This window comes from Nelumbo nucifera, chromosome 2 (assembly GCF_055504915.1).
Source record: "Nelumbo nucifera cultivar China Antique chromosome 2, China Antique-T2T, whole genome shotgun sequence".
In the NCBI taxonomy this organism is placed as follows: Eukaryota; Viridiplantae; Streptophyta; class Magnoliopsida; order Proteales; family Nelumbonaceae; genus Nelumbo; species Nelumbo nucifera.
In genome coordinates, this window is record NC_142650.1 from 56,850,025 (window position 1) to 56,902,500 (window position 52,476).

The following is a 52,476-nucleotide window of genomic DNA, read 5'->3' on the forward strand; positions in this document are numbered from 1 at the left end:
CCACTAGAAATACAAAGCCATGAGACATTCGATTGTAGCCACTGAAGTTCTGTTTGCTATCATTGCCATTTTGGGCTCAAACGTTTGAGTTCAGATCTCCGCCCCACAACGCCCCGCAGCAAATTTTTGCTGTGTATTGGGAATATCTTCCGATAATAGTATCCATCATGATGATATCATCATCGGGAGATGTTCTCAATACACGACGGGGATGTACTGTGGGGCGGAGATGTGATCTCCAAACGTTTATAGGCAAGGGCATTTCATGTCAAAACGCATAAACATTTTGACATGATACTTGTTTGATTGATTGGTATTTATGCTGATTATGCATTGAATAATTGTTTTGAGCAGCATTTTATTTAACCTTTGCATTAATTCCTAAAGCTTTTAAATTTAATGTTTATATTGGTTGTGAAACCACTCTATGAATTTTCATCATCAATTCATCATCCAAGCCTTCTCCCAACCTGATGTGAGTTGCTCCATAATCCTATTTCACGAGTTTGTTTGAGTTGGGATTTGCTCCCGCCAAACTTGTCCCAATACGCTTCCAACATAATCTGCATCCCACATATTACCATAAAATTGGGATCCATCATGTCTGAGATGTACATACACAAATCATATTGGAATGTTTTTTTTTTTCTTTGTTAGGAACAAATCCAATCTCGTTTGTTTTACTTAATGCCAAGATGCTCATTATTACGAGTTCACATTGGCACCCCACAGTACATCCCAATCGTGTATTGGGAACATCTCCCAATGATAAGTAGTAAGTACGCTGAGATGTGCATGTGGGGCGCTGATGTGATCTCCATTATTACATATGGATTAACATTAAGTGCAGATTTGATGGAGCCTGGATCTCCAATAAGCAAAAACCCTGCTCACATGGCATCCAGCTTTGCATTGGGAATATCTCCCATATATGTATGTTAAATTCATGGTTTTCAAAACCAGACTGGATTGGAAAAACCGGGAACTGGTCAGGTGACCGGTTCTATTCTTCCCAAAACCGGGATTTCTCAAAAAACCGTTGATTTTGGTCAGCAAACTGTTGACCCGGGTGGTTAACCATTCAAACAATTTTGACCATTTTTATTTTTTTGTCAGAATGGGCCGACTGTTCGTGTTGAACGGTCCATCCATTCAACCCGATAATCGGACCCCTGACCGGTTCGGTCTCTGGGTCGGTTTTAAAAACCATGGTTAAATTCATGGAGAGTCAATGTGTGGTTGGATTGGGTGTGTGTAGAGTTTTTGCTTGTGAATTTCATCATGATTTGATGGTTCTAAAACATGAAACCGGAGAAAAGAACTTTTGTATCAGAGGTGGATTTATGGGTATTCAATGAGATCGCATCAGCACCCCACATACACTGGGAACGTCTCCTGTACTTGTCAATGATGGGAGATCACATCTCCGCCCCACAAACGCCCCACAGCACATCCCGCCGTGTGTTGTCAACATCTCCCGATGATACTCCAATGAGAGATGTTTCCAATATACGGTTGAAATGTGCTGTGGGGTATTGTGAGGCACGCCCTGTGAGGCGCCGATGTGAACTAGTATTCAATGGTGTCTCCATCTTTGCTACTATTGGATGCACCAGAATATATCTCTACGCCAGAAAATTTTGGCTGTAGGAAATAGTCTAGGCTGTTTTGGGAGCCTACAGACGCCTTATCACGAGCAAAGTAAAAAAAAAATATTTACAATCAATATTTTTTTAGCTAAAAAGATAAATAAGAACCTGAATTAAATAACGCGTGTTCTTATTTCTTAAATAACGTCTGTTGTTTATCAAATAAATAAATAAATAACGTGTATCATGTGCAGGAAGCAGCCTAGGCTATTTTTTTTCAGACAGCGAACGTTTTTCCTCTTACACCACTGCATGGTTTTTAAAACCGACCCGGAGACCGAATCGGTCAGGGGTCTGGTTATCGGGTCAAACAGTTGGCCCGTTCTGATAAGAAAATAAAAAAGCGGTCAAAACGTTTGAACGGTTAACTGCCTAGGTCAGCAGTTTGCTGACCAAAATCAACGTTTTTTTGAGAAATTTTGGTTTGGGGAAGAACGGAACTGGTCACCTGACCGGTTCCCGGTTTTTCCGGTCTAACCATCCAGTCCAGTCTGGTTTTGAAAACCATGATGCAGAGTGCTAACTAAGGGATTGTTTGGCTCATAATCAGAATCAGAGTCCAAATCCTTCGGAATCAGACTGATCTATTCCCATAATCTGTTAGATTCAGACATGAATCAAAATGAGAATTGAAATCAACTGGAATGAGATTTCATTTTCAAAGGAGAGGGAGAGAATGGTCATTCCCTCAAATGGGGAATGCCATTCTACCAAGAATAAAAATGGGATTCTGATTCTATCCAACCAAACAGTTGGAATTAGCTGATTCCAGACCTTAAGAGTCAGGTCATTGGATTATTTTTTCAATTGAGCAGTCACTGGAGGAAACTTTTTAAGACTGTTTTAACTCAAAACAAAAAAATCAACATTCCAAATACCTACGTGGAGCTGACATGACAACATTCCAAGTAGATGTGAGGTTGGTATGAGGATCGCTATGTGAGAAGCAAATCCTGATTCCACACTTAGGGCTGGTGTGATATGTTTTTACTGCCTAAACAGCCCCCAAAACAGCTAAAGTGCAATTAATCTAAACTCCCACCTAGAATTTGGATCTCTGGATCAACAAATGCTGGTCACTAAATACAACCACACATCGGGAACATCTCTTATACTTTATTGTAATTCATGGGGAGATATTATCATACTTTATGTTGCAATCCTTACACAGAACGTACATATTCAGCATTGCTGGTTGACTAGACAACATCAAAGTATCATGTGGCCTCATAGCACGATGAATTAGGCTTCTCCCTTGGGCCTTAACTAGGGGTTATGTAGCCTGGCCAGAAAGCCCATTTTGACTCAGCCCAGAAAATTCTGAACAACGGCTTAGGTTTTGTTTCCAAGGCCTGGACCCAAGCTTGCATTAAGCCCAAAAATTTACAGCCTATGTATGACAGACCACTTAACGGAAACCCATCCAATGGGCCAAGAGAAAGTCATTAATCCAAACGAAAAAAAAATATTTAAAGAAAACCCTTCAAAATCAGACAACTCAACCTTAGGAATCGGAATCGAAATCTTCTGGAATCGAAATACTCTGAAATCGGAACGACCATTCTCATAGTCTGTTTGGTTCAGACAGGAATGAGAATATGAATTAAAATCAACAGGAATGAGATTTCATTCCCAAGGGAGGGGCAGGGAATGGCCATTCCCTCAAATGGGAGAATGCCATTCCAACAGGAATGGGAATGAATGGGATTCCGATTCTGCCCAATCAAACAATTGGAATCGAAATTCCAGACCCCTATTCCTGCAAACCAAATGGACCCTAAAAATGAAATTTCATTCCCAAAGGAGAGACAAAGAGGAATGAGACTGGGATTCCAATTCTGGGCCAACCAAAGAATTGAAATTGAAATAGCCCATTTCGGTTCTGATTCGAAATCCCTACTCCCGCAAATCAAACAGGGGTTTAGATTATAATCTATTTAAAACACGTAATGAAGATATGTTTTAAGTCAATTTAAGAAAACTGATAGCACCTTTTAACCTTTCTTATATTACAAGATTTGCAAACGTTATCGATCCGACATTTTCAAATGGGTGTTCAGTTTCCTTGATTAATTTGAACATTCGACCTTTTCGATCGTAACCATTTATTCAATCAATGACATAAAAGAGAACCCTTTGTCGACTAAGCTGACACCCGTCGTTCACACTCTTCAAATTTCAACCTTTATCAGGTGGTTGATTAATTAAACTTGGTTGAAAGTTAAGGGTTTTTGCATTGGAATTTTTGGTAAAAAATGAAGCTTTTCATAGTTACGTCTAAGAATTATTTTGTGTGTGTGGGAGAGAGAATGCAGTCGTGAGGCACCCGATTGAAATCTGTAGATGTTTACAGTTTAAAAGATGTAATCTTAGTTCAACGCACGATGTAGAGGTAGTAAATAAACAAATGAAGTTATGTGGTTGAGACTTGAGAGGAAGAAAAGAGTCTTTGGTAACTACTGATTGACGGAAATGGTCGTCGGAGTAGAAACAGAGATTAAAGAAGGATGATTTATTTATTTTTATTAAGTAGAATGTGGGGCTTGTTTTTCTCAAAAGTCAAAATTAACCACCCAGAGACGGAATACGAATCATATTCACGCCATGAGAGATGAGTAGGTTGAACCGTTGAACACGAAAAGGTTTTTCTCGAAACTAACCACCCAGAGATAGAATACGAATCATATTCACGCCATGAGAGATGAGTAGGTTGAACACGAAAAGGCAGCAAGATTTCAGAGAACAAATTAATTAAATTAAAATAATTATCGTTCTAGCTCTAGAGTCTTAAAAAGCTAAGAGCTTCTAAATCTATTAGGGCTGCAAATTAAATGGTATCTAATTGTTCAAATTCGAATTTGATTCGATATGTTGATGATTGAATCAAATGTGGATTCACCCTTATTCGATCTGATATAATCTGATTTGATTCGATTTAAATATTTATATTCATATATGCTTAAAATTTATAGAGTATATATCAATAAAGTTAGTCTGAATGTTTGTATTTTCACTAAGTTGTTATATGTTCAAGTTTCATAGGGATAATCTTCAATTCATTTTGTTCATAAATAAATAAAATATTAAAGTCATCTTTATTCATTTTATTAATAATATATAACATTTAAGTCATTTTAGTCTAATTTATTTATATTATTTAATATCTGATTATTGTCCAAATTCGATTTAAATCCATGATATATTTAATAGGTATGATATGATTCAACTTTGAATACAAATAAATCAAAATTGGATCTACCTATATTCGATTCGATTCAATTTATTTGCAGCCCTAAAATCTAAGTGCGTGGCAAGCAGGGGCAGCAATTTTTAACCCAACCTCCTCAACCCGCCCAACCCACCCATTTATTAGCAGGTTGGGTCATAACTTTTAATACTGGGTTTTTAGCGGGTGGGTCAATCCAATAACAAAATTTTAAATTGGTTGGGCTGGTTGGGTCATGGGTGTCCAACGGATATCCATCAATTAAGGATTCTAGTTTTTCATCGTTTGTTTATATTTTGGAAAGAAATCTCAACAAATTTCTCTTCTTCTACGAGTGACAAGTCTCCTCCTCTACAACTCTGAAATTTGAGGGCGACAAATCTCCTCCTCTACAACTTTTAGATATGAGGGCAATAGGTCTCCTCCTCTACATATTTGAGATCTGAGGGCGATAAGTCTCCTCCTCTGAAATCTCTCTTTCTTTGGACCAAAACCCTAATCTAATGGTAGCTAGAGGTGTAAAACGAGTTGTGTTGGGCCCGTGTTCCCCCCTCCCTCCCTAGGGATAACTTTGGGGGTCGGCCCCCGACCCAGGCCCGTGCCGTGTCATGGATCGGGCTGGCCCATGGGCCAGGTTGGGCCGCACATTGGGCCAAAGCTATTTATTTAAAAAAAATTGACAAAAAACTTCAGATTTTAAGTTTATATGAATTTTGATGTACAAAGTTGCTTCTATATACAATAATTAAATAAATTAGTATAATAAATTTTAAAAAAGTTATTTATTTTATTAATATATTATATATTATATATTATTATCTAATTATAATTTATATAATATTAAATAAATATATATAAATAATATATATGAGTCGTGCTGGGTTGGGCTACGAGTTGGGCAGTGCCGGCCCGGCCCGCTCAGTTGTACGCTACCGGCTCAGCCTGTGGATGAGAGGCATTTTGCCCAATGGTGGTTTTTCTACAATTTTTTGTAATTTTTCTAGTAGCTATTTATATTGTCTGTAATTTCTATTATATTTCTTCACTTTCTATGGTTTTCTATATCAGTCTTGAATTTCTGTTCTTTTTTCTGCAATTTTTAGTTTTTCTTTGTTTTTTGTAATTTCTGTTATTTTTCTTAATTTCCTATGTTTTCCTATAATTTTTATTATTTAATTATGCAATTTCAGTTTTTTTTTTATTTTCTGTTTTTTCAATTTTTATGTAATTTTTATTAATTTTATGCATTTTTATTTGATTTCTATTTTATTTCCTGCAATTTCTATTATTTTTGTGTATTTTTATTATTTTATCTAAATGGATTGGGTTCAAGTGAATTTGGATTTAACCCAACCCATTTAATTCTATCTAATTGGATCTTTAATGGGTTGGCAGGTTAGATGGATTGAATTGAAACTCAACCCAAACCCAAACCCAACCCAACCCGCCCAATTGCCACCACTAGTGGCAAGTGTTTGAAACTTATGCGTTTACGATCGAATGGTGTCATGCAATTTGTAAACACGGATTGGGACCTTCCATCATCTCTTATTATTCATTAAGTTGAAAATATGGAGGAGGGTTATCAAATGCAGCATTCCATGCATGAAGGTAGCAAGCGTTCTTTGGTGGATTAACAAATCAATTTCTTCTCAAGAGACTATTGGCATCCACTAAGGAGGTGCATCCTCTTTTAACAAGTTGGAGAACCTTCATTTGCATTGGTGTAAATGAATGGATAGGAGTGCAAATAGGTATCACGTAAAGTTTGTCAGTGTTTTCAACATGTCGTTGACTTGGCCAATTTAACCATTCAAATCTTCACTGGGCTTTGATTTAGGGTCTGATTCTCATAAAACCTGATATTTGGTAAAAAATGTTGACTTGGTAAAAAACTGTCCAATTTAGGCAGTTGAATCATTGATCTGTTCGACTTGGTCACCGTTCATGGGTTGCCCCAATCAATGTATGTGCACACTTTGAAGGCCATAACTTTGTGCTTAGTTGTCCTTGTCCAATTAAAGTGTTTTTCTTTAAAAAAAAAAGGGTAACATTTTGAGATCTATGCATTCTAAAGCACTGAACCTTGCTAATTTCCCCCCAAGAACCTTTTTTTTTTTTGCATCGAATCACAACGTTTAACATTTTTTTATAAAAACTTTAAAACTTAAATAAAAATATAAATTAAACATAAAATAACATATATTACATCTAAAAAATAATTACACTTTTATTGATAAAATACATATTAATCCATCCATCCATCCATATATATATATATATATATATAATGAAAAGTGCTGATGTGTCACATTTTAATCTATTTAATTCGGACGACCGATCTGGTGACCTGTGACCTAGAAGCAAATGCGGTTGGGCCTCCAGGCCATTTTTTAAAATATTGAAATTTGATTTACTTTTGCTTCTGACTATATATTAGTTATTTATGAAAAATAAAATAGGGAGTAAAATAATATAATTCCCATTCCATTCCATCAATGGAGGTAGAATAGCTATTTGTTGGGAGTGAAGCAAGATATCGTATTCACGTTGTCCGCATTTTATATGAAAGAAAATTCAGGTAGGAGGAAAATGGTGCAAATTTTGCATCACTGTCGCAAATCGATGGAAAGCCGAACTGAGTGCACATTTTGTATTGGATTAGATTTGTACTGCAAACAGCATAGGCTTAAGAATAATGGGTAACTATATGAAATTATTTCCTGATTTGTAGATGCATCCGTAGATGCTACAGAACAGAACTAAGAATTAATATAGAATGAATTGTAGTCTTATTATACGTCATACATATGCATGCATAGAGACAAAATAACATCACACTAATTAATAACTCAAAATTGAACACCAAATATAGCTGTGTACTCTGTATACTCACGTAAACGTCAAAGAATGGAATACATGTATATTCAACTGTTAACTAATAATTCATAGAAACTGTCATATTCAACTAATTGTATGTATCAATCAGTTGCGTCGATCTCTTGTCAAATCCTGGGGCCGATAGAGATGGATTTCTCTATTGTTGAGAGGCTGTAAGGGTCTTGCATTCTGTTCCGCATACTGCAAAAAGAAAGCACATCAATTGTGATCGATATTGTCATTGACCCAGGTGGTCAAGCTTGAGCTTGAGCTCGATCCCATGCACAGAACAGGTAATCAGGATTAATTATCAAACAGTTGGTGCTCAACCTGCAGGGGAAAGAAAGAAAACAAAAGGGAAGAAAAACAATAAACTTACATCATGAACTGCGTCTCTCAGTGCCTTCACTTGGTCTTTGGAAACGGTTCTCACCTGAAACACCCAATCAGGTTTATGTATATATGAAAATCATCATCACACAATTAATTAGGTGATGAAATTGATTGCAATTAATATTGGAACTTGGGAGAGGAGGGAAGAAGACAGACAGACCTTGGTGTTGATGGTCCAAATGACACCTTGGGTGCATGGAGGAACAGTAAGAGAGCCCATGTATCTATAATACTTCCTGCTTCCTATCTTTATGTGTCTTGGGTCTACCACTCCCACTCCCACCTCATTTTTGCTATCAGCTATAGACCATATTCCCTTCTTCAGCTGCATGTCCATTCATTCATCCATATATATAAAAAACAGTTTAGAGAGAGAGGTAATTAAGTAATAAATTAATAATTCAGTTAATTTGGAGCTTAATTAATTTTACCTCAGAGAGGAAGTCATCAGGCCGGCCAATCTTGTAAAGGATTCCAACCACAGCGGTCTGGTTGGCTGTTGTGTTATCAGGGGAGACATGAACCATGTGCAGCTCTAGGTCAAACCTGAGAGGGATGATGGATGTATGAATTTATATATATATATATATATATATATATATATATATATATATATATATATATATATATAAGAAAAGAAGGATTAAATTAAAGGAAGAGACTAGAGAGTAAGTGGAGAATAGAATTAAAAATCACCTCTTGCCATTGAGGGTGTGCTCAGAAGGTGAATGCCAGTGGCATTGCTCAAGCACATAATCTTTACCATTTATGTTTATAGATCCAGCACCCTCTCCCCATTCAAGCTGCATCATCCACCCATCTCTAACAGTCAGACTCACCCCCAAAAGCATAACTTTATTTGGAATAAAATCAATTTTCCTCCATTTGAGAATTGAGAGTGATTATTTTTAAGCATTTATTGGAAATTAAAAGTGCTTATTTTAGGCCAGGATCACATCAAATAGCACTTATATGTGTATGTTCAGAAAATAAGTTAAAAAAAGCACTTTTTCAGGAAATGAGCCCATCTAGAATTATCTCAAAATTTTTGAAAAAGCAGTTATTGAATTTCTTGCCTGTCTTGACCCACAACGTACTTTCAAAATACTTATACCACACTAATTAGTAATTACCGTTTGAAAAAAAGTGTTTTTTTTACCAAACACTCATAAGTGCTTATTAACTTATTTATCCAACAAAAACAGTACAGGCAAACGGGGGCTTAGTCTATCATGCGATTCTTCGTCAGTGGTCTCTTCCGTCCGCCTGGATTTGACCCCAACAGTCCAACATAGCATCCTCTATGACCGGACCAGGGTAAGATGCGAGGTTATCTTGGTTGGACTTTTAGACCAGAGCCCAGGCACAGGATTTTTCTCTGTAGTAGTAGTAGCAGTAGTTGAAACTGGTTCAACTACCCACATTAGATGCAGCAAATGCTCCCACAAATGGTATAGGTTTACTCAGAACTCAGAAGATCGGATACTGGAAGCTGTCTCTTACTGGAGAGAGAGAGAGAGAGAGAGCACTACACAGATTAAAGTAGATAATATCCACCTGAAAGGCAAATAGAACTAGTGAAATTTCTCGTGCTTACCGCAATATCATGGCCCCTATTCTTGAGGATGGCATTTGAAGGCTTGTAGCTTCTCTTGAGTCTCCCTAATCCTGGCACCAGTTGCACCCGTTCATTCAACAGATCGATTGGGGATTGCATGTCTCCATTCTTACAGGCCGCCCATTCTTCATGCAGCTCTCCCCAGTGATCAGGTCCCTTCCCACTCCCTTCCAAATAATCAAACTCTCTCTCATCCTCTGCACCATGAAAAGCACCGATCGAGTTAGTTTCCTGTCTTCATATATATTCACGTACTTGAAAAAACAAACAAATCATCAGAGAGACTTAATTTGTTATTACCAACTTCATGAAAGGTGGCTGCTTCTGTATTGAAGATGAGAAGCAGTAGACACACAAGGCCAAAAGTAGACATGGGTTTGCCTGGACTCTTCATGTTTCACAGACGAGGACTCGCCGGAGAAAGTACAGTGACAGTTAGGTCGATCACAAGTATATATCTAGCTAGACCTATATATGATGGAAATGCTAGTACTGGAAGGAAAACACCACCGATTGTTCCTTTTATATACAATATATGCGACTTAATTGCCAGGAGAAAGAGATCTCGACCTAGTAGGAGAAAAGGGTCTATGATTTGAATGTTTTGAAAGCCATGACAATTTCTTGCAAGTTTCGTGGATTAATTCAACAACCATCACATCTGAACCCAAGACTAAAAATCAAAGGAACGTGGAACGTGATAAAAAAAAAATGACAAAAAATAAACAATAGTAGATAGTTAGATACAGACGACACAGATGGGCTACAGCACAGCGAGTCTTGATCCCACCCACCTCATAAATTAATTAGAGAAATTAGGAACCACGCAATTGGCTGACGACTATAACCTCACAATGAAATTGCAATCATCTTTGTGTTATTTGGCCCTTCAATGACATTATGACACCTGATATCTTCTTGACAAATAGGCAGTTTGCTACAGACAGCTCGTTACCGGTAGTTCACCATAAGGCAGCTCGCCACTAGGCAGTTCGCTACAGGCAGTTCACCACCAGGCAGCTCACAAGTAATTTGCTTTGATTCCACCCCTATTACTAGCTAACTAACCAAATTAACTTTTCATTGACCGAGTTAATAACAATTATGTAAGGCCAATAAATGCAAAGAAAAGTTAAACTTTCATAGACCAAGCTCCGTCTATGAAATCTATTCTGGCAAGTTAACTAAGTTTGTCTTCCACAGTAATGTTCAAAGTTGGTAGATTAGATCTGGTCCATAATGGCTTCAATTGGAAACTCGCTTGTATTTTTTGGTTTGATGCCATCACTTCGTGGTTGGGTGTTTAGTGTTATGATATCATCACTTTGGACATTTTCGTAACTCTTGTTAGAAGATTTTAATCAAAAGATCTATTAAGAATTTTTAGTCGTACATTGAGAATATCTCCCATTCTTAGATATTGTCATTCATTAGAAGATGTCCCAATGCAATGTAGCGTGAGGTTGGTATGGGGCGTATTCTGTGTGGAGTAAATCCGATTTCGTGCAAGAGAAGAGAAACAAAAAAGAGAAATAGATGAGTTGAAGAGTTTGTTTTTTGGTAAGAAGAAATTAAAAAGTCCATATGGCTCATGACCGTGAATTAGACAATTGCCACGTGCATATCCGTTAGTGGTGTATGTAATCTGTACAACAAACCGAAATTAGGTTAAGTGTTTATCTAAAAGGATTTGCCAATTTTCATAAATATAGTGAGCACCAATAATATGGATGGCAGGGTCAACAAGCTTCTTTTATATATACCGACTCGGTCCTAAGTTCCTAACTCCTAACCCAACCAGTTGATGACAGACAGATGCTGCAGATTAATAACAGCTGAAATGGATGAACTGTACAATTTATTGATTTGTTTTTAATGAATAAGGTTATCACAGAGGTCGCAAATCGCTTGATATGAAGTTGGATTGGTCACAATACCATCGAATATATATTTTGTTTTTTTATTAATTATTTTATGCATTGGAAGATATAGTAATAAGTCAATTGGTTCAGCCACTTCAGCATCCAAACAAAAGAATGAGAAACCTTAGGGCAAGATGCCATGGATGGAGAGAGAGAGAGAACAGTTTGAATGTTTGATAATTCTATCAAAGATAGAAGCATTTTGATAATTTAATAGATTATTTATTAAGTATGTATTTTCTTCTGTGGGTGTTTTGTGATAGCCATTTATCAAAGAACCGCTATGTCATTGCTAAATCAATATTTTTCCTATCATATTCATTTGTACGTATTGATATTCTCAAAAGTGAGTTCTGATTTATGTGTGCATCAACTGTTATTTTAACGCTTCATCTAACAGTTGGGCATTTATTCATTGTTCCACTGTAATTGTTTATAAACTATTTATCAAATACTTTTCTCGATTTTAAAAACATATCAAATACAAACATTTTATTTAATAAAGGCAAACTATGCCAAATACATAATAAAAGACAAAACAATTAAAACAAGACATTGAATTCTATTAACATTTTATATTACTTGATGATAGAAGGAAATCTTAATTAAGACTCTTCCAAAAATGAGCTTGTAGAGCTAAGACCCTACGAGTCTTTCGGTCAAATATAGATTTAGTAGCCTAAAAAAACAATGAGAAAATAAATACTTCCACCTACCAAAAGTTCCAAATAAAATAATAAATAAGATGACGAAGAAAGAGAAAGAAGAGAGGAAAAACTTTGCAAATCAATGGTGTGAAAGAAAAACATATAATATAACATGAAAATAATTTGAAATAAATGGGCACGTGTATGATTTATAGTCTACAATGGACTTATAAATGAGACATATTTGACATTTTGGCACGGATTCGGATATACTTCTGATGAATTTTTGGATCGGAATGGATTGGATTTTTAAATTGGGTCGAATTCGGATTAATCTGTTTATCCGATCCTATATATATGTGTGTGTTTATATTGTATTTTTATATTTTTTGTATTATTTATTTATATATGTATGTATGTATGCAATGAAAATAATTAAAAACAATGCGTCAACAAGAATGTTTGAATACTTTTAGTATTTGGTAAGGATATCATTATTATGATATGAGTGTGCAGTATCATGGGTTTGAAACCACGTTCCCATTATGGGAATGTATGTTAATTTTACGGAAGTATGGACAGGTTCAATGTAGATTTTTGAGTTCCACTATAGACCTATAAACATTCAAAATGTCAAAAACTTCCATTCTATACATCAATGTCCGTCCATGAATTAGCATCAATTCCGAGTTGGCACCTACTCCAACTGTACTTTGGGCCTAAAATTTCTAACCTTGGTCTGAACCGTCATTCTCCCGGTTAATATAAATATTATTAATTATAATGTGATCCATATTCATTATATGTATTGAAATAAATTTTATACATACTAGTGCAAAACCGCATTAATTTATGACATGCACCAAAGCAAAGCAAAGCAAATATCCCCTTATATAATGACATTATATATATTATTTAGCATAAAATATTATAAATATATAATATTTTTATTTAATTTCGTAGGCCAAAAGCAATTACATGTAGGGATGGCAATTGGGCGGGTTTGGGGAGGGTTTAGTAAATTCTAGATCATATCCATCTCCCTTAACCTCTCAGCCCGTATCCATCCCAAAATTCGTAGTGCATTGGATTTGAGAATCTAAACCCGTCTTGTACACGAAAATGCAAAACCCTTATCGGCCCTACTTTCCTTACATTCAAGGGTAGGGGTGGGTTGAGTTTAGAACCCACATCTAATTTATTATTATTTCTTGTTATATATAATTAATAAAATAAATAAATAAGTAAAATAACACAACTAAACTAAAAAAATTCAAATTATTTGATTAAAACATGTAAAAGACACAAACTATCAATTATCCTTCACATAAAATTCAAAAAATTATTAAATTCAACACCTAATACATAAAACTTATATGGTTTCCAACAATGTGCAAGTTGGGTTTATCCTATCCATACCTATACGGGTTGCAGAATCCCAAAACTCATCCCTTCCCTAAAACCCGTCCTTCAATTAAAACAACCCATCATGTTAAGGTAAGTACCGTGGGGTAGAGCAGAAATTGTCATCCCTAATTACCTATTTTTGACACATAGAATGAATGATAAGGGCACTATTCATGTCAAGGGAATGGTGAAACATGATTTATATATGTGATTGCATGTAGTTGGAACAAGGTTTAAACGATGATAAGAATAATTATAAGAGCCCTCCAAGTTAATCTTATGAGTCAGAGCAAATATAATACTAGAGTGCTCATAGGGTCAGAGACTCATAGTTTTAGCTGAACCATTGTTCAACCAAGACTCAAAAAGGTCACTGGTTCAACCGCCTGGTCAACTTAGGGTCTTAGAGCACTGCTGACAAGTTTTCTCTTTCTTTCCTTTTTTTTCTCAAAGACAAGAGCCCTCTAACACATGCATGTATTTCGATGTGGATCTACGTACGCTACCTTAGCTAAGTGTTCCTTTAGCTATATGGTAAAGGACTATGCTGAAATTTGGCACATGGATCACTGATTGAACCCATGTGAAACCCATGTATTACCACCTAGATAGAAGATTCCTAATTCATAAAGACAGCATCACTAAGGTCTCTTTCCCTCTTTGGGACACTCAATGATAATTGATGATTGATTAGAGGTGGAGCCAAGATTCCTAATGCACATAGCTCACCCCATCAGTTGTCAAGTTCGTATAATCCTATAGGACGGAGTCTGTCGATCAAGTCCATCGGTTAGGATTCACGTATGTGTAGTTGAAGAGAATTCCAACATTGGAAAATAATGAGAAGTGCAAATTGCTTATTGTAGGCAAGGTGGGGGTTAGGTTAGGGGGTGGTCTCCTTGAAGGACAGAGGAAGATCACGGGCGAGGAGTCAATCAGAGGATTAAGGAAAAGAGGGTGGAGAAACAGCTGAGCAGGGAGTCCAATAATAGGGTTAATCAATGGCTAAATGAATTTCATTATGAGAAGGATCTCTATTTATGAGGAAGATCCTTAGATCCTGAAAGGAAGGAGTTAAAAGTGTTTGTTTTTTTACTAGGAAAGGGAACATTAGATTCATTGTCGGTCATTAAGGAGCATTGTTAGGGTTTCGCCATGTGTTCCTATGGGGATCTCTTCGATGATTAGCTTTCATTTCACCCGAAGATCTTCATAACCCATGTGTGCTACTACTTTTTGCACCTTACTTAACCGACGTGGCATTAGTGACATTATTGCTTGGCGGGCAATGCCTCATTAGACCTATAAGGCACCTGGTCATGTTCGTCACTTTGAAATTACACATGCAACTAATATTCGAGCTCAGTTCTTAACGAATTGGGATTTCATAACGATCCAGGGTTCATTGCGGGGCCCAATGCATGTAAAAACTCATAGCAGGTTCAACTCGAGTCTGTTTTGGGGTTGCGCTAAGCGTAGGTTCATCGCAAGCGTGTGGTGAACTGCGGGTTCATTGTAGGTTTACGATGTACTATAAGTTCATTGCAGAGGAAAGATGAGCTACAGGCTTATCGCAAGCGTCCATGTGGCATCAATCTAGTGTTTTCTGTGCTATGAGGGACTGAGCGAGCACTATGTACCTACACTTATATATAAGAGTGATTCATAACCCAATAGTTTAAGCTTTTGGGTTGTATGTGATGTCCCTTTCTTGTGTGTTAGTCCTACGCGTGTGTGTGTATGTATACGAGTCCCTAACTTTGACGATTCCCCTCTATTTACAATAGGATATGCATGTTGTTGGTGAACATCAGTTTGGTTTAAGGATTTAAGCCAACTTTGTCCTGCACCATCTAGCCTACTTGTGGTGTGCATGCTCATGCTCATGCATCATCTCCAGAGTTCACATTACGTGCGATCGGTGACCAATGACCACCACAAATTAACAAGTTGTTGTTTTGAATTAATTAAAAGCAAATAGAGATGGTCATGATCAAGGTTTTAAAAAGGCTAAAGGCACCAAGGCAGTTGTGTCTCATAGGAGCGAGGTGTAAGACTTAAGTGAAAAAAATGAAGGATATAATCTATAAACAATAATGACATGAAAACATAAATTTAGGATCTTATAATGCTTGTATAATATATTAGACATGGATTCATAGTTTAAAGTATCCATACACCCCAATATGTTGAGAGGGATGTATTTAGAAAGGACACTTTGAACCATGAATACTTTGTTTTTTCAGTTTTTTAATGGTACAAGGTTAGTTTTATATTATTTAATTATTAAAAAGTTTTTTAAAAATACCTTAAAATTAAAAAAGGGGTATTAGTTCCCCAAATATACAATACAATTTGGGTTAGAATCTTACCAAAATAGTTTTTATTTTTTTTCCTATTATCTTATTTTCCCCCTAGAAGAACAAAATCATAGATGGAAGTCAAATTTTTTAATTTAGGGATAGTAACCAACATTATTTTAAGAACAAGACATTCCTGTTTCATTTCTTGCACTAGTATGCATTAGTGAAAAGTGACCTGCAAATGCTTTAGAAGAAATGGATTATCAAGTATGAAATAAATGGATAAATGGGTAAGAATAAAGCATGAATAATAAAACAAGGTATTTTCTTATAAATTTTATATGCATTTTATGTTTATTAATTTGTTCATAATACCAATATATACAAAATAAGGCTTTTTTGTCTTAAATTTATATTTGCCCCTATGTAAACCTTCATATTCCACATTAGCATATTGAACAATTGAGGCCTAAGACCATTTTGAGGCCAAAGGCCCAAAAGCCCAAACCTCAAGCAACTCAAGGTCTAAGCTTTGCTAATGGTGTCTAAGGCTATTGAGGCCAGGCGCCTTTCGCCTCACCTCAACAGCCTTTTAAAACAATGATCATGATGGGTGACCCAGTTACGTTGATGCAGCTCTAATTTTATTAGTTTCCAGAATAATCTGAATTGGTCGTCTAATTCCCACATTTGAACGATCCGACGGGCGACGACACAGCGAATGAGCGAGACACTCGGCGGCATTCCTCCTCCACCAACCGATCACCAACAAAAGAAAAACTTTTTGACGTTGACACGCTAAAATGCCTTTTCTCTGTAACACGAACATGTGTGGTGAAGACACGAATTGGTTGAAATTTGAATACGAAGAAGAATAGAAGCTTCATCAATTGCAGTTTGACAAGAATTAAACTCTTCTATATTCAGATCTTTCTGCTAAAATATTAAATGGTAATGTAAATGGAGTTTTCCAGCTGGTTTAATCTTCAAATAACGATGGAAGAAATTAAAAGAGGGAGAGATAAAAGCAAATGTATACCAAACCCAAAATAAAATAAAAAGCAATACGTACTCAACCAGTCTTTGCCTTCTCTTTGGGTCAAAAAGGAGACGCTTAGCTTCTTCTCTTTCATATCTTCTAGATTCTCTCTTCCTCTTTTCAATGAGATGAATTTTTTTCATGATTTAATTGAGTTTTTGCCATTAGAGGATCCTCTTCTCTCTTACGTCAAGAAGGAGACACAGAAGGCGCCCCACAAACGCTCCACCGCATATCTCAATCAATCGTGTATCGGAAACATCCATCTCTCATTAACAATTTTGGGAAATGTCCGCATGTTGAGATATGCATGTGAGACCGAAGTTATTTTTCACGGGAGGTGTTTTCAATGCACGGTGGATATACATGTAAAGCGCCCAAGTGTGAAGAGCAAACCCGTTCTTATGCATGTGGGGTGTTTGTGCGGCGCATTTGTGATCCCTGTCCAGACAAAGAATGACTAGCTGGGTCTCAAAGCCATAAAAAGTGAATCGGTATTTGTTCTTCACATAAGCACCTCACAGCCCTATCCCATGTATTAATTAAAAACATCTTCCTGTAAATGACAATTCAAATTACGGAAGATGTTTCACATTTATGGCTGGTGGGAAGCAAAATGATTGATTTCACAGCTAGAAATACAGCCATGATGTTCAGCCGAAGAAAAAAAATTGTAGCTGTGGATTAAACATCTCTAATGGTGCCAGACACTAAACTTGATAGCTATTTCAACAACTCTATATTTCAGATAAGGTTCAAAGTATTGATACATTTGACACAGAATAAATATTGCCACCCACATTTTAAGCAAATTTGTCCTAATTATATATTATATAAAATGTATCAATATTTTGAGCCTTATCCGAAACATTGTAGAGTTGTTGAAACCCTATCAAGTTCAATTAATCCACTCTTGGTGTTTTGTAGATACTATCTTGTGCCTAGCACCATTCAAGAGAAATTTTATCCATAATATGATTTTCTCTTCAGTTTAACTCGGTAGCTGTGTAACTAATCACTTTTGTTGCTCACCACCATGAACTAGTTTGATTCCATCTGGTAGAGCTTTGAAGAATTTACAAGGTCCAATATGTTATTGCTTCCCTGCAAAAATGTCAATGCATGGTGATAATTAGAGGTGTCAATTGGACTCGAATTGGTCCAATCCGATCGAGTCCAATGTGAATCCATTACAAATGGACCAGGTCTGATAAATATTTCAGACCATTTTGGACGGATCTAATTCAATATCCGGACTGTGCAATATGTTCAAATTCATTTTAATTTAGATTGATTTTAACTCAAACCCGGTCCATTGACACCTATGTTCTCATCTTATATCAATGAACTGGATATTGGCTTAATCCAACTGAATCAAATATAAATTTATTACGGACAGACCGAGTCCAGTCCAATCTAATAAATATTTTGGACCAGATTGGTCCAATCTAATGTCTTGTTGGTCCATCCAATCCATCCAAATTAATTTTGGACTGGATAGGGTCCAGTCCAAAATCGGTTCATTGACACCCTTAGTGACTAATGGTGTGCGATCTGAATGCTCCTAGCTGTAGGGCCTAGCTGTAGGGCAGCTCGGACATCTGTTGGCAAGTAGGTCGCTCGAACTGCAAAGAAAAGGATGATCAGAGAACCCGGGGTGGTTAACCCGACGAGGTCGCTCCGATAAGCAACCTCCTCGGCGAAGATTGTGTCCTTGTTCTTAAGGAGGCTGAACTTCGGAGTCAAGATACTCCAAGATGCCCCGGAGGTGTCACCACTCGAGGGGGTGGCCACTTGAGTGTGCTAAGGCTCGGATGACGTGGTCTCCTTGGGCAGGTGGGGCGGGGAAGCTTTACCTTGGTCCTCCTCGACTAAGTCGATGATTGGCGGGTGCTCGGCAACCAGAGGATGCTTGGGGACGAGCCTTTTTGGAGGCCCTCTTCTTTTTCCCCTTCTTCATACTCCCGAAGAGCTCGATGGCAGGACTATTAGCCATGGCTACTACAAAAGGTAACGAACAGAGTAAGTCACTAGATCAAGATAAAACAAGATGAAGAAAGTAAGTACGAAAATCGTGATGGAGACCTACCAAGAGGACTAAGCCCAACTTGTATGAGCTTCTCTTCGGTCACAAAGTTTTCAAACTTCAGCCCGAGCTTCGCCCAAGATCGGACTTCCTCTCGTGTTTGTTTGTCCAACCTGACGCCGGGGTCCTAAATGGCAGGCCTCCAGTGGGTTGGAAATGGTCATCCTGTAGTGTTACAAGCTATGAAATAGTGCCTATTCCAAGCCAGGACTTTGTTTGGGAGCTCGTGCAAGAGTTTGTACCCAGGGCGAGGAGTCATATAATAACTTTGCCTATGCTCAATGAGAACACAGGCTGAATTCTTCTTTATGGACAAGATTGAGGAAAAGGTGTCGAGGTCTAAGGGTCGGTTATAGTTGTGGAAAAGGGAGATGGTACCTACAATATTACGGATCGAGTTGGGATGGAGTTGGTCTATGGTGATGTCAAAGAATTTGACGACCTCAACTATGAAAGGGTGAAGTAGGAAACACAGCCCAATTACAAGCTGCTCTTTGAAGACCACAATCTCGCCATGGCCATGATCCCATGGAAAATTGCCTAAGGGAATGCTATACACAAGGTTATCAGGTAACCTATACCGAGCTACCAGGGATAAGAGTCTATCAGCTGTCATTGAAGATGGGCCGAAGCTGTCCGGAGCCCGATCCCGACGCGAAGTGGAGGTTGACTTGCAAGAGGCCTTGTGTTCCTACCGAGGTGAGTCTGCCTCAGACGGGTTGGAGTCTGCATCTTTCACTGAGGTACCCACTTTGGCAGGACGGTACTCCGTGGCTTGCGTCGAGGTGCCCACCTCGGCTCCAGCGGACTCGCCACTTTCATCTAAAAGGCTATCTAAACTAACACTAGGCATGCTACGCTAAAAGAATAGGACAACGAAATTGTAAACATGGAAAGGTGAACTCACCAAGAAGACCGAAGAAAGCAGGATGACCTTGGACACAAGGATAATTGACACCGAGCTAGGAGACTTGGACGGATCTCAAGGAAATCAATCACGTGGTTTGTGGCAAGAAAAATGGGCCCTTCGGCCCCTATGTATAACCACCATATTTGAGGTTCAACGGCCAAAATCTGCATGATCCAACGACCCCTATGAAAACCGGTTGCACACCACCTGAGGTTGAAATCACTTGAGCGCGCATTTTGATGTCCGCGGAGTTTATAAACGGCATGACGTCTGCGCGTACCTGATACGCGATCTGGATAATTTCCTGGTCGAGCCAAGCGGTCATACAAGTCTGACCGAAGATCTGCCCTCCGTGTCATCTAAACATCGTGCCAAATCTACCTAGGCGTGTCATGAACTCGCCGTGTCGGGTCAGGACCCCTAGCACAAGGAGTGGGGGGCAATTGATAAGGGGTGATTTGGCCTAACCTAGCGAGTGAAGGACACGTGGACACGACCTGCCAGCAAGACGAAAAATTAGCAAGGAGAGGCTTGTCAGCAATTCGGGAGCTTGGGTGTTCGAGCACCTCGGTACCAAAGCCACTTTGGAACCCGAGTACCGAAGTGACACGCAATCGACTCCAGAAGCTTCTCAATGGACTCTGAATCTCCCGGGATCACACCACTTAATAGCAGGCCTTATTCTCTCCCTGCTCAAATCGGAAGGAAACGATAAACTTCATTTATTGATACGTTACTCTCCTTCTAAAGTGGAATAGATTCCATCTACGTGGGCCGAGGATCCCAAAGCCGTTTTGTGAGACCCACGATAGCTCAACTATATAAGGGCATAGGCTCCCAAGACCCAAGTACGCGCAATTAAGTGCATCCTAGCTCTCCTATTTCTGAAACTCTTAGCTCGCATATCACAGTTACTGACTTAAGCATCGGAGCGACCTCGCCGGGTTAGCCACCCTAGGTTCTCTGGTCATCCTTTTCTTTGCAGTTCGAGTGACCTACTTGTCAATAGACGTCCGAACTGCCCTACAGCTAGGAGCACCCAGATCGCGCACCATCAGTGACAATTATCAGAAATACCATCTTAGTAATTTTACATTTGGTGGCGTATGATGTCGAAAATTAAAGAGTTAAAAGATAGGAAATTTATTTTCTAATTAAAACAAAAAAATATATTTTTAACAGAATATCTATTATCATTTTAAATGCTTAGTCAGCCACGTAACTCTACCAGACCTCATTTGCCTCGTTGAGTTTCTATTTGATTATTTTACTAAAATAAGGGTCCATTTGATTCACAATCAGAATTAGGAATGAAATAGGAACGGAATTAAGAATTAGAATCAGCAAAAATAGGATTTTATTCCCAAGAGAGAGGCAGGTAATAATCATTTCTTCAAATGGAGGAATGTCATTCCAACAAAAATGGGAATAGGACTTCGATTTCACCCAACCAAATAGTTAGAATCAGAATGACTAATTCCAATTCCAATTCTAGACCTCTAATCCCATGAACCAACCGGTGCCCAAGTGTTTGGGTCGAACTTCCTTACCAAAAAAAATCAAATCATACAACTCAATAAATTATTAGCTACTGAAATTTCCTGCACTTTTCTCCGAGATTTCCATTCAATCTGTGACAGATCATAGATGTCTAGATGCGTACTGTGGTTAATTTAAAACGTCTAATGAAATATCTGTCACTAGCTATTTGAACCGGAAAACATTGGTAGGTCCCCTGTCCCCAATACCCAATACCTCCACATGCTCTCCTCTCCTAACATGCCTAAAATGGGCCATTTGTTGGCATGTTTTCGAACTAAAGTTTTGATAAATATCAAGACGGGCCTTACTGGGCCAGAGTAATTCTAGACTATGGACATACTCAGCCCAAGGTGCTAGGCCCAAGGAAGGGATGAAGTAGACAGTAGATTATGTGGCCAATCAAACCAACCTATCAAGCAATTATCTGGATGAAAATGGATTAGTTCATAGCTGTTTGACGGGCTGTTGACCAATTAATACGCCCTACGCCCCACACCCCACACCAGACATAGATGGGAAGAGAGAGATTGAGTGGTTGTATGTCATATACACTTCTGCCTGAGTAAGGATTACCTATTCAAGGACCTTACTTACAAGTTTTAGCTTTTAGGTTGTTGAATGGTTTTTTAAGATGATATTAGAGCCTGTTTGATCAGGTGGTTTTTAGTGTTTACACTTCAAAGTATGAATGGGCCTATATTTGTCCATGCTTCAAAGCCCAATGAACTTTTGTATGAGAGGGTGTGTCAAGAGAATAAAAACCTATTCAAATACCGCGCTAAACAGCTTAAATTTTTAGGTTGAACAGTTGCTGTATCGATTATTTTGATCCCAGCAGCTAATCTGCTCTCTCCTTCGACTCACTGGTCACTTATGCAATCTTCCTGTCAACATCAGAGCATGACTTAACTTTTGTAAATGCGTTGTTGATATAGGTGAGTACATTGAGCTTTAGGCCCAACAAGGCAACAATCACCTCCGGGTTGATATGCAAAGCACAAAATTTACAAGTATATAAATGAGGCTACAGCACATTCCCTTTACATGTGATTCTTATTGCTTTTGCTAAATTGCTAGTACATAAATCAAAAGACCATAACAAAGGCCTGGCCCATTGGCCCAGTTAAACCGATTTCACTTTCACTCCCTTTTTTCACGATAGATATCAGGCACCAGGATACTGAGTTAGAAGCTAGACATGTTCATGTGCTGCCTGTCGGGCTTGGCTTTACACTGCTTTGGGCTCGAACTTCAGGCCATTCCCATTTAAGTTTTGGCAAACCGTATTTTTCATTTGTTGTTTCGTCCTTAAAAGATCAATATAATAAATTTCTAGAAAGACAATTTTAAGAGATGTATCAAAGAACGTAATTGATTAAACATCATAATAAATACATCTTGTTAAATGTAAAAGACTTCATTGTTATTAGTTGAAGTCTGAATTTAATGTGCAGCTAATATTCGTGAATACACCATAATTGAACCGACTTCCTAAGTATGTATTTTAATGGTTTGTATGAAATGATACATTACATCCAAAACATCAACCACATGGAATATGCATGTATGTGCAAAATACATATAAACTCATTATTTTAAACTAGTATGCATAATGCATCTGCAAATAAATAATACCATGCACATGAATGGGTTTACTTATTACAAATCAATACATATAAAATATGAAATGATACAATTTTTTGAATTATAATCTATAAGGAGAAGTGGAAACCCATAAATGAACTCAACATAATATGCTCTTCACATTTTTACAGGTGTCAAATATATTATACTCAATTAAATGTGAAACAAACAAGTTTAATACAAAATCATGTTTAGAGACATGTTAGTTGTATCTATCCATTTCAATTAGTGGGGTATGACATGCCCCTCAACCCAAAAATTGATAAATATAAGGCATATTATATCTACATCCATCATAGTCATTTCAATTTAAGCTTTGTTTGTTTGTAATGCAATTTTCTTTTCACTACTACAATAACACAAGAGTGCAAACAAAAAAGAATGCAAATTCTGGTTTGATTTTCCTTCAAAATTTAATTTACTTTAGCTTTTGTTTTACTTCTTATTTCAAACAAACACACAAACAAAATTAAGTAAAACTTGAAACAAAAGTGAACCAAAACTCACACGTAATTTGTACGCCTATAATGTTGCACCCATGCAAATAAAATTTTATTACAAACAAACAGCGCCTTAAATTTCTTGTCTTTTTCTGAAAGCCATTAAATTTCTTTTTGTTGTATTCTATACAACTTATATTTAATGTTATTGATGCATATTCCAATCATTCCACCATGCAAATCATGGCAATTTAGATGAGCTGTAAACAAAGGTTTGTACAATTTTCCCAGCACATACACATAATGTGAGCCCCACGTCCACAAAGAAACAATGGAGTGGTCACTCTTTGAATCTTGATTGATTCCGTATCCTGTTGGACATGGTGCTTTTGTAATTCATCCCATTCCCGTACATATATATCCCATATTTTATCTTAACGTTGGCTTCTCAATACAATATTCCTTAACATAACTCAACCTACTCTCATCAATATCCTTGCAGTAATGCAGTAAAAGGCGCCAAAAAAAAATGCTTTGATATGCTTCAGCTGATTGTTGATAGTTGATATATAATCAATTGGGTGGAGCCCAAATCTGACTCTTAATTTTAACACCACACGCTGTTAATTATATGAAAAAAAAATGTTAAAATAAGTATTTATTCTAAAAGTGCTTATGAGCATTTAAGTGGTGTTTGGAATCGGTGCCGTTTCTCCAGAAAATGATTACACAACAGCATTACATTAGAAAAATCGGTGTTCCAAAAAACGGTAACATGTTTAGAACCATTTTTCACAAAAAACAGTGCTCCAAACCAAGCTTTGAAAATCGAAAAGGCATGGTTTGTAGCAATGCCAAATTTGATATTTCCTCAATTTGGAAGTCATTACTGCCAATCAAGACATGATGTGGACTTTCTATAATGACTACGAATGCTGAAAACAGATATGAAGCACTAGTACCAAACAAAAGGTATTGTTGTTGCTCCAAGAAACGTCCTACCTCGCAGCAGCGTCTTCGAACAAAAAAACAAATACCATTTTCTCACTTCCATGATCCAACCCACAAGGGATTATTGGTGTGGTCCTGGTTCAAAATAAATACTTAATTAAAAAAAAGAACCATGGTTTTTAAAACCAATTTGCCAAACCGGTCAGGGGTCCGGTTACCAGGTCGAACGGTCCGACCATTCTAACCGAACAATCGGTCCATTCTGACAAAATAAAAAGCGGTCAAAATCGTTCGAACGGTTAACCGCATAGGTCAGTGGTTTGCTGATCACAATCAACGATTTTTAGATAAAATCCGGTTTTGGAGAAAACCGGGAACCGGTCACCTCCGGTCCGGTCCGGTTTTGAAAACAATGAAAAAAAAAAACATACTTTTAAGGATTTATAGAAAGACGCAGCAGCAGGCCAGCAGCAACAGCCGCAGCAGTATCCAAGTGGGAGGCCAATAATAAGAACCTGGTCCACTGCACAAAAGAAAAAGTCCAGCAGATAAAAACCTGCCAAAGCAGAACGGAAGGGACAGCCAAAGAGTTTTTTGTCCGATGCTCCCAAAGCTAAAAGGTAAAGGAAAACGACAGCTCAGCCATTTATTTGTTGTCTTCCGCTTCTCTTCTTGCCTTCTTGTCTCCTTGGGTCGTCGCGTTAATACCAGACAAAATAGAAATTGAAATTTCGACGGACGCTCTCCTCTCTCTCTCTCTTTCTCTCTCCAATACAGTTGTTCTTCTTTGGGTCTCTACCTTGGGTCCCGTTGATTACAGATTAGAGACAAAAAAAAAGGAAATATTTTAGCGCTGTCTCAATTATGGAACCTAAATTTTGAACTCTCACTGTCTCACAACCACACGTGAACCCACCTGGGATACCCTCCTTCGTCAAACTTCAAAAAAGCTCAACCCCCAAAATCCCAGTTTCTTGTTTGCGATGCTGGAAAGACCGCATTATCAAACCACAAGGGGAGCTCGGAACTATCACCAAGGCACCAAATAAGCTGCTTTCAGTTTGACTTTTGCTTTGAGCTTTACCCTTTCCATTGTCCCAAGACCAAGAGTCAAAACCAGCAAAAGGAGAAACGAAAGTAGTAGCAAAGTGACACAATTTCAATATAAAAACGTTAATAAATAAATAGAAAGTAGAGAAAGCACAGAAGCACTCAGCTTTGTTCGATCTCTCTCTCAGTCTGAACGAGGCAGGCCAATGACAGCCCCACCGCACCCATACAGTTTCTTTTACTTTCTTTCCTTTTTCATAGCCATAATTTCCTCCGTTTCGCAGGTGGGCAGTACTACAACTGTTGGTTTTATAAAGCAAAATGAGAAAATAAACAGGAGGAATGACAGATCTGGGATGGTAAAGTACACTCTCATTGAAGAAAGCTGACAAAGAAACTACCTCAGCACCCCAACACCCATGTCTCGTTCTTCAATGAACTGATTCTCTTTTTCGTTTTTTTAAATTTACAGAAGCATCATCATCAACCCGCCAAAAAGGCAAAAGATACACTTCTTCCTCAAAATTCAAACAAGGCCCCTGCACCGGAATTTGAAGTATGGCAGACCAAAATACAAGATTATACAAACCTCCCACGCTCTAAGCTGAGATAACTTCTTTCCACAATGTTTCTGAACACCTCCTTCTTTGGCATCGCAGGAAAAGTTAACGACCAATTGTCCAATCCAACCCATTTCTTCCCTCTAAGAGTTGCCTTTGCTGTTTGCACAGGGCGCCTTGGATTGGATTATAACCCGAGCTCCTGAAGCAAGCCTGCAGTAAGAAATCAGATATCACCTCAATCAATAAGAACATAGAAACAATGATAAATCCATAACAATTCTAGAAATACACAAGGGATATGGACACTCAACTTTCTTCAATTTTGATCACTTTCTCCTTCTCTTCTCTGCTCTTTGATGATTTCTTTACCAAAGGCTCCGTCATTCTTCTGCTGCTAATGTTTGATGCAGAAGAAGGTGATTGCATACAGTCTGCACCAGCTGAAGAATTCCTTGGCCCTTCTGAAACAGGGGATCTCATTGTTTCGCTCCTTGCCTGCTTACCCAGTGATGCTTTGATTGACCGTGGGATGCACTTGGAACGTGCAGATTCCATCTCTTCTTTGTCCTCTGCTGGGTCCGATGCCTTAGAAGCCCTGCATTGTAGAATCGTTTGTTACTTTTACCAGGATCATGCAACCAATTATAGAAATCCAATCAAGAATAATAATCACATGGATCATACAACCAAAGATTTTACTGAGTGCAGCATAGCTTATATAAAGATGGCAAACCACACACGTGCCCCTTTCTTCTCCAGGAAGAATGGGAATTGTCTCGGTTTATTTCTATAAGTCTTCACTGAATTTAATTAATTGTTTCTTTTTGAGATAAGGCAACTTTTATTGAGTTACCTGGGAATCAGCCATTACATTCAGTTCACTGGGAATCCATCTAAAAGCAATAGAGGAGAGAAAAAGGCCCATCCACCCCTGTTTCTTAATGGAGTATTTTTTTTTTTTTTGATAAATGAGTTTTTCTTAATGGAGAATTGTGCATGCAAAGGATACACAAATGGGTATCAAAACATACACCTAAAATAAAATTTTTCCAATTAAACTAAAAATTAGAATTCATACACCTAGTTGAAGTCTGGTATATTAGGCAAGCCCACACATGTTGATAGATTGTTACTGAAATAGCTAAGTTAAAGTCTTGCAGTTACCAAATGCAACATGAAAGTAAGAATCATAGTTTTTTGATAGATAGTAAGAACCATAGTTACCTGTCAGCATTGCAGGAAGAAGACCGTTTGAGAACAGGCAATCCCTCCTCTCCCTTCTGAGTCTTAGTCTCAATCAAGCTCCCACTAAAATATTCTTTATCTTCCAATCTCATGCTCATCAGCCTTGGATTCTCTGACAGGCAATCCAGCTCTCCCAGCATAACAGAAGTAGAGAATAATGGTGAAGGGAACTTTGAATGAGAAAACCTTGGTCTATAGGTCGGTATAAGTCCAAAACTGTGATCCTTCACTGAGATGGAACCACAAGAGATCAATTGCATCAATACATTTGCTGGCTTGAATTTAGCATTTGAAGGGATACGAATTTCTTCCTCTTCAAGTATCCGGAAACTATTGATCTTACTAGCATCTGCTCTGATCAAAGACTCCAAAGTCTCAATCTTCCCACAAGAAGATGATGTGCTTGAGGAAGATGGGGGTGGGGAAATCTCATCCCTACAAAGCTCAGAGTTCTCTTTCAGAGCCTGGTTTTGTTGATTCACATTGCTTTCAGGCTCTGATGAGCCATCATCCGTAGAAACGCCTCTCGTACAGGTTTCCTGGGCTCTATTTCTCTTCATGCTTTCTTCAGTCTGTGTTGAAGCATCAATTGATCCATCACCCTTACAAACTTTGTACTCAGTCAAGCTCAGAGATCCAGCCCAAGAGGAATTCTTCCCAACTCTTAAATCTGGAGACAAGCTGGAGGGACTTGGACGTTGAAGTGGAGGTGAAATTTCCTCTTCTTGATGCCTGGTCTCCTTCCCAGCCAAGCTTGACGAAGAGGAAGAAGTCTCTTGGCTTCGAGAAGATGTGGGCTCTTGCAATTGCTTAGGAGCCTGCAATTTTGAACTACCATTTGGATGGAAACGATCTGGGGAAAAGAAATTCAAGTTTGAGAACTTTGATTTTACTTGTATTTCTGTCATGTTATAATCAATTTACAATTCAATTGAGAGAGTTCATTTCTTCTCTGTGGTTTACCTGAATGAGATTCTTCAAAGAGTTCAGAACCTTTAAGAACATATTCATTCCCATGTGCAGGAAGGATCAAGTCATCTTCAGAAATATCATGCCAAACAAAACCATTTTTGTAGCTCCTGCACCGACCCACAAACATGGAGTGGAAAGAAAGAGAACCAATTAGATTGAGAAGCGAGAACTAAGAGAAATCTTCAAAACATAAACCCTTTTAATGCTAACATGGACGGCAAAGAAACACCAGCACTGTTGAAAACTCACCTCTTACAAGACCACGAATACATGGAAGGCATGCCTCTGCCTCTCAGAACATTAAGCCTTTCCACCACATCTGCAAAGCACAGAAAAGATCAAAGAGAGCATTGAAACTTAGAAGGTAATGAAGAGAAAGAATCGACGAGAGAAATAAATTTTCATTCTTTTTACCTCTCAAGTATAGACCTTCGGGCGACGAGAGGGGAACTTCAATAAAGTGAGGATGTTCGAGATGACGGTTTCTGCACAGATAATAAACCACCGGAACTTTCCTATTCTGGTGCTTGGGTGACGGCTCCGTCCAAACTCTAGCCCTCTCCGGGCTCGTTTGCCGGTATTTCTTCACCCGCCCCTCCATTTCCCCTCAGAAAATCACCTCAACCCGAAACAGATCTAGAACGAAGTGTTCCACCGATTAAAAAACTACCCAAAGAAAGCTATTCGGGTTGAAGAAACCATAACCAAGAGCGAAGAGAAAAATTTTCAGAAATTTCAGATGGATAGTCTATTACCTAAAGAAAAGGTTCAAATAGGCCTGAAAATCCTACTTTCTGAATCACTAGACATCACCTCAACCCTATAAGATCTGAGGCAACGCTAGAAAATCTTAAAAATCTAACAAGAGCCAAATACGAAGGATTCCAGCAGAACCCAGAAGCATCAGCCCACTAATTCCTTAAATGAAGGGATTTGAGGAGCGTGATTTCTCAGAAAATATACAAAACCTCATAAAAAGTGAAACTTGACAGATTTTGAATAAAATCCTGAAACCTCCACCAACGCTGCAGTGGCTATTTTCAGACACTTTCGGGACGCCAGAGCTCCTACAAACAAGACTTTTGGAGATTCACACTGGCCAAAAGTGCAGAACAGAAGAAAAAGGGAAAGACGAAATAAAAGGTAAGCAATCGAATCAAAGAAAAATCTACCTGAAAACGAAGGTAAGAGGGTAAACTGGTAAGGACTGCTCATTTCATCGGCCCCGTATTTAAAGCTAAAGCGACGAGAGACTGAAACATGTCGATAGTTTTGCCGCCATGAAAGAGCCAAGCTGAAGAAATGCCGGAGAGGCTCGCTTCAAAAGATCGAAAAACGAAGACAGACAGAGAACGAGCTTTCTCGATTTTCTGGATTTGATAGAACTTTATTTATTTATTTATTTCATTTATTTATTTTCTACATTCTACTGTGTACAGTCAACACTCACTGCAATCATACTGTGTAACAGTGCGAGAGACAAAAGAAACCCAACCAACTCAGCTACTGTAACTGCAATTCAGCACATTTTCTTCATCTTTACCAAATTTACCCTCACTGATAAATGAAATGCCCAACTTGGGTTGCTAACTCACCATCCAGACCGTCTGAGTTAGTCTGGGTTTTCTCCCGGCTTGCGTACATTCCAGCCGGTTCGAAGTTGACCCGACTCATTCATCTTGATAAGTACAAATTGGCAGCCCCAACCCGAGCCACCCAGCCCGAATTATGCACAGGTTGAGCTTGGATTTTTATCGTCGGGTCAGGCTCGAGTTCAAGATTTTGGGCTTTTTTATTTTTTGGACCAGGTTTAGTCCTAACTCTTAATTAACCCAAATCTAATCAATTCCAGTGGATTAGGCTCGGGTTAAGAAAATCAGGTTTGACCTCAGGCCTGGGCCTTAAACTTAAATCTTAGGGTTGGGCCTCAGTTCACCATAAACCCAACCCATCCTGTTTGACTTTCATTCCAGATAAAATAAAGTAATGAAAAGGTCAAAGTCAACCTCTTCTCTCTCCCATGCATTAATATACGTACATTATGCTCCATTGACCCGGTCGGTATATACTATATACTCTATACCTTCACACGCGGCAGTGTTAAATGTAGTGGAGCCCACCGTCCATCGTGGCCACATGTTTCTAAACGTTAAGATGGGGTATTAATGGTGATAATAGCAAGTAACGCCCGTGGTTTTGGCGTTAATGCACATGCAGTAGAGTCTAGAAGCTGGTCCCCTGACCCCTGGCCCTGACGCCCTCATGCTTAGGACATAAAAGAGACAAATTTAATCATATAATTACTAATTAGTAATTAATAATCCTAATTATTACCTTTTTTTGTACCGTCAGATTCTATCTGTCAGAACAGCGTCCAAAGGAATTGAATCAATTGATGGTGGCGTACTAGGAGAGGAGAGAATTGGACGGTTGTGATCATTTAATCAATCATGTTTTGTCTACACTCTACGGTTGACATTGAAGATGGCTGATATCTCCAATTACTAAATATGGTGGATCAGGCCTCAATAATTGAGCTCAGAATGTGGCTTTGCGTCCCTTATGCTAGAAACTTGAGGCTTCAAACAGAGGACCTTTACTTAAATGAGGAACTGGAAAGGTATATATGAGTTGCAGGGATGCTGCATGTTTTGGTTCGTTTCGTGATAAGTCTATTCTAGTTCATTTTGTGTTAAAGATAAGTTGATAGTTTGGTGTCTCCATTTCTTTCCACGTGGCAAGTTTGGGCAGATAAAAAAAGTCAAGGAAAGATGTAGAGAATGATAAACATTAAAATGGGCTTATTAATTGCAAGTGGTAGTTGTAAAGCTGTTTAAATGCTTCAAGTATGTGGGTCCATTATCATTTGCCACATGACCACATGCAATGCTTGACTTGTGTAAAACGAAGTTGAGTAGATTGTAGGTTTTTAGTTGTATGCAACGGCAACGCTTGAATGGTGTTTGGTACAAAAGAGGGTGTTGTGTTGTATTGTCGTTTTCTAAGAAAAATGGCCATTGAGTATTGTTTGATATTGTTGATGCCATCAAAACAGAGATGTACAAACTTTTATTTGGTAAGACGTTTTTTACCACCTTTTTCTTAAAAAACAGCATAGTCTTGCTGCCACGTCAATGTTAGATCATTTAACTATTGCAAGCAACAGTCAGCCATAGCTAGAAACGTCATAAACAACTTTATTTTCTCGAATTTCAAGATGATACATTTGTACAATTTTACTGAATTTTTTTTTGGGAAAATAACTGTTGAGCCCATTTTAGAATTTTTAGTTTCACTGTACAAGTGAGATAAATGCATATCAACTGAGCCACCACTCAGTTTTATGAAACAGAAAATTAGACCTTCTAAACAGCTGCTTAAGGTAAAATATATAACATTAGGAGTGATAAAGTTTCACTTTAAAAGTTGCATTTATTTTTCCAATTGTAAATGAGAATTGGCAAACTTCAGGTAAATGAAGGGAAAATAACTTCTAAAATAATTGTTTTTGTTTCCAAAAACAAAATCAACCAGATTTTCAAATACCCAAGACGGTGGAGGAAAATGGTTGAGGGAAAAGACAAACAGTACAGTTTTCTTTTCTATTTCATGTTTTTTTCTGGGTTTTTAGTGGGTTTGCATTTGGTTGATTCCTGACGTCTTTCTAGGAAACTATGATTAAATGATTCCATTCCAATAATAAATTGGAGGGGACATTTTGGTCACGTGACAACATACATACATCTGCATCATCATACTACATGAATTTGTGGGGACATTTTGGTGAAAAAAATCAGTAAGCCCAAAGAGGAGTTGTTAATCAGTTATTTCGACTGTTCACTAGTAAATTTGTTTGGAAGAGCTTGAGAGTGTGATGTGTTGACTAAGCCCCTTGGATTATGGAACAAGCTATTTTTTAGTGGAAAATCGATTTAATGGCTGCAGTAAATCACATTCGGGTTTTCCAAGTTCATTACCAAGCATGGTTTCAACGCTTTTTATATGAGGCCTATTTTCATCGCCAGAAGTCGCTACTTGAAAGCAATGTTTTTGAATCGTTGTTGATATGAACAGTTGGATTTTTCGGCCTGAAAATCATTCAAGCAATTGGTTCTGTTTTATTTTGAACCCGATCCTTAGCCAAAAAATATTGAATCGGTCAATGACCCGTTGGCCCAGGCGACCAAACTGTTAATCTGTTCAACCCGTTTAATGGTTTTTGGCCGTACTTTTATTCTTATTATTTACTTTTTTTTTTTGTTAGAACAGGTCATTGTTCAAAATGGACAATCAAACCATTGACTCAGAAACTGGTGACTAGAACGATTCCAATTCAGAGTCAGCTTTTAAAATATTGCTTGAAAGCCTTTACATATGTTACATCAGCCTCTTTAACAGTTTTTGCTGACCAAATCAACACTTTTTGACAAAATAATGGTTTTGGAATAAAACGGGATTGATCACTTAACTGATTCCCAATTTTCCGATCCGAATGTCCAGTCCCGTCTGATTTTGAAAACCATGGAAATTTGGTATTGGGTATGGCTTTGAGCCAGTGGTGAGGTGAGAGGCTTAGAGTGGGAGCCATCACAAAGCTTGTTAGCGCATTCTATCACACTTAGTATCATTATCTCCTTAATCTTAGGAGAGATAATTCTAATCTAATTAGTTGTACTAGCTGTACATATCCTTTTTGTATTCTAATATCCCAATCTATTATAAATAGATTGTAACCTATTGAATTTAACATCAAGAGAAATTATTATCTTCTCCATCCATCTTTTCGTTGATGACTTATCTCGATATACATGGATCATGCGTAATAAATCTGAATTACCTGCAATTTATATTCAATTTTCCACCATGATCAAAACTCAGTTTTCCTCTATCATCAAATTTTTTCTCGCACTGATAATGCCATGGAATATAGAGATTCAATCCTTACCTAATTTCTTTCACAAAATGGAACTATCATTCATAGATCTTGTCCCGGTACCTCTCAACAAAATGGGCGTGCAGAACGAAAACATAGGCATATTCTTGATACTATTCGAGCTCTTTTAATCTCTTCCTCTTTGTCCTGAACGTTTCTGGGGGGAAGCAGCCATCACTGCTGTTTATACCATCAATCGCAATCCTTCTCCTGTTATTGGTAACATTTCTCCTAATGAACGATTGTATGGACATTGCCCTGATTACCAGTCTCTTCGTGTGTTTGGTTGTGCTTATTTTGTTCTATTACAACCTCATGAACATACCAAATTGGAACCAAAAGCACGTCTATGTTGTTTTCTCGGGTATGGTATTGAACATAAAGGATATCCGTGTTGGGATCATCTTTCTCAACGACTTCGCATATCTCGTCATATTACCTTTTGGGAACACAAAATGTTCTCCAATATCTCCCCATTTCGAGTTATCACGACATCTTCACATTTTTTTACTAATCCTACTATCTCGCTTTTTCCTGATGATTTACTTGCAGGTCCGACTACCTCTTCATCTAATAGCTCTGCTAGTACTGCACAACCTGCAACCTCTCCTGATGCATCTACCTTGGCTATGGATCCTCCAGCTCTGCCTTCTTCTGAGCCCTTGATTCCTCCTGATGAATTAGATCCTGATCATTATGATACTCCACTCCGTCGTTCTGGTAGGGTCATTAAACCTTTCATTATTCTTTGTAATTTTCATTGTTATTCTACCATTGTATCTTTATATGAGCCTTGCACCTATTGCGAGGCTAGTACTGACCCTCTATGGCAGAAAGCAATGGCAGAAGAAATTCAAGCTCTTACAAGCACTCACACTTGGGATTTAGTTGACCTGCCTCCAGATAAATCCGTGATTGGTTGTAAATGGGTCTACAAAATCAAGACCCGGGCAGATGGTTCAGTTGAAAGGTATAAAGCTAGATTGGTAGGTAAAGGGTTCACACAGGAATATGGTATTGATTATGAGGAGACTTTTGCCCTAGTAGCCCGTCTCACTTCTGTTCGCAGTCTTATTGCAATTGCTGCAGCTAAGCACTGACAGCTATTTCAGATGGATGTTAAGAATGTTTTTCTCAATGGCGATCTTTCTGAAGATGTTTATATGCAGCCCCCTCCTGGTTATGATCATCTCCCTAATCAGGTTTTTCGTCTCTATAAGGCTCTATATGGACTTAAACAGGCGCCTCGAGCATGGTTCTCCAAATTCAGCTCTACTGTTTGTCAGTTTGGTTTTCAATCTATCACTTATGATCATGTCTTGTTCATCCGTAAGACCTCTCAGGGTTGTGTACTTCTCCTCCTTTATGTGGATGACATGATCATTATTGGCGATGATTTGTAGAGCATTTCCGCTCTTAAGACTTTTCTTAGCAAACAGTTTGAAATGAAAGATCTTGGTCGACTAAATTATTTTCTAGGCATTGAAGTCTCCTCTGACCAATCGAGATATTATCTGTCTCAGGCCAAGTATGCTACTGATCTTGTTTCTCGTGCAGGACTCACTGATACTAAGACTGTTAACACTCCGATTGAGCCTAATGCCCACTTTTCAGCCACTGATGGTACTCCTCTTAGTGACTGCACCCTATATCGGCAACTAGTTGGCAGTCTTGTATACCTTATTGTTACTCGTCCTGATATTGCGTATGCTGTCCATATTGTGAGTCAGTTCATGTCTGCCCCCCGCACTACTCATTATGCTGTTGTGCTTCGTATCATTCGTTATGTCAATGGCACTTTGTTTCATGGACTTCACTACTCCAGTTCTTCCTTTCTTCATTTGATCGCATATTTTGATGTTGTTTGGGCCGGTGATCTTACTGATAGACGCTCCACTACTGGTTATTGCTTCTTTCTTGGAGATTCTCTTATATCTTGGCGTAGTAAGAAGCAAATGGTTGTCTCTCGTTTCAGTACTGAGGCTGAATATTGAGCTCTTGCTGACACTACCTCCGAGCTGTTATGGTTACGATGGTTACTCCATGACATGGGAATTACTCATTCATTTGCAACCTCACTTTACTGTGACAATCGTAGCGCCATACAGATTGCCCACAATGATGTATTCCATGAGCGCACTAAGCATATTGAGACTGATTGTCACTTTATTCGCCATCATGTGCTTGAGGGTACTGTTCACCTTATTCCTGTATCTTCCCAAGATCAGTCTGCAGATATATTTACCAAAGCTCACTCTCCTCTTCGCTTCCGTGCTCTAGTTGGCAAACTCCAGATGACTGATACATTACCATATTGAGTTTGAGGGGGGATGTTAGTGCATTCTATCACACTTAGTATCATTATCTCCTTAATCTTAGGAGAGATAATTCTAATCTAATTAGCTGTAGTAGCTGTACATATCCTTTTTGTATTCTAATATCCCTAGCTCTATTATAAATAGGTTGTAACCTATTGAATTTAACATCAAGAGAAATTATTATCTTCTCCATCCATCTTTCTTGTTTTCGTATCATCATGTTCTTCTATCAAAGCTAGAGCCGATAGATCAATTGGTTCTTGAAAGCATGACACCTAGTTTAGCCCCAAAATGATGTGCCTTCCATTTAGGCAATCATCGAATTTAGACCTGCTCCATAACCAACATTTCTTTTTGGTCCCAATTTTATAATAGCAGGTAGTGTACCAGTAGTGTTGCTTTAGCACGTTCAGGAGGTCTTTATTCAACGTGTCTAGAGATGGCAACATGGCAGATTCAAGGAGGGTTTTGTAAATTTTAAATCATCTCCATCTCTCTAAACCACCCAACCTGTACCCTTACTAAAACTTGTGGCAAGTTGAAATCTTAAAATTCAAATTCTCCTCATACATGAAATGCAAAACCCACCATAACCCTATCCTTTTCACCTTTGAAGGTGAGCAATTAGGTTTAGGTTCAGAACCCCATCTGATTTTTTAGATTTTCCTATTATATTTATATATAAGCAATAAACAAGTAAAATAACATGAGTAAACATCCAAATTTCCAATATTGTGATTGAAACATGTTGAAACCACACAAATCATCAATTATCTTTTACATGAAATTTAAAACATTATTAAATTCAGTACATAATGTATAAGCTCATTTGCTTTGTAACAACAATTTAATTATAAGCACCTGGGGTATTGAATTTGAGTCCGGGTAAGGGGAATTGCCAAAATCCCCAATGGACACATCCTTAGACAATCAATTTTTAGTCGGTTTTCAACTTTCATTGAACATTCTTTATTGCTTCTCATGCAATTTTTGGTCAGCCTGGCTCAGTTGCTGGTTTATTGGAATGCAACTTGGGTTGAGTTAGCCTGAAACCCAACCTGAAAATGTTGGATTTAGTTAAAGTTCAGGTTAGGGTTAGAGTTGAAAAGTATGATACCAGCTTAAATTTGGATTGAATTAGGGTTGAGGTCTCAGCAAATCCAACTTAACTTTATATTTGTAGGTATAAATATATTGTATAAAAATTGGCATATACGTATGTTTCAACCATGCATCCATAAATATGTAAACAATGTTTTAAAGGAAAATTTTTTGTAGATATTATAACTATGTTCTTTTAGTTTTTTTAGTCACGTGGCATTTCTCCTATTTAATGTCAATGGGCTTAAAAAGGTAATACCTAGTGTTTTTAACCCACCATTGACCTGAATAGTCAAACCAGTCAAACTGTCGCCCAACCATGATTCTGAAAGCCATTGACCTAGCTAAAAAACATCTATTTTGAATGATTTAACTGTTGACTTGTTAAACAATTTAAACCCACACGATATATACCAATTCTCACAACCTGGATACAAGAACGATTCAACCTCCAATCAGTTTTTTAAAAATTGGTAATACCTGTATATTGAATAGGAGTTTGGGGAGTCTGCCCCTGTTATGTAGCCTATTTGCCTCCTAAGCCCATGAGTAATAAATAACTAAATATTTGAATAATCCTCTATGAATTGAATTAGTTTTTTTATCTGATACGTTTAATTTTTTTTTCGTTTGTGTTCTTGTGTGCATTTGGTTTTGTAGTTGTTCTTTTTAGTTTTGTTTTCTTCGTAGAATTTCCCCCATAATCTCCTTACCAGTTAAATGAAATGCATTCTTTACACTCCCATCGTATTTGGTACACGGTTTCAGTATCAGTTACGTGGTGATTTTTAAAAAACTGGACACCCCACTTTTTAATTATCTGTTTGGCATCAATGTCGTTGTTCCTGGAAATAGTGACATATCAGTGCCACACTGGAAAAAAACAGTGTTCCAAAAAACGTTTGTTTGTTTGGAACCGTTTTTTTTATAAATAATGGTGCTTCAAACCATGCCTTGGAAATCGAAAAGGCATGGTTTGGAACAATGCCGAATTTGACGTTTTCTAATATTGGAGCTCATTGCTGTCGACGAGGACATGATGTGGCAGTGATGTGGACTTTATACAATGGTTACCCATGCTGAAAACAGATATGGAGCACTAGTACCAAATAGAAAGTGTTGTCGTTGCTCCGGGAAACGTCCTACCTAGTAGCAACATTTCCAAAAAAAAAGACATTGATTTCTCAGAAAATGGTGTTTCCAACCCACACATCAGAAAACGGTATTGTATCTGCAACATCGATGCTAAACATATACTAAAATCATAAGAAAAAAAAACATTGGCTTGGTTTCTTTGTTTTAGAAACCGCAACGAGAGGACTATTTCACCATTTTTTTTGTTTCACATTTAAAAAAAGAGAAAATTTCACTTTAGTACTTCAAACTTTGGGAGTAGTGTCAAGTTAGTACCAGAACTTTTAAACGTGTCAATGTAGAATTCTAACTTTCAAAAATTGTCAAGTTGGTTCTTATCGTTAATCAACCATCAATTATCACGTGGTGACATGTGCAACTTAAAAATTTTGAAAATGTCAAAACTATCCTTCAAAACTCAAAAGAATACATTGGTCATTGTCTTCTATCTTGAGACTGAACCGGTTGAGGTGTTAAACCATTGCTGTTTTCTGGTTTTTAATTAATAATAATCTCAAATTGTTATTCATCCTGTTCTCTCATCCGCCAACAAGAATGGCGGATGACGAAATTACGGATGTGATATATATCTTGGATTGATGTCTTCTACCTTGGAGTCAATCAGTCCATATAATATCCATCTCTGTTATTCATTATGTTCTCTCATCCGCCAACGAGGATCACAGTCTCTCCCTCCACTCTGAATCCACCCCCTTCCCTGAAAACAAAAAAAAGGCGGAAAGCAAGACTTTCAATCAATCAAAAACCTTCATTTTCAATAACCCAAAGAACTCTCGATCGAGAACCTCCCCCATTCCGTCGTGGTAAGCCTCATCCAATTGTTTACACCATTCAATCTAGTTCTTTCTCCGAATAAAATCAATTTCCTTATTTGTTTTTCCGGAGATTAACTTGGTACAGAGGACCAAAAAAACTTTTGTAAATCAAAAAAATCCACGCTCTTGAGGGAATAAGGGTTTAAGGGGTCAGATTCTAGGGTTTTAGATTGCTGAACCGCCATGGATGACCTTGAAAAGGCTATACTAATAAGCTTCAATGACTCCAGTATGATAGATTTGGTTCTAAAATCCCAAGCTTCTGCTTACTGTAACCAAGTGAAAGGGGGCCCTCGATCTGTCGTGTTTGTATAGAACGCCTATGTTACACTAGTTTTGTTCAAGTGAAGTTCAAGTGCTTGCAGGCTCTTCATGAAGCTATGCGTCTCTGGTACTCGTCGATGACGATGAGTCCGGACGAGAAATCTTTCATTAGGATGTCCTTGTTTTCGGTTGCTTGTTTTGAGGGTTTAGATGATAAGAATTAAGAACTCAGCTATGGTTTTGGAGGGTCTTGCATTCGTGAAGAACAAGTTGGCTCAGGTTTTTGGTGACTCTCATTTGCCTGGAGTATCCTTTAGTTTGGTCGTCTATGTTTGTTGATTTTGTCCTGAATTTGAGTAAGTGTGTGCCCGTTATTGATATGTTTTGCCGGGTTTTGAATATGCTGGATGGTGATTAGACCTGTTTATGGGCCCGGCTCGGGCCAGGCTTTCACTTTGTATTAATAGATTTTCTAAGACCCGAGCCTGAGCCTGGCCCTCATAAAAGCCTGAAGCCCGGGCCCAAAATTTAGCCCATACTGTTACTATTGCTGAAGCGGCTGAATAGAGAGAGAGAGAGAGAAATTATAAAGAAAAAAATAAAAAATGTATATATTAAACTATAAATATACATATATTTCAATAAATAATATATTATTTATATATTTTATATAATATATAAAATACATATTATATATTTTATAAAATATATAATGTTGAGTCAGACTGGGTCGGGCTTTTTTGACAAATCCCGAGCTCGGCCCGAAACACAGTTGGGCTTACTGTGTTAGGCCCGAGGTCAGGCCCGCGGGCCTAATTACATGACCAAGCCTGACCGGGGTGCGGGCCAGGCCGGGCCATTGAGTTACCTGGCCCATGAACAAGTCTAATGGTGATGTGGTTCTGTTGAGAAAGCCGCCATTAAATGGCTTCTTGGTATTCGAGATGCTGCGATTAATGTTCTTAGCAACAAAGTTCAGGTTCTCTTTTCCTGGGAAGAAGAGATCAAATACCAATCATAAGAAAATTAGATGGTATCATGGTAGATAAAAAAGGGCATTTTTGTCATTTTACATGACACTTAGGTGTCATTTGATTGCACTTTTTTAGAGGTATAGATTTGAAAATGCTACTTTTCAAACCTCACCCCTTGTTTGGATGTACCTCTTAAACTGGGTTTGAAATTGATTTTCATATATGAAAATCATAGACCTTGGGTCGACTCTTAACGCGTTTCAAAGCTGGCCCAATGTCCAAAATATCCTTACAATTTTTTGTAAATGACCCAAGTTACCCTTGATACCCCAAACCCAGAAAACCTAAACATTCGACTTCTCTTTCTCTCTAGCTCTCTCTCTCTCTCTCCCCTGTCTTTCCACCACCACCACCGCCGCTGTCTTCTCTATCTCTCTCTCTCTCTCTCTTCTGTCTTCTCACCACCACCACCACCGCTACAACAAGCAATAGTGGTGGTTTGGTGAATAATAATAATGCTTTTATTAATTATTAATTATTTTAATATTTTTTATTAAATTTACTTGTGTTATTTATTAATTATTGATTGTTTTTATTAACTAGTAATTTTTAATTATTTCATTATATTTTAAAAATTATTTTAATTTTTATGTGTGTAAATTATTAATTAGTAATTATTAATTATTTTAATATTTTTATAATCATTAATTATTTGTTAATTTTAATCGTTTCATTTATTAATTTATTATTTTATATTTGTATTATTTCAATATTATTTTGAGGTTGAAAATTTTTTTTATGAGATAATGTAAATTGAATTCAACATTTCCAAATTGTATGTTTTAGAGGTAAAATAGTAAAATCAGTAAATTTCATAGGTAAAGGGTTGATCCAATACAAACAAACTTAAGGAATTAGATCCTCTAAAAAGTATAAAAGCAACTATGCATCTTTTCAAATTTCAGACACATTTAATATATTTTTAATTTTTTAAATCTGAATTTTTAGATTTATCAAGCACCACCTTAATGTTTGGGTATTGTAGTGACACGTTTGAAAGTTTGGGTACTAATTTGACACTACCTCCAAAGTTTAAGATACTAAAGTGGAATTTTCTCTTAAAAAAATTGTATTGTAACTTTTGCTTTGACTATGTATAAATCAAGTCAATAAGGAGAAGCAAAAAACCCGCACTTGATAAACAAAAAAATTTATGATACCAGAAAGATATGATATCGAAAGAATTTGACCAACCAAAATCCCCTCGTAAATTTTGATACCACTTGATTGGTTATCACTTTTATGATATTGGTTGATCAGTTAAAAAATTTTTTGATATCATAATTGAACCTTGACATAAATACAAGTATTGTATACTGGATTTAGGTCTTTTCAGGTTGCTCAAGACATCAGCCTCCTGAGTCCTGAGAAAAAACTCTGTCCAACAATGTGTGGAGTGTTAGGAAGCGTTAGGATGGCCTGAAAGGTCATAGGCTAAAGCCCATATATTTCTGGGATGGGCCGGGCTAGGCCAGAAGTTGTTACAGACTTAAATAGGACGTAACGTAAATTTCGTCTAATTCAAGGGAGACGAGAGACCTCCGATAAACAATGGAAGTATATACACAACTCCAAACTCACAGACACATACAACTACTCATTACCCATTACACCCATAGCATACGTGACTTATCATAACACTCTCAATATTAACTGACCCATAAATAAAGAACAAGCTAATAACAACTTTCACAAATGGGCTCACGTAGTTCTCTACTACATGCATGGCCCAACAACTAACAGAAACACCCACTACCTTGTTCTTCCAATTTAAACCACATTTAATAAGTGGGCCCATTAATGGACCCATTTGTTACGCACGTAATAGAAGTATTCACCCCTATCAATCTAAGATTGCATTTGGCATTCCTTATTTTAAGGACTTACCATTTTTTTTTTCAGTTTAAATGCCTCCATGAATAGACTGGATCTGCTCCTCACACCTGGTGCTTTACTAGCGCCTCACATGCACATCCTACTATGTATTGTAAACATCTCCCGTACTTATTAATGAATATTGATGGGAAAATGCACGGTGGATGTATCTATAAGGCACCCATTTGTGAGGAGCAGATCCTGATTCCATGAATACTAAATTTTTATTGTAAAAATGAGTAAAATAAAGAATGCCAAATGCAGCTTAACCCTTCATTGGGTGGGGGTTGGTGTTCATCTGGCCCAACCCAACTTGTACTCCGAGAGTCCCCGGCACAATGCTTGCGCGAAAGGAATGACAAATTCAATCTCAATTTGAATTTAGACCTATATTTATCGAGTTCATATCTGCACCCCACAAGGGTGAGCCCCACAATGTCCCACAGTATATCCCTGTCATGTATTGGGAATATTTCCTGATGATAATATCATCATTGGGAGATGTTCCCAATACACGACAGAGATATACTGTGAGACGTTGTGGGGGTGACGGGATCTGCTCCTCACAAATGAGCGCCTCACATCTTCCATGAATAATAACTAATAAGAATGGGAGATGTTTCCAATGAATTATTGGATGTGCGTGTGAGGCGCCAGTTGTGAGGAGCAGATCCGGTTTCGTTGTGAGGCGCAGATGTAAACTCATATTTATCCGTCCCCATTAACCTGTTTACGGACCGGACTGGGCAAGGTTTGGGCCGGCTTTGCTTCTTTGTTAAGAAAAAAGCCCAAGCCCGATGCTTGGTCTAAATAAGAAAAAACAAATGTTATTTTATTAACATATTTTTATTATATATAATATTAATATATTATCCAGTCGGACTTAATTAGAAAAGCGTGAGCCCGAGCTTGGCCCGAAAAGCCATCTGGCCAAATACTTTCAGCCCGGCCCACTAGAGACGAGGGCACTTCCCGCCATTTCTCCACCCATAGGCCATAGTCCGACCCTTGCTACAGGTGAAGGTGATAGATAGATCAGTTGTGGAAGAGAAAAAGTAGAAAACCAGAGTCTCGTTTTGGCACCCTTGTCGATTAGTCAGTTCATTTTGGTTTTGGTAGGTTGGAGTGTTGGACGTGGACCTGTCTTCTCCATTCTCCCCGTTCCTCTCTTCTCTCAGCTACTTCTACTAACCCCTTTCTATGACTCCTCCTTGAAAACCCTAAACTCACTGTTCTAATGGCCATCTGTCTAGCAGCTGCCGCTCGGAAGAAAATGATCCCCCAACAACCCGAAGAAACCAAAGTATCCAGATCGAAGAAGACGACAATGGCGAAAAGGGAAGGCCCGTCAACCGTCATCCGTCACTGAGTTTCGAGGAAACGATTGTCAAGTTGAAGAACAATGTAGCAGATTTCAATCCAAAATCCGCTGCTTTCTCGAAAGGCAGAGACCTAATGCCGTTACTGTTTGTTTCGTTCGTGCTTTCGACATGATAAGCCAATGAAATTGCCCCGGATAACGAGGGCGTAGAGCTTGCATTGGAGAGGCTTCTGGCGCTCGCCGAGGCTTATTGAAGGAAAGAAGAAATGGCTAAGAAATAAGAAACAACTGAAGGTGATCTCTATTTGGTTTTTCTATTACCCGGGCCTTTGATCATATCCTTGAAAACATGTGCTGGTATTAATCGTTTTTGTTCTTGAAGTTTTTCATGCATTGCTTTAGTCTAACATCAGGATGTTGTTTAGTCAACTGTTACTTACATTCGCATCTCAGTTTGTTATTACTACCGATTATAAACACTTCTGTAATGGGTGTTCTCCCCAAAGAGGAATCAGTCAGGACATTTGAGTTGTTGTTGTATTCAATTAAACAGTTTAACTTTTAAGTTTTACCAGGACACGAAACTTTAGTTTAGTAAAGAACAGCAGAGATTAGGTGTCCTTTGATCCTTTCTATCAACCTTCTTCAGGTAACATTGCTATTATACACGATTAACATAAAAGTTCTTATGAACCTGAACTACTTTGATAGACTTTTCTTTTGAGGCAAGAAAATAGCCTGTGGTTTTATTGGAAATTCAACTGCCCCTGGTTCTGTATAACCCAGGTTTAAATACAAGAAGTCACTCAACCAACTCTCCTAAACTCCAGCAACCGTCTATCCTATACTTTAGCAATATTTTTAGCCTAGTCAACAGCAACTGATGCAACCAATAGTGAGATATTCCCTCACTTGTTTATTTGATTCCTACTCATTTATTTGACTCATTCTTAAGCCTAACAGCTAGCAGATACGCATGGCCACGCGTCCTGCACTTCATGCAACGTAGTCCTGATAAGGTGGACTCTTGGCATGGTTCCTTGTTGACCTTCTCCACGTATCATTTCCCCCCCTATTAATGAATTGACTTTTTAACTGCTGCGTCAGGTTGCCTCTACCCTTGGAAGATTCTTCCATTGCACCAAGCTTTCTTCCACGAAGCCCGACCCTTTTTGAACCCAGCGTGTATCCAGTATAGCCTCTGGTACCACTATTATCTCACCTTCATCATTCGTTGGTGGTAAGTCAAATCCAACAGAGGTGTCCTCTCCCACAAATTTCTTGAGCATTGAGACGTGGAAGACAGGATGGATACGGGCACCCTCCGGCAGCTCGAGCTTGTATGCAACGCTCCCAATCTTCTCCTTCACTCGGTACGGGCTGAAATACTTGCTGGCGAGTTTGTGGTGGGCTCTTTTATAAGCAGTTTGCTGACGATATGGCTGGAGCTTAAGCAATACAAAATCGCTTTCTTGATAAACAACCTCCCTTCTCTTTGAGTCCGCTATTTGCTTCATGCGATTAATAGCCGCCTGCAGGTGAGGCTTTAGTTGTTTGAGGATGTTGTCCCTTGTCTCCAATGCTTTGTCGACCTCATGGACAGGTGATGTGCCGGTTGAGTAATGCGTAATTGCCGGTGGAGTCCTCCCATATAGTGCTTGGAAGGGAGTCATGCCGATTGAGCTATGGTACGAAGTGTTGTACCAGAATTCGGCCCACGACAGGTAATTGCTCCATCTCTTCTGTTGCTGGGATACAAAGCAGCGCAAGTACTGCTCCAAACAGCGGTTGACCACTTCGGATTGTCCATCCGTTTGGGGGTGGTAGGACGTACTCATATGCAGCTTGGACCTTGACAGCTTGAAAAACTCACGCCAAAAATGGCTAACAAAGATGGGATCTCTATCACTGATAATAGATTTTGGCATCCCGTGAAGTTTAACCACTCCTATAAATCTGTCAGCAACTGTTTTGGCCGTGTGTGGGTGAGATAGAGGCAAGAAATGAGCGAACTTGCTTAGGCGATCTACGACGACCATGATTGTGCTTTTCCCTTGTGAGGGTGGAACTCCCTCCACGAAGTCCATGGTTATGTCGTCCCATACCTGACATGGAATGGGTAGTGGTTGCATGAGTCCGGTTGGGGAGAGGGTCTCTGATTTATTTTTCTGGCACACTGCATAGGCAGAAACATATTTTTGAATTGATTGGTGCATAGACGACCAATAGAACTGTTGCGCCAATCGCTTGTACGTCCGCAGTACCCCAGAGTGACCTCCATAGGGAGTGTCGTGGAATTCATGGAGGAGTTTTGGTACGATTGGAGAATCCGATGGAACAACTACCCTGTTCTTATAGTAGATCGGCCCGTTGCGCCAACTGTATGGAGCTCCAGGTTTGTTTGTAGCTTGCTGACCGATCCGTACCATATATGGGTGATGTTGCGTATCTCTCTTGATCTCGCCCCATAGAGAGGCATGAGAAGTATATAATGTATGGAGGCTGGGACTTCCTAACCTCCTTGACAAAGCATCTGCGGCTGAGTTCTCTTTCCCCGGTTTGTACGAGATTTCATAATCATATCCTAGCAGGTTGGAAACCCATTTTTGTTGTTCGGGCGTGGTGATGCGCTGTTTCAGCAAGTACTTAAGGCTTCGCTAATCTGTTTGGATATAGAATTTGCATCCCAGAAGGTATGGTCGCCATGTTTTGATTGCTTGTATGATGGCTAGCATTTCCTTAGCGTAAATGGACCAAGCCTGCTTTGCAACTCCTAAGGCTCGGCTCATATAGGCTATGGGCTTCCCTTGTTGGCTTAGGACTGCTCCGATGCCTTCCCCTGATGCATCCGTCTCTATGACAAATGGTTCGTCGAAGTTGGGCATGGCCAAGGTTGGGGTCGACGACATGGCTTGTTTTAAGGCTTCAAATGCATCTTTGGCCTCCTTGCCCCATGCGAATTGGCCTTTCTTGAGCAGATTGGTGAGAGGTCGGGCTATCATTCCGTAGTTTCTTACGAACTTTCGGTAGTAGCCTGTGAGACCTAGGAAACCACGTAGTTCAGACACATTAGTAGGTTCAGGCCATTCTATCATAGCTCTTACTTTCCAGGATCCACGTGCACCCCTTGTACAGAGACAATGTGACCCAAGTATTCGATCTCTTGTTGACCAAAGGCGCACTTGCGAAGTTTAACAAAAAATCGATGGTGTCTCAACACTTCGAAAACTTTTCGAACATGCATAAGATGCGTTTCCCACTCCGAGCTATAGATGAGAATGTCGTCGAAGAAAACCAGCACGAATTTTCTTAAGAATGGCTGAAAGATTGAGTTCATGAGGGATTGAAAAGTTGAGGGGGCATTGCATAATCCGAAAGGCATGACCAAGTATTCATAATGGCCATTGTGCGTGCGGAAGGCTGTCTTGTGAGTGTCAGCGGGGTGGACTCGCACCTGGTGAAAACCCGATACTAGATCGAGCTTAGTAAAGTAAGTTGCTCCGTATAGCTCGTCTAGCATGTCCACCGTTGGGATTGGGAATCTGTCTTTGATAGTAATGGCATTGAGGGCCCGGTAATCAGTGCAGAACCGCCACGTCTCATCTTTTTTCTTTACCAACAAGACAGGTGAAGAAAAGGGGCTGGTGCTAGTCTTGATTATTCCCATGTTGAGCATGTCTTGTACTTGTTTCTCTATCTCGGTCTTTTGAAAATGAGCATACCTATAGGGTTGTACATTAACCGGCTCGGTCCCTTCTTTGAGGATGATTCGGTGGTCAATTTCTCGTGAAGGAGGTAGCTGCTTTGGTTCTTGGCACACATCCTCAAATTCTTGCAGTAATGGCCGCATCTCTATAGGGACCCCCTCCTCTGCAGTCATCCATAAGCACACGACAAACAAAGAATTCCCTTGTTTTGCTTCCTTTGATATGGCTCTGAGTTCGGCAGGTTGGATCGGCTTATGATTGATTCCTTCTAGGCGATGGGGGCTTCCTTCCCACGTGAAATCCATCGTCATCCTTTTCCAGTCACACATGACCGTGCCTAGCTGCTCGAGCCATTGGACCCCTAGCACCATATCTAACCCGATTAGTGGTAAAGAGTAAAGAGTTAGAGTGAATGGGGTACCTTGTAGCCACACTTTGACATTCTCGAACCTCCCTTGACATTTGAGGGGTGCACCGGTGGCCACCTTCACCTTAAAAGGTTCGGTTGGGATTGTCAGAAGTTGCAGTAGCTCCGCTACCCGATCATTAATAAAATTGTGTGTCGATCCACTGTCAATGAGCACAACTAAATCGTGGGAGCCGACTCTAGCTACAACTCTCATGGTGCGAGCAGGGGACCAGCCCGTGAGAGCATGCAGCGAAATCTCAAGGCCTTCCGGTTCCTCCTCATCCTCCTCCAAGCTTCCTTCTAACAACAGCAGTTGTGGACCCTTACACTTGTGTCCCATGACGAATTTCTCGTCACAGTTGAAGCAGAGTCCTTGTGCACGTCGTCGTTGCATCTCTTCCCACGATAACCGCTTCATCGGTAACGCTGGCTTAGGGTTGGTTGAAGTCGAACTCATCACAGTAGCCGCAGCCGCATGGAACCTAGTCACCTTCTTTTGCCGACTGATTTGTTCATCCCTCATCTTGGCTAGGCTAATGGCCTCTTTGAGTGACTTTGGTTTAAACATTCTGATCCCGTCCGCAATGTCCGTCTTGAGGCCGCCCATAAACGTCTCCACCAAAGCCTTCTGAGTCCAGCCACGGACTCTGTTACCCAGTCTTTCAAACTCTCGCTGGTAGTCCCGTAGAGAGCCTGTCTGTCGAATCTTAGACAAGGCTTCATTGAAATCCTCGCAGTCCGTTGGTCCAAATCGCGACCACAGCTACTCTACAAAAACGTCCCAAGTAATTTCTCTTCTTTCTTCTTGGTAAGCTCGATACAACCACTGCCACCACTGGTCCGCTTCCCTTTCAAGATGGAAGGAGGCCAAGGGTACTTTCTGTGGCTCTATAGTGCCTTGATACCTGAAGAATTGCTCCGCCTTATTGAGCCACTCAGTTGGATCTTCTCCCGCAAACCTGGGGAATTCCAGTCTTGCAAGTTTTGAAGAGAACATGGGGCGGTCTCCTCCTGTGTACTCACGACCTCGGTCACTTGATGAAGATCCGCTTTGCTCAGTGGTTAAACTTAGGTTCCGGTTGTATCACAGCCGCTTCCGTGAGATTGCTGATTGCAGCCTCCAGTCGTTGCAGCTTCTCGTCAAATCCCAGCTTCAGGCGGTTGAAGCTTTCGTGCAAACTGCCCACACTGGTCTCCAGACTCTCTATACGCTCTTTGTGGCTTCCCATCGTCAACCTCGGTCTGATACCAATTGATAGACTTTTCTTTTGAGGCAAGAAAATAGCCTGTGGTTTTATTGGAAATTCAACTGCCCCCTGGTTCTGTATAACCCAGGTTTAAATACAAGAAGTCACTCAACCAACTCTCCTAAACTCCAGCAACCGTCTATCCTATACTTTAGCAATATTCTTAGCCTAGTCAACAGCAACTGACACAACCAATAGTGAGATATTCCCTCACTCGTTTATTTGATTCCTACTCATTTATTTGACTCATTCTTAAGCCTAACAGCTAGCAGATACGCATGGCCACGCGTCCTGCACTTCATGCAACGTAGTCCTGATAACGTGGATTCTTGGCATGGTTCCTTGCTGACCTTCTCCACGTATCATACTCAGAGTGTGCAATACTCATGTTGCAGTTACTTTGTTTATTTCTCCACATTTTTGCTGAGCATTTGATAGAGCATATTGCTAATACATTTTAATGCCAATACAGCTATAGTGTAAGCTAGGGGTGATGATTCCTAGTTTGGACTGGCTTAGCCCACAAATTTCTGGGCTTGAGCCTAGGTTTTGTGTCCAGGCCCAGGCCCAGGCCCAGGCCCAGCATACATATATCTTTATATATTATATGATGTCTAATAAATATTATTATATGATACATGTAGTATGTTTACCGGAAAAAGATACATGCAATATATATTATATAATATAATAATAATATATAAAGTTTCTAGGCCCAGCCCAAGGTGTTTGTTGGGGCAGGACTGGGCCCACAGAATGCCCTTACAATAGGTGCTAAGCCCAGCCCATGGTCACCCCTAGTGTAAGCTGTGCATTTTCTGCCCTCATTAGTCAAGAAGAATCTGTTCGATCAACCAGTAGCAGGTATTCTTTTCTAAGGAAATTTTACCATTTTTATTAAACAAGCTATTTTCCTGACAGAAAATCCAGTAATTCTCTTTATTGTGACTATTAGGCTTGCCCATGCCAATTCATCTATATGTTATCATCATTTATACCGCAATCATTCTTGACATAATATTTCATCACCCACTCTCTATGGAATTTTCTTCTAAGTGTTTCTATGCATGTTTCTTGTTGTTCTTTTTCTCTAGCAATCCAGCAATACACTAGTGACTGCTATTGCAGTTATTGAAAATTGAAAACAGAGAAACAGAGTGTTTATAAAAGTGATTCAGTGCATCTAATGTCATGAGATTTGAGCTTTTCATATGTATCCATCTAGAAAGTAAATTATCTTTTCAAATGACCAGTTGTCATTTTTTGCGTGCAAATGATTCTTGTAGTGTGTTCATGTTTTTGGTAACATTAGTGTATCTTATCTTGGAGTTGTAATTGTGAAGGTAGAATTGCAACATATGAGCCATCAAAATGGTCATATAACTGGCTCTTAGGTTCTTTACATGTTGTTCTATTTCTACCATTTACAGACGTCATCTAGACAATCCAACCATCTATCGGGTAGGGCTGCCTCTGAATTTGACATTTGTTGTTTATCTAGCTCTGTATCCACCATTTTTTTATTTCTTCAAAGGTAATATTAATCTTTTAAAGGGCATAGTTTAGGCACTTCCCAAGGTTCCAGCCAAAACTTGCCTCATGACTATTGGGGCACATGGGGGCCCAAAGAATGCTTCCATGCGGAAGACTTGCTAAGTATATCTATCTGAATGACTTGACTAGCAAATCCCAGCCCTATGTGTTTGTGTGTGTCCAGATTTATGCTCTTGATCGTCTACTTCTTCCAGCCACATGGATGAATGGCATGGGAAACTGGAAATCTGTACCATCCATCGAATAAAGGTTCATCTAGATTGGGAATGTTTAATGTGTTAATCCATTTCAATTCTGTACCTCATTGTGTAGTAGATTCTCTCTTGAACAGAAACAATTTGAAGTTTGAGAAAAAACAGAAACAATTTGAAGTTTGAAACTTTTTTATTTAAAAGGAGGCTAGATAGATGGTGCTTGTCCCACAAGGTGATGTCTACTAGGCTGAAAATTATAGACATGGATTCTCTTTGGGCCATCAACTTATCTACCATGCCAACATGTAAGATTCATGGGTTGCTTAGAGCTCTTTGCTCCACAACTGATCTTGTCACTTGTGACACATATACCATGGGTGTGTCAATCATGCCATCTTTACTTCCCAAGTTTCATTGCTGGGGACTTTGCCATCTTGATAAAGTGCTTCTTTTCCTCTTGCAATTTTCTTTTTAATAAATCACATGCTGCAATTCACAATTAAAATGTCCAATATGTGATTGGTATTGATGCTGTCTGAATTGAGGTGGACAAGAAGCAAATACTCAAGTAGGTGAGCTAGACAAGCTGAGTTGGACCCAATGACCTATGAGCACAAGTAGCTAGAGGCCCTAAGTGGATCCCTGGTAGGGATGCAATTTTCCCCATCCTTGACAGGTACCCAGGCTCCTTGACTCGGTGGGGTTGGGTATGGGGAGTGCTTTGGCGGGGTCGGGGTCGGGGATGGGTTTAAAACTGAATCCTCGATCGGGTTTGGGGACGGGGATGGGGAATGCAATCCTCGCCCTGCCCCGGCCCTGATTAATATATATATATATATAATATTATTATATTATAATTACACAAATAACAAAAACTCAAAAAGAGTAAAAGACAAAAACTTAAAACTCTCAACTCTCGAGAGTCTCTTGACTCTCTTCTACTACCTAAACTAATTAACTCGACAGACAAAGAAGAAAGAATAGAGAAAAGAACTTGTGGTGGCGGCTGAAACTCAAAACTCTACCCTTCTTTCGTTCTTTGTCTATTGTCTTCAGTAATCAGTAATCCCCGTCGGTACTCTCTCTCTCTCTCTCTCTCTCTCTCTCAGTCTCTCCTTCTCTCAACTCAATGCTCACAAGTTCGATTTCAGCTTTTTGAAATCTCAAACAGATGTGAGATGTTACAGATCTGAAACTTTGCAACTCGCAACTCACAAGTTTGAAGTCTCTCTTTCAAAAGCAATCGGGGATTTGGGTCTCTGACGGGGAACTCATCCCCGGTAGGGTCGGGGATGGAGGAGCATTTCTTTCCCCAATGGGCATCGGGGACGGGGATGGGGGATGATTTGGAAATCGGGGTCGGGGATGGGGAATGTAATCCCCGCCCTGAACTCGGCCCGTTGCCATTCTTAATCCATGGGGAATAGGACTCCAATAATCAAGTCAGTAAAAAGACAAGAAGGTGATCAGCTAGGCCAAACTGTGCTGGACAAGTCGAGCTACATGTACTAGGCTATTAGCTGAGGAGCTTAGTGAACAAGAGAGCTTAAGAGTAAGGGGCTTAGGTAGCTAAAGTGTGTATAGTCTCACCTTGGGCGGCATGCCTATATATGGGTGCCCTAAGAGCCGTTGTGCTCCTTGTTTGTAGGACATGTATCAGCTTTTGAAGTGATCACCATTTGAGCCATTGTCTGACATGGGTGACACAACTCGCCATTTTCGGAATGAGGAGGTTGAGTTGTTGCACAGACCTTGGCAACTAGTTAGGAGATAGCTAGCATTCACCACATGTCCCACTACATTCAGGACATGTGGTGCTTCAGCTAGACCTGGCAAAAAGTTGACCCAACCTGCGAACCTGACCCAACCCAACCCGAAAAAACAGGGTTAGGGTCTCATATTTAGCTACCCAAATTTGGGAATGACCCGACCCGACCCCGGAAAAAGTTGGGTTGGGTTGGGTCATGGGTCAACCCGTTAACACGATTGCCATGTCTAATTGGGACTATTTATGCATTATTAGAAGTTTCCACTCTAATTTTTACTATTCAGTCTTTACTCT

At 39.0% G+C, this 52,476-nt stretch overlaps 2 protein-coding genes across 4 annotated transcripts; both read right to left on the bottom strand.

The window, feature by feature from the left end:
• Positions 1-7,564: 7,564 nt before the first annotated feature.
• Positions 7,565-10,274, bottom strand: LOC104587379 (alpha carbonic anhydrase 7-like). Its single transcript, XM_088898339.1, has 7 exons — positions 10,067-10,274; positions 9,746-9,963; positions 8,845-8,951; positions 8,580-8,694; positions 8,309-8,473; positions 8,135-8,188; positions 7,565-7,956 (listed from the first exon to the last, which is right to left on the bottom strand). Exons 1-7 carry the CDS (start codon positions 10,158-10,160, stop codon positions 7,861-7,863), a joined length of 849 nt encoding a protein of 282 aa, XP_088754465.1. The 5' UTR covers positions 10,161-10,274; the 3' UTR covers positions 7,565-7,860.
• A 15,993-nt stretch (positions 10,275-26,267) lies between these two features.
• On the bottom strand, positions 26,268-29,968 carry LOC104587354 (UPSTREAM OF FLC protein (DUF966)). Of its 3 annotated transcripts, XM_088898365.1 has the most exons (8): positions 29,660-29,859; positions 29,456-29,554; positions 28,902-29,123; positions 28,737-28,806; positions 28,479-28,594; positions 27,495-28,368; positions 26,581-26,865; positions 26,268-26,480 (listed from the first exon to the last, which is right to left on the bottom strand). In XM_088898365.1, exons 3-8 carry the CDS (start codon positions 29,086-29,088, stop codon positions 26,411-26,413), a joined length of 1,602 nt encoding a protein of 533 aa, XP_088754491.1. In that variant the 5' UTR covers positions 29,089-29,123; positions 29,456-29,554; positions 29,660-29,859; the 3' UTR covers positions 26,268-26,410. The 3 variants fall into 3 exon arrangements, with proteins under 3 accessions (XP_088754491.1, XP_010243228.1, XP_010243223.1); XM_010244926.3 differs by lacking the exon at positions 29,456-29,554 and having other exon boundaries at positions 29,660-29,944; XM_010244921.3 differs by having other exon boundaries at positions 28,902-29,968.
• Positions 29,969-52,476: the final 22,508 nt, after the last annotated feature.

Coding starts and splice junctions, on each gene's coding strand:
- LOC104587354 (XM_010244921.3), bottom strand. CDS start 29,088: ATGGAGGGGCGGGTGAAGAAATACCGGCAAACGAGCCCGGAGAGGGCT. Junction 26,866..27,494: donor TCTTCCTGCAATGCTGACAG/GTAACTATGGTT, acceptor TCTACAATGCAG/GGCTTCTAAGGCATCGGACC. Junction 26,481..26,580: donor GTGATCAAAATTGAAGAAAG/TTGAGTGTCCAT, acceptor TTCTTACTGCAG/GCTTGCTTCAGGAGCTCGGG.
- LOC104587379 (XM_088898339.1), bottom strand. CDS start 10,160: ATGAAGAGTCCAGGCAAACCCATGTCTACTTTTGGCCTTGTGTGTCTA. Junction 8,474..8,579: donor CTGATGACTTCCTCTCTGAG/GTAAAATTAATT, acceptor ATGGACATGCAG/CTGAAGAAGGGAATATGGTC. Junction 7,957..8,134: donor TGAGAGACGCAGTTCATGAT/GTAAGTTTATTG, acceptor TTCTTTTTGCAG/TATGCGGAACAGAATGCAAG.